Source organism: Solea senegalensis, linkage group LG3, assembly GCF_019176455.1.
Source record: "Solea senegalensis isolate Sse05_10M linkage group LG3, IFAPA_SoseM_1, whole genome shotgun sequence".
NCBI classification, from domain to species: domain Eukaryota; kingdom Metazoa; phylum Chordata; class Actinopteri; order Pleuronectiformes; family Soleidae; genus Solea; species Solea senegalensis.
In genome coordinates, this window is record NC_058023.1 from 15,062,903 (window position 1) to 15,134,991 (window position 72,089).

The 72,089-nt window shown below is 42.9% G+C and overlaps 1 protein-coding gene across 3 annotated transcripts; it reads right to left on the minus strand.

The window, feature by feature from the left end:
* Positions 1–4,739: 4,739 nt before the first annotated feature.
* On the minus strand, positions 4,740–42,201 carry ppargc1a (peroxisome proliferator-activated receptor gamma, coactivator 1 alpha). Of its 3 annotated transcripts, none has more exons than XM_044021396.1 (13): positions 41,978–42,201; positions 39,197–39,376; positions 24,907–25,098; positions 22,924–23,049; positions 21,465–21,816; positions 19,547–19,592; positions 19,272–19,345; positions 14,568–15,792; positions 12,413–12,505; positions 11,409–11,529; positions 9,527–9,648; positions 8,862–9,013; positions 4,740–6,186 (listed from the first exon to the last, which is right to left on the minus strand). In XM_044021396.1, exons 1-13 carry the CDS (start codon positions 42,023–42,025, stop codon positions 6,083–6,085), a joined length of 2,835 nt encoding a protein of 944 aa, XP_043877331.1. In that variant the 5' UTR covers positions 42,026–42,201; the 3' UTR covers positions 4,740–6,082. The 3 variants fall into 3 exon arrangements, with proteins under 3 accessions (XP_043877331.1, XP_043877330.1, XP_043877332.1); XM_044021395.1 differs by having other exon boundaries at positions 24,907–25,101; XM_044021397.1 differs by lacking the exons at positions 22,924–23,049; positions 24,907–25,098; positions 39,197–39,376; positions 41,978–42,201 and having other exon boundaries at positions 21,245–21,784.
* Between the last annotated feature and the right edge of the window lie 29,888 nt (positions 42,202–72,089).

The following is a 72,089-nucleotide window of genomic DNA, read 5'->3' on the forward strand; positions in this document are numbered from 1 at the left end:
ACGCTCAACATCAGCTGACACAAACGGTGCCATGGTGTTGAGCCTTTCAGCATCCACTCTTACCACCTGCACACTTGTAATCTGGCACTGAGGGCCAAGCATGAGCCACGATGTAGCTTTGGGCCAAAGATGGCCACTGCAACCTTGTCAAGTCGAGTCAATCCAACTTCGTCTCTTTGCCTCTGTCTTCCTTTTTTCGTTCAGGTGGTCACACACAGAAGGAGCCCAGGTGTCTGCATCCGGAGCCGTAACGCTGTCTGTCAGCCGGCTGTCCTGCAGTCACTGTGAAGATTCATCCTTCTGCTGACGTCCCGTCTGTGTGGCAGAGAGCTGCCAGCCCTCGCGTGTGTGCCCCTAAAGGCCTGCCACGGCCCCCGGGGCACAGGAAGCAGGTAATTGCAAGAGCATGAAAGCAACGTGGATCTGTTAGTGACTGATCAAAGGGCCAAATTACCAAGTGATTGCCTTCTGGGTCTCATGCTGATCAATCAACAAAATCTATATGAACACACACTCACGCACATGCACACACTGGAATCTTTTAGGTTTCCCTTTTTTGTTGTTCTAATTAATACGCCACGTCTTGGGCACACTCGAGGTAATTAACATTGTTTTTTGCCAGCAACACACAGCAGATGGTGATTGAAAATAGAGGGATGAGTCGCTCAATCAACCACCATTTGTCTGTAGCCATTAATTATCTAGCGAAGAATACGTTCAGTCCCCAAAGTTGATAGTTTGGGGGGAAGAAGAATACTGTCCTTCTGTTCCTCATTACTCTTTAACAGCAGAAAGTGCTGAAACTAGAATGCTGGATAGGGAGATTGTGATTTTAATAGCACTGTCATTATCTTCTCCCATAAGGTGGCATACGATAGAGGGCTTGTGAGGGGAAAAAACAGACACTGTGCTAACAAAGAAGTGTTTGAATAGATGGAAGCCAAGCAACATCGACTGGTTTGTTCTGCTCTCAGAGATGTTAAAGGATGAAAATGCTGCTTCATTCACCGTGACGGCTCCAGAAACCACTACTTTTCTTTACATCAAATGAGAAATGACATCACCAGTCATTCGCGTTGTGTATGTGCGGCCTGATTGAAGCAGCTTCCCTGTAGCGACGGCAGTCATGATATCATGATGGCTACTCCACTTTAAAGTTCAACTGTTGTTCAATCCGTTTATGCGCTGCACAAGTGCCGACGTCTGCCTGCTCACTGAGTAATGCTGTACATGCAGCTTTTCTAAAAATAAAAAAAACTAGAAAGGGGACAAAGAGAAACAAGGAGGAGGAAGACAGAAGGTGAAAAGGAGTTTTGGGGATTGAGCAGAAAGAAGCCTTGAAGGGACACTGGAGGCATGAACTCGGAGACACAGCATCACATGCATCACGTCTCTGATGTTATTTAGTCATCTTTGACACACTATGATTTTCTTTTTATTCACTCTGACAGTGTTGTAGTCAGAAATAATCAGTGTCACCAAACTTTAATTATTACCACAGAAGAGGAGACAAATGTTTTTCCTTCAGTGTCAGTTGTTACTTCATTGATACAGGAGGGACATTTGTAGTCTTAACACAACTTGTGTTGTGCTGAGAGTAATAAAAAAACAAGTAAATTACCGGTAGCTCATGTTCCACCCCATAGACTTTAATTAACTAGTCTCAGGTAATCTAATCTTATTATCCAAGAGTACTTTTTTACGCACTCTGACCTGCCAACATTGTACACGGACAAGCAGAACGGTGAGAAAAATACAGTAACAGAATGATGTCCTCACAGAAGAGCTGCCAATTTCTATTTGTTTACACGTTTCTGTCTCCTGCTTGGCCACCGGAATGCAAACAATTTACACATTCCCGTCACATATCTGGAAACAAAGACTGAATAGTTAGTACCGTGCTCAGGAACTCAACAGCATCCAACACAGCGGCCAACGTTCGATGCCAAATAAAATACAAAGCTGCACAACTCAGTGAGCCCGGCCCCATCAAACCCCATTATCTGCAAGGCTACCACTTACGTTTAACTGGACTGGAGATAGCTGCTTATCTGCTGGTTAATAATAAAAAAGACACATAACAGATAAAAAAAAAAAAAAAAAAAAAAAGCAATCCTATCTTGATGGAAAGAGAGAGGTGGGAGAAGAAAAAGGCCGACAGGGAGCGGGGAGATTTCCAGGGACAGTTTCATTCAGTGGAAAGGGCAAGCAGGAGACCTCCCGCTGTAATGTGGCAGCCATGCCAAAATGAAAGCCAGCCGCTCTCTTCTCCGGGGCTAAACAGCGGCCTTAATAAAAAACACAATCAGACCCCCAACCTTAAAGTTTAATGCACATTCTTCCCATATTTCTCTTTGCACCAGTTGAAAAAAATAAGTGTGGTTGAAGCTCCTGGTGTGATCCCAGCTCTCAGGCTCAGAAGTGTGTGTGTGTGTGTGTGTGTGTGTGCATACGCCGTGTGTGTAGCTTAAAGGAAAAAGAAATGGGAGGAGGTTTGTTATAGTCATTATAAAGCCCCACTGAATATCAAGCACGCCATCAACTCACTATAGCTCTCCATTGTGTTAATGAAATTGTTCCCCTCAACTTTTTAATTAACTTGCAGACTCATGGTGTGGAGTCAAGTTGTGGACACAGACAAAGACTCGTGTTCTCTCCCAGGTGATATGAATATCAAAGAGGGAAGCTGCCCCGAATTAAGCTCAGTTTCTTTATTAGTGGAGAAACTTCAGAGGGAGACAGATGTGCTGAGGATGGGCTTGTGTCATTCTCCCCAGCTTTCACTCAACACTTTGATATACAAGCACGGGAGGGGAAAATGATGGATTTATTGTGAATCCAGATTAGCAACATCACTTTTGGATCTCCCTTCTTCCCAAAAAAAAAACCATAAAAATCAAGGATGTCTCCTTGATAGTAATCAGAGTGAGCATAAATCATAATCATTTCACGGTGCTGAGTGAAAGTGGTACAACAGTGCTTTGATTAAGGGGAAATTCATCACAAGGAAAAGAAGATAATAGGGGAGCCACTAAAACGTTTTTTGTTTTTTTTTTTCAAACACATTTCCCTTTATTGGCATGGTGAGGCTGATGAGAATTGCACATAAAAAATAAAATTCACAAGAAAGTCGTACAATAGGTAGAACCACAAAGGCATTGGTAAGGACTTGGCAGAAAGGCAACGTGGATAGGACACAAACAGGTAACAACCCACAGCGACCCACCCCTCCCACCCCACCCCACCCAAAACACACGCACACACACATTCACACACAAAGACCTGCCTTAAATCACCAACTCGGACATACACGGATACATTTGCTAGTACACATTTTGTCCTTCCAAAAGAAACATGATTACTCAACAAACGTTTAAGCAGTGGCAAAGTCCTCAGTACAGGTCACATTATTAAAAAGTCTGCCACAGTTGAAATTTAAAACCAGAAGGTGTTATAATATATTGCTACTCTAGGCAATTTACAAAGCATATATATATATATGTATATATATATATATATATATATATATATATTTTTACAATGATTAAAGCCACATCTATCAAATGGGACACGACACCATTACCCAAACGCTATACAGACAGCAAAAAAGTAAAAAATAATGGAGTAAAAAAAGTTTTTTTTAATTCCTTCCCTTGACCAATTTTTGCCTCATTGCATCATAGAAATGAGCTGTTTCCTGTCTCCACAGTCAAAGTTCATGAAAGGAAGCCTGTGATCAGGAAGGCTTTTTCCCCCTCCCTTGTGATGGAAGCTGCTTCTGTCATGACTTGGCTCGCACCAGAAGCCGGATTTTAATTGAACCAGAAGCCACAAGGTTACCTTTTATGTCACGTCAACGGTGATGTGATATCTGGACTGCGAGTTGGGGGTGGGGGCGCCAGTGGAAAGCGGCGTGGCATGTCCCCCCCCCCCTGGCTTATAGAATGTCATTTAAAATCTGCCAGTTAAGACAGCTGAGAGGCAAATATCCAAAGTGGCGCACACTGTACCCGACTGTCATCCCGTAATGGCCATGTGCTACACAACAAACACTTTCAAGTCGACACATTGCACACACGTTTGCACAAGATGTCACGTGGTAATGCGTGCATGACAGTCACATAGATCCAATTACACCTTAAAGGGAAGAGCAGGAGGACGAGAAGGGGAAGGACTGTGGGGAATTCAAGTGTTGACCACACGTGGTGATGTCACGGTGACTAAAATGGCGAATCACAGGAATCCTACAGCTACCAGCGACTGGGTAATGGGTCACGTCCAAAATATCACACAACAGTAGGAGCGCTAAAATACAACTCTGAAAAATAATTTATTGCTTTTTATATAGCCTTTTCTTTCATTTATATTATTATCATTGTTATTATTATCATTATTATTATCAATAATTCTCTTGTAATTATTGTGAATATTAGTAGCATCATTTACATCAAATACAAGATCTTTAAAAAATTCAGGAAAAGGAAATTGTAAACTTTCGTTTGGCATTCACAAAATCAAGCGTGAGTGGAGCGGATGACAACATGTGTTTTCACGGCGGCACAACAAAAAAAAATTCCTGCAAAATCATTTTATTGCTTCATGTTCTGCATGTGAGTGTGTGTGTAAAGGACAACCAGCGATGTGCTGGACAGCGGAGACAAAAATCACAAATATGATGAGGGGTTGGCTGCTGGAGTGATTAGCTGAATGTTCTGATTGTTTCAGAAAGGCATAGAAGGTTGTATTATCCCCACCAAACCATTTATTGTACACCCTGTCTAGTGATTACACGTTAAATAACACAAATCAGAATCAGACGACATAAATAGTCAATTTCATGAGGTACGCCACGTGAAATGGAGCCCATAAATAGGTTTTTCTTTGATTCAAATATTAAAATAAATAGATAAATATGTGTTTGTAATGATTTGAAAAAGATCTGAATGAAGTGTCTTCTCTCTCTCACTGAGGATCATTTTAAAAAAAAGCAGACAAAGCAATAAAAATCAAACTGAGATATAGATCTGTATATATATATATATATATATATACTGATTGCTTCGGAAATAATTGATAAAAAAATGGGGAACTGTTTTGTTTTTTTTACAATCATGAAAAAACACGTTAAAAATGCATTTTAGACTGGTTGTATAAGCAAAAACACTGATTGAGAAACATTATAAACAGAGAAAACTATACATGGTTGACAGTTCTTTTTTCCCCCAGCAAAATAACTTAAAAAAGGACGTTTGTTCACATGCTCCCTCAAAATGAGCAACTGGACACATATTTTTTCCTCTCTCATTTTTTTTTTTTTTTACAATCATATCATGTCTTCGAAACATCATGTAGGTGTACAATATGTTTTACAGTATTGTAATGACTACAGATCGACATTCTGAATTAAGAAAATTTCTCCTTATTTTTAAAAAAGGCTGCATTTTACAGTGCATAGCTGTAACAAATAAAGAACTTTATCCGATATGTACACAAAATAAAAATATTATTTTTGTAAATACACTTGCTACATTTCTCCATAAAATGTAGACGACGACGTTACCATGAGAATCTCACCTCCAAAAGACAATTCCCCGATACTCTTGTTTGTAATGTAACACCAGATCCAAACACCAGATTTAAAAACAAAAAGAAAAATCAACAGCAAAACAGATAAGAGGAAGAAGAAAAACAAATCTGGCTGAACAAGCTGCATGTTTTCACCCAAAATATTCGTGGGCATTGTCGTACTTGGAGAGGAAGAAAAAAAACGTCTTTTTTTTTCTTCTTTCACTCATGGTTGTACAGCAGTAGAGTGCACCAAACACGTGCACCAGGTTCTGAGGGTTCATTGGCTTTTCCCACAATGCACTGTCTCTTTCCAGCTCTTCAGCAGCTATATTCATGTAAACTTTATTCTTGATATATTCATTTCTATTGATATAGGTCTATAGACTTATTCTCATATACTCTACGACATAGAGTGTAAAACTTCTGGTAGTCTCGTCGTCAAAGGGGGGCGGGGAACAACAGTGAGGTATAAGACGTCCCTCTTTGTGACAGACAGCAGGTGCCACTGAACTGGTTACCTTCTCAGGCTGCGCTGGGCCTCCCTCAGCAAGCTGTCAAAATCCATGGAGTCATACTTGCTTTTGGTGGAGGCTGGATCAAAGTCGTCCGAATGGGAATCTGAAAAGGGGCGAGATGATTCGATTTGAAAATGCACATACAACCAGAGCTTCATCTTGCTTTTCAATGTCGACTTCATCTCAGAGGAGGCAGAAGCAGCACCGCGATAGCAAAGCGAGACACAAAGAAGACTCAAAAGGGAATTCCACTGCTCAAAAAAACTTGGTTGTTCAGCAGTTTAGCAGCATAAACACTTCTTGACCCCGTCCACCCCTGCTCTGTGGGTGTATAGGCACAAACGCTTCCTTCAGTCAGGTCTGATAGTATTGCTTCACAGAGCCTGTTTGCACATGAAGAACACATCATATAAATAATGTCACCTTGTTTCTGCTCATGGAGACCAAAAGCTGCAGTGCAACTTTAAAAATAATATTTCATGAACTCAAACTATTGTTGGCATTACTGAGCAATAACTTGATAATAACCCTTCACATTCACAAAACGACACGTGTCCAGTTTCTTCCCTCTGTGTTTACAGCCTTGGGAAAATCTGGTCTTTAATCAGTTCATCAGGACGTGTAGTGAGTTATTTATGACATAATACGCCTGTCAAAGGAAATATTACTTCACTTACTGCTTGGTATCAAACGTACTGGTTTTATTACTATATTACTTTTGTAAATGCAAATAAAAAATGGTATACAACAAGTTTCATTTGGGACTTAATTCTAATGAAAAACTAGCTTACAGTATACGCAGAATCCTCTCACAGCTAAAAACGTTTTGGTGCATATTCCTTCCTATGTGGCCTGCCATGCACGCATTTCATATTTAGGAACCAAAACAACAACAAAAAAAGTGTTCATTTGCTTATTAATTGCAATATTATTACTGTCTTGTAAATTGTAATCCATTACACTACTTGATACTGGATGTAATATTACAGAGTTACTGCCCAACACTGCAATCAACTATATGTATGATCCCACATACTATACTGTAGGCTACCAAGGAATTCATGTCATAGTAGTATTTGTATTTGTATTTTATTAGGCCACAAATGCGAAAACGTATCCATGTCCTACTTTTCCTGATCAACCTGATAATACATAGAGAGTATCTTATCTCTGCCAACAGACAGCTTCACAAATGGGCCCCCCAAAGGGCCCAGCAGCAAACTCAACCAGCGCTGAGAAATGGAAATGACCGTGGCGGCGAGGAAACGCCGGCCATGATCTAATGCGATGGCCAACGGCTAGATTGCGTCAGACTGTGCACCTTGGGGGATGAAAAATACCCTGGTGCTCTACTTAAAACTAATGGACACGTCTCCAAAAACAAAAAAAAAAAAAAAAGAAGCAAGAAAGGGTCTAGAAGATTGAGAAAAGGGGGGGAGAGGTTTTCACACAACACTGTTATAAGACTCTCCTTCCCCCTCAATCTCTTTATCCTGTGCTATCAGCACAGGGACGACCAAAATAGCTTGTTCCTGACAAAGAGTCAGTCGAATGAAGGCCTTTCCGTTTCACTAGACTGATTAGTCAATCTCGGCATAATGTCTGGCCTGAAGGCTTTAGGATTAGCAACTGTTTCTCTGCGTGTCAATTCCTCATCATGTTTTCTGCATAGTAACCACTTCATTCATTGAAGAAAGTGCTCTTTTCCCCTCAAGTAACCCCTTGACTCTTTTGTAGCTGTTCCTTGGAGATTCCTGATCTCACATTTCAGCTGTTAAATACACGTAGGTGCAAGAGTCAATATCTGTTGTATCTTATAAAGTTCTCTGCGGCTGCTCAATTATCGCCACATTTATCACTGTGAAACTCGAGTGGGCTCTTCTTTTGATTCACATTTTACAAAGGGGAGAGTTGCCAGAGGAAAAAAAAAAGCCTTGATTTCACAGATATGTTGCATTATTTATGAAATGCGTCATTCAGCCCTGAGCTGTTTTTATTTAAGTACAGTTTCCTCTCTGAGATTTGTGTATCTGACCATTATAGATGCTGCACATGCATCGGCTAAACACTGGATGTGCAAAACCTCATGTAAAATGAATTCTGCTTCACTGCCACGATGACCGGGCTTGTCAAAGTAGGTGTGCACATGGCGGGCCCTCCCTCTCTGTAAATGAGTGGCCCCTATGTGACACATCAAGGCTCTACCACATTTCAACACCGCAACAGCTGGCAACAGATGGAACTTTGCTCTACGGGGGAGGAGGAGGAAATGCTGGGACTTAACCTTCTTATTCCTAACCTCATCTTCTTTTTTCCTACCTTTTTTCCCTCCTCCCTCTCCATAACCCTTAAAGTGATTCCCACGCCCACACAACACATATGAGAACACACCTTCGGCACAGATGCACATGTGTTTTTCAAGCGCTATCTTTCTCCCTAATGCCTCGGCTTTCATATCAACACAGCAGAAGCGAGCGTCCAATGTCCAAATGAGTAATGGAGTCTGCCTCATGTTCCTGATGATAAACCCAGCAGTGAGGAAATGAAGCTCCACTCTCTGTCTGCTCACTGACTGACCTCTGAACTCGCATCGCCCTTTTTGGGCCACAAATGCCTGGTGGACATGTACAAGAGTGGAAGAATTTCCCCAACACAGAAATAGGTCCCCCCCGTCTTCCTGCTTTCCCCCTTTCCTCTTTTCATTGACAGTCCTCGGCGCGTACAGTGTGCTGCAAGACTGCAGGGGAGCGGCACAGAGAACAACAAAGCTGCACTTACCCAAGTCTGTGTAATGTGATTTGCAGAACTGCTTTTGTCCGCCAAAGCACAGCTCGAACTGAGGCTCATTTGACCTGCGTAAGGTGTGTCCGTTCTCAAGGGCGGCAAAGGCGTCACAAGTGTAGCGGTACGTGATGAAGCCAAAATTGTCCCTGGTCAAGAATAGAAAATGTTGCGTCAGAGTGTTGCTGTGGGGCAACTATAACTAAACAGGAGGCCTTGTCATAGATGACGATTATGCTATTTATATGCAAAGGAGAATCAATAAATGCATATCTGCGGAGCGCTTAAGGGCTACAAGTAGATGAATCAGGAGACGCACTAAGAATAAAAAAGCTCTGCTGTAATCTTAGTTCTTAAAAAGTGTAGTGGGTAGCTTTTAAATTTACACAAATGTCACCTTGTTATAGTTAAACCATTGTCAAATGACTTCGCTCAAAGCTGATTAAGCCTCCTTGCTGCACGCAGGAAGTGATTGTTTTATTTTTTTAAGCCAAGATAGGCGGAGGCACCTGCAACATTTGCTTGTAAAGCAAAACAGCTATAAACAGGTTGGAGTATGGCTGAAAACACAACGAAGCAAAATCTACTCCCTAAAATAATTATTAGATATATATATATATGTATGATATAATATATATGCATAAAAAAGTCCTGAGCCTTACCCATCGTCCCTCAAGTTCACTGCACAGTCTTCAATTTCGCCAAACACTTCAAAGCGGCGCTTCAACTCCGTCCGGGTGCAGTTGGACCTCAGTCGTCCAACGTACACCACCCGTCTCTCCTCCTGATCGTTAAAAAGGGAAGACAGAGCAAAATAAAAGGAGATTAAAAGGGGAGAGTGTTTTTTTCCTCCCCCCCCCTTTCTCGTATTCTTCACAGAGCCCTAATGAATTGGTCCTGATGACTCCTGTGGCCACACTCCTGCTTCACTCCGTCCGTCTTGTTGTGTCCCTCTCTGACTGGCTCAGCTCGCGTCCTCTTATCTGATAGTGTTGCAGTTTGGGAATTTGCCTTTAATCTGCCTTTGGCAGCACAATAACTCGTTCTCTCTGCCACTCATCAACCAGAGGCAGGATGATTTTTATCAAATGACACCATGTCCTCAGTTTGGGGCTGCTGTTATTCTTCGTTACATTTAAAAATAAAGCTGTGACTTGACTCAGTCATATATTAAAATAGCAAGTTGATTTTGTTGCAACTTCAACACAACACACTAGGCCACACTGTTAACCGGGAGTCTGTTAATATTGTAAAGATATTCATATCTTTACAGCAGTAGTGAGCCACAGGGCAAACAAAAAAAACATGGATTTCCTTGAACCATAGAGGACGTGGAGGTCAAAGCAGAATAATTTAAGAACAAAGTGCACCAGGCTGCAATTATAGCTTGTGAGTAGTTTAATTGCATCTGCTAATCATATAATACAGCACAGGCCTGGGGCTATGGTGTATCACCAGTGTTATTTATTTATTCATTCATTTATTTGCCATTACTGGGGCAAGTCCACTGAGGTCTTGCTGAAATTCTGATCTCTGTCTTGGGGGTAGTCGTATGATACTGTATATGTAAATCAGATGCCTTGTGCTGCACTCAATTTTCACCTTTGCCCCGTGTGACTTCTACAGAGTTGCTGAGAAAAATAAAATTTAACTACAGGTTACAGTTATTTATGCTAGTCCCACTCTCTTTAATGCTTACATACTGTTTGAGACAAAAAAAAAAAAAAGTAAATGCTGAATTAGGGGTTTAGTTGCTGACAACTGATAAATAGGCGGTCGTTTCTTGATGGCACCCTGAGGGCTGCAAGTGTGTGTGTGGGTGTGCGAGTGAATGAGGGAATGAGGAAAGAAAAAAAACGAGTGAGAGAGACAAAGACAAACACGAGGAGACGCTTTCACATCCCGTGCTTTCCAAAGCTTGTTTGACAGCTTGGGGTCTGCTGTTCTTAATTGATTGTCCCTCTATCAAAAAAAAAAGAAGTATGCATGCCGAGCTACGTTTGCATTACTGCATCATTTAATGTGTGCTTTATCAACGGGTGGCAGTGGCGTTTACCTCGCTGAAAACCGGAGTAATTTGACACTGAGACAAACAGAGTGGTGATACGCAGGGGAAATATGATGTTCACTGCGTCAGGCTGCATTTTTAAAACAGATAAAAGACGGAGAGCTCAGTCGCCATTTCCTTCTCTGTCCTTTTACCTGCCTTGTTCTCCTAGTTTCTGTTTCCCACTATTTAAATTTTTTTTTATCCCAGTGGTGTGGTGTGATTAATAAGATCCGACAGCATTTCCAGATGACAGAGACGTTAAAAATACACAACCTGGAGATAAAGAGGAAGAGTCTAGCGCCTGAATCATTCAGTAACTCACTTTGAATGTATTCTTCCAGGAGAGAGACACTGTGAGACATAGCGTCTGAAGAATGTGCGGGTGTGCAGGACTTTGTACACGTACAGCAGGGATTGTCTTTTATCAGCGGAAGCAGGAAAAAAAAACCCAAACATAGAAGGAAATGTCATGGCAATTGTGTTCATTGACTCACTATTGCTTTCTGCCTTTGCCTCTCTCTCTGCTCGGCTCTTTCGAATTCCCGCTTTTCGTAGTCCCGGCGGTACTCCTCCCTCTTCAGCCTCTCGTGCTGGTACTCCTCATAGCTGTCATACCTGCGGATGATGAGATATGGATGACGTCATAGTCATTGCTGCTGATATTCACCAAGGAAAACTTCTATCACCACAGACGGTTGGGAAGGTGGGATGCAAAGGAAAAGAAATGGACATGTTAATAAGATGTCTCCTCGCCACTGATATGAATATACAGGCTGTAGGACAGGCCCGCGGGAGTGCCGGCGAGCCACGCGGTCGGGGAGCCAGGCAGCTGCAACTGTCAGCACAACTTCACATGTCATTACTTTCTGCTTAGTTAGGGCTTCATCAAGAAGGGAAGTTGCAACTTTCTCCCCCACCCAAGACTAGCACAAATATGTGTCCGTTAAGTTGTCGATTGATGAGCGACTCTCGGGCTTGTTGGGTGTCATTAGGCACGTGGATGCCAAATCAGCTCCGAGAGCTGAGATGGTGTCAGTCTTTCGCTCTCGCTCTCTTCCTGCACAGTGCCAGCACTTCTCTGCATATGAAACGGTCCCTCTGCAATGGCTCATGGAAAAACTACAGACGCACTAAGTTGAATAAGCATCATTATACAGCTGGGAACTTCAAGTCGAGAGCAAAGTGTGAATGCACACCAGTATGACTTGGTATAAACCTCTTTTTACTGGTATTAAAAAAAAAACACCAAAAAAACACCAATTAAACATATTTGAGACCAGGTGTGAACGTGGATAAAGAGGTATGAATGAATGAATGAAAATATTTGGCCAAAATGTTTATCCGAGTGCTATCAGGGAAAACTTTGCAGTTTATGATGACAAGTGAATTTCACTGGGCACCTTCTACAAAAATCTTATTTGTCCTGAATAAACAAAAGTGATTGACAGACAGGTGTTAACAATGTTTTAAAAAAAAAAAAGTCATTCATAATAATCACCTTGGCCTGCGGCTGAGAGGAGATCGAGACTGAGGGTGGGGGCTCTTGTGAGTCCGGGAACGAAAAGTGCTTGAATCTGTGTTGTGACGAGACCTGAGGAAACAGAGGCATATTTTTATTTTTTCCAACACGTGTTCACCACACACATCAGAAAAAAAGTTTGAAAATGAATAAAACACAAACTTGTAGAAAATGTTGTGTCTGATATTGAATACCAGATGAAAACATTCTGGCTTTCCCGCCTTGTCCTAATCTAACCCATGACCACAGGAGGTACGCATCATTTTATGCAGATATTTTTACACACCTGAGCAAGCATATACATGCACCTGCTATCTATGTTGTATGAGGGTATGGTCAGCAATGTGGGCCCTGGTGGCATGACTGTAGAGCTTGTACCCTGTGCTCCTTAAGCTTGATGCTTAATTATTGAGGTGTTGCTGAAGAAGGAAGACCTGAATAATGGAGGGAGAGCGGTTAGGCATGCTCAGTTCAGTGAAGCAAAGCAATGCCAGTTTGCAAAGTTCTGGGATTTTGCACTGTGAAACTCAAACAGAGGGGAGGAATTCTGAAAAAAAATTAAATATATATATATGTAGTATATTTGAAAACATAACAAGCTCCTTTCCTTTGTCACTTTCCAAACTACAGGCTTTTGATAGCTATTCAGTTTTAGATTCAGATTGAATGCCTTGGGAACATTACAAAATACTGTTGAGAGCAAGATGGTGGAATAAAGTGGTTCTATTGGCTCTGTAGAGCAAAGTGACCTTTAAATAATCAGGCAAACAAACTGAGTCACTGCAGTAGAGTCCGGAACTGAGGCACTCAATGAACAACTACTGACAAACTGAATTTACTTAGATCCTTTCTCAGTAATGGTTTGCCTCTGTTCTTCAACCACTAAAAACAAAACAAAAAAACACCCAACATAAACCCCCTTGGTGCTGATCAAAATGAAACATGGGAAATGTAGTTCTCACACAGTGCTATGATGATAGGAGTCTCTTTTGAGAACGGTTTCAAGACAACATTCCAACCGCCTGGAATTGGCTTTCATCTCCTGGGATGTAAAAGAGGAGGGTTTGCCACTCAGTAAAAACAACAGCTGCTGCTTAAAACAAAAGCCAAGCAGCAAATGAAGAAAAGGAGTCTGCAAGGGTGCAAATCAGGAAGGGGTCTGAGTGTTAGGAAGACTCTCAAATACTGTAACTCCTCTCTCGGAGATAAAAAGTTGTACTGCTCAAAAACATTTCATGTATTTTCATGTATTTGTATCAGTTTAGCGAAATGAAAGTGCCATCTAGTTTTATATGCAGCCTTAGCATAACAAATGCAGATAATTTGGATTTGTGTCAAATTACGTCATGGAAAACAATCTCCATCCAGATGAGTCTTTCAGTTCTGGATCAGAAATAATCTATGTCCATACTACGGGAAATGGAAATGGAAGACATGACCATTCAATTACACTGGCTGTAAACACAGTACATGTTGTAAATGAAGCATTTAACTGCACAAAGACAACAATTCATCACAAAAGATAATGAAAATCAGGGAAACTATTGTATATGACTGATCACTGTTCACATCATTTTTAAAGAGTCTCAAACTAAAACAAAACCAGCGGTATTTATTATCTCTGAAAGGGATCTGTATCTCTCTGTATCTGTCTCATTTGATCTAATCATAAATCCACAGGTACAAATACATGTGTAAATGCACCCAATACATTCTCATTTCGCTGAAGAGCCGTGTGCAGTGCATTGATTCCCTCCAATCCCCAACTCTAAGAACTGATGTACTTAGAGCTGTGTACTTATAATTGGATCATGCCTGTTAATGGGGGGTATAAACAGGGCCACACATAAATGTACCAAAGGTGTTGTGTTTAAACTTGAATGTTGTAGTGTGGATGTAGTCTTGCCAAATCTACCCTGCCTTTAGTCCAAGTAAAGCTATGACGAGCAGGAGGATGAGAACAGTCCACAAGCTGATCAGGCCTGTTTTACACTCCAAAGTTAGACCCCCTGCTAGTTCCAAGCCCTGTTTAAACTGCATGGGTGGGGAGCAGCCAAGGTTCAGTCAGCCAAAAGAGTCTGTGTGTTTGTGTGTGTCTGTGTGTGTGTGTGTGTGTGTTAGAGAGATTTATTACCAGGAGGAGGGACGTCTGTCCGGTGAGCTGGAGAGGGAGCGCCTGCGGTAATGTGAGGAGGAGCTTCGGGAGCCAGAGTGGGAACGAGAACGTGAGCGGGACCCGCTACTGGTCCAGTAGAAAGGCCTGCCAGGCAAGAGGAGGAGAGAGGAAGGTGGGGAGACAGAGCCTCGAGAAGGGGAGCAGCTGGATGGTGGGGAACAGGAGGGGGAGCAGGGGGGGCAGTCAAAAAGAAGGTCCAGAGGAGTGCCCTCCCATGGGTAGAGGAAACGACTCTCACGGCCCTCACCCAGCTCAAGCTCATCGTGAAAGGGCAGGAACCCTGGATGCAGGTAGCTGGAGCCAGACTGCCTCTTGGAGGAGAAGTCATCCTGTCGCTCCTCAGGAGACTGAAGGGCTGCAGCCTTGTTTGCTTTGCTGTCTGCTTCTCTCTCCTGACCACCCTTACTGTAGAGGGTTTTTAAGGGGTAACCAAAGTGCTTGTTGAGTTCTGCTCTGATTTCTTGGTCGCATAGGAGCTTCCGGCTGATGGCAGAAGGGTGATGTTGGTCCCTGTCAGTAGATGCCTCTTGTGAGGGAATCTCAATGGTTTGTGTAAGTGTCTGCTTCCCCTGGACCTGAACTGCTTCTCCATCCACAGAGGCAAAATTCTGCTGCTTAGCCAAAGGACCAGATGAAGTTGATGATGGAGCGCGAGAAGATGAAGATGATGAAGAGGATGGTGGCATGGCTGAGTCCTTACATTCCACATGACTGTCGTCCACTATGCATGTAGCAGGCATGGGAGCAGCAGTGGCACCTGAGGTGACTGTCATTTCCGCTGCTGTAGCCATGGTAACATTGGCTGCGCCGCCATCCTTCCTAGCTGATGCTTGGCAATAATCATGGTCACTGTAGCCACGGGGCGCCACCCGCTTATTGATGCTAGTACTGCGATGCTCCTCAAGACTGCCCGCCACTGTGCGTTGGGTGGCGGGGTAAGGGAGGGTGGTGGACGCTTTGCTCAGCTGGGCATAAAGCTCAGTCTGTTCAGGACCCTTCCTGTTGGGGCCCCCGCCTGAGGCACCTGTGGCCGGAGCCAGAGCGCTGGGGCCCAACTCGGTCAACTTGGCTCTTTTGCATGCCAAGGCCGAGGAGGAACATGAAGACAACTTGGTTTTGAGCGATGCTTTGAAAGGATTCTCTTGACTGGCTTTGTGTGGGGGCGTGGTAGGTGGTGTCAGACCTACAGGAGGAGGAAGAAACAGTGGTTGGTGAAGGGGGTGGGGGTGCAGTAAAATGAAAATGGAATCATGCCCCCCCCCCCCATTCATCTATAAACTCCCAGGTCAGTTTATGGACAGTGGACACAGATACATGCCTGATTAAAATATTCACTTTCACTTGGCCTAATCCTGATCTCTATTTTATTGCAATCTTGACAGATTAATGTAATGCTTGGTGTAACTTAATATGGTGGTGCTGTAATACGGATGACTTGCCACCACATTCCTCTCTGACCTTGGAAATATCCCTTTTCTTGAAAAGAAAAACCACAACACACAATTGTATAGAGGACAAATGTAATGCATCCAATGGAAAAAAAACTAAAAGAAAAAACAAGGACACAGATCATATCTCTGCCTACCTCACACAAATGTCTGTACTGGACAGCAGCCAATTCATCTGAATAAAACCAAAGCCTTTTTATCGGTCTGAATTAGCAATCACTGACATGATGCCATGCTTGTTTCAAAATGTTCCTGCACCATCTGTCTCAAGTAATGTAGGAAGATACCTTATGTCAATATGTTAGCATGTCTTGCCGTGGCGAAATGTCTGCTATGTCATGGAACCACAGGAAGTACAGGCAAATGGGTTGTCATTCATCTCAGATGGCATGTCCCTACTGTTCATGCCCTCCATCTCTTCCCCTGCCTTCCACAGATTTACAACCAGACAGATGGCAGTTATATGGGAAGTCCTGAGATGAGCCCACTTTATAGCATTGTTAATGCACTCACACAAACAGCCGCCGCCCTTATTCTCATTCTCACTCTCCTCCTCTCCTTTAGTCTCGTACTTTCCCCTTTTCTTTCTTCCTGTCTGCCATCTTCCAGAGATCAGTCTCAGTTTCTTCCTTCCTGTCGTCATTCCCTTGGCATCTTTTCCTGTTTCTGTCTTGTTGGAGAACAAATGTGCCCCCCACACACACTTGTCACTGACAGTCTCTCACTGGAGTCAAACTCAGGCACTTTGAAACACCTACGCTCTCTCCTCCTCTTTGCCTTTCTTATAATGCACATCGCTCTTTTCTTGCTTGTGAATTGCACCAAATGACAGCTATTAGTATCAAATCCAGTGCTGGAGTAGGCACTAGGAAGGGAGCTTGACAAAGAGAGGTGGGGAATTTAATACATATATGTGCACGTTTCTGAAACCACTTGCTGTGTTTGGAATTCCTGATCTAACAAATAATCATCCTACTTATTATATAGATGTGTTTGTAAGAAGGATTGCACCCATCTAATCCCCAATATCTCACTTATTGCTCTCCCCTCTTCTCAATTCTGGGGCTACAGACATATAGACGCTCACATTATGCCAATGAAATGAGCTACGGAAAGAGAGGGGGAGGAGTGGCTGCTGCACAATGCCTGAGGAACTTCTGTTTCCCCAATGAAGCACCATCTGTCCAAAACAATGTGCGCGTGGGGTCATAAACTAGGAGCCATTAGTGATGGAGGTGAAATAAATCAGAATTAGATAAATATGGGCCTCTCAGTCAATCTTGCTTGTGATGGATGAGCCACAGACACAGGCGCAATCATGTACCCACCAGGGAGAAAATGATGAGGCAAGTGAGCAAAACAGAAAGAAAGAGGAGCATTTTACAATAGTTTTTGCTCGTCCGCCTGCAACTTGTGAGGAGACCATGAAGCGAATAACAGTTCTGGGCTTAAAGAGTTGATCCGCCAGTAAGCTGTGCAAATAGCAACACAAAGACCACCCCAGTGTCATGAGATGCAGTAATTAAAGACAACACGGCAACACAGGGCAAATCTATTAGCTTGGCAGAGATTAGGCCTGAACAGTCAGATCCCTAGGGGTTGCACTGCCTGTTGTAGCTTCACTGTACCTCTCTGTGAAGTGTCAAAACATGCAACCAATGGTTCATAAAATGCAATTATATAGTATGACAATAATTTGATTCAGCACAAGATCTAACACATAATTCATATTTTTGTTTCATGAAACAGTAACCACTATTACTACAACTCTTAATAGAGTCATACAATTGGCAACAGTTCATTGGAAGTTGCATCAGTGAGTTGCCTCCCCGCCTTCAAAGTGGCGTATGGAACCGCCTACTTAGCTAACTTCCATCTAGTTATCATTAACACCAACATAATACCTATTCAAATGGAATGTTACGCTAAATCTGCAAAGGACATGTTAACTCCTGACCTTAAATGCTTTCTCCTCCGCTTACTGGGATCTACCATTTATCCATCTGTCTCATAGAGCACAGGACTGAAAAGTTAATCCCTAAATCGGAAAGGGGCTCAGTAACCTGGAGCGTTCTGGGACTAATGACTTTCCTGCTAATATTCAAACCTACATTTGTGCAGGATGGTGAAGGCAGGTGAAGGACTTCATTTGACCGTCCTTGTAAACATGGATGCGGCGAAACAGAACGGACGCCTAGATTCGGCCACAGGTCACCAGACTCGCCCACATGCAGTAAAACAAGAAGAAATATTAACTGTGCTTGATTGCCCCAGAGCTTTAGCAGCCCTGCTCTTTCCCTTCTTTAGGTCTCAAAAAGCATCCCCTTTGACCCCTGAAGCTTAGCTACACAAAAGTGTTAAACAGCACCTCGACCAAGGTCAGAGGGGTAGAGCGAAACCCCCTTGGGTCTGATATTTATCAATTTTCCAGCCCACACAGAAGGTGAAGCATTTCCTTCGTTAGTAAATGAATACCAAGTGAGACCGGTGGACTGTCACATGGTATTAGAGGCTAAAGCACAGCCATTTCGTTTTTATTGCTCAAAGATGATTAATCTAGGGTAGGAGGCAGTAATTACTGACACAATTTCCACAGTGTAAAATAGTTTCACCCCAAAAAAACGCAGCTTTCTGTGAGAGGATCTTCATATTTGTCTTGTGATTAATTATTACCTAATAACACAAAAGGATAATGTCAAAACTCACACTGATGCAATTTACAAGCCTGCATCCTTAGCAAGTCTTAACACAGGAAAATGACTCACAAATGCATGAATGGTTAAGGACTTCGAGGGGGGGAGGCACAGATCATGCAAGCAAAACTAAATTACATCACAAAAACCCATTAAAACAATGCCATTTCATTTTCCCTAAGATGTGTAGGCTAAGTAAGCTGTCAGTCAGAGAGCATTAGGATCTGATAGAGGAAGAAGAAAGGCATATTAATGCTTCACTAAGAGGGGACAGGGGATGGTAGAGGATGGGAGGGGGTTTGCTAATAAACCCTGAAGAGATTGGAAAACCTAATCAATACTCAGGCACATAAATGTTCTCCTGTGCCTTCACCTTGAACTTTAAACTGTGATGGAACTATCAAGATGTTGGAAATGCCAGAGTTAACCCATGACTAGCTGCCTGAGGTTTTTTTTCCCCACTAAATAAACTTTTTTTTTACAACAGCAGCATGTGTCTTAAACAATCAGTGTTTTCTTACCTGGGGTTCCAGCGATCTCCACACTTAATGTGCGTTCAATGGTTTTGTTCTCAAACGGTGATCCCTTGTGGTCACTGGAAGACAAAAAGAAAGTGGCAACATTTTACTTCTCACATGAAAACAAGACTTCAAAAGATTTGTGATCTAAGAAATGGAAATGAGTCACAAAAATGCCTCAACTTGGATGGTAGTCTACATAGTCTTCTTCGACTGTTTTTCTGTAGTTTGCTGTTGCTTTGTGCCTAGAATAATGTGGAAAAACTTCTCACACTTACTTTGGAGACTCTGGGGTCAAAGGAAGTGGCAAGGTGGTTGGTTTGGCTGCAGAACACAAAGGAGCATGGGTAATTATTGATCTAGGTATAACACTCATGGCAGAAGAGAAAAGGTCCACATTCTGCAACTATAATCTCAAACTAGTCCATTAAATGAAAATATCACTAAAAATAAAACATCCATCCATGGTTAGGTTTTTCTATGGACACTAATGTACAAAGCATGTTATTAGATTGACCCCGCTTTGACAATTTATTCTCTTAGGATAGGACTGTTCACTCTGTGAGGCAGGATGAAGTGATGGTACATGTTTCACAGGTGTCTGGACACAGACATACCCTGCTTTGGACAACAAATAGACTGAAATGGAATAAAGACGTAAAAGAGACAATGCCACAAACAAGACACATGACAGTGGGTGAGCCCCTCCCTGGACAATTAAGTCATTATGGCATGCACCAACAGCAGAGGAAGGGGGAAAAGGAAGGAAGAAAGGAGAGTCAAGGAAGCTTGTGCAGTTGCCCGAGGCTCTGGCCATCTTGTGCTCCAGCTAAGGAATTGAGGCTTTAATAGCACAACGCTAAAGAGCAGCACCCGAGTCGAAATGTACATGGTCGGCACACTCAGCTCAGTCAGCAAAAGATGGTTCAAGGGTCGACTTTATGAAAACAAGACGTACAGTAGCAAGACAAGGCTCACCCCTTTTCCCACCCCTTTCTTTATTTTTCACTGTATTTAAAGGATTCAAAGGACTCATCTACCGAAAAATATTGGCTAGCAGGCTGTTTGTTGTCATTGTTGTTTACGCCCTCAGAATGACTGTTAGATTCGAATTAGAATAGGGGTTAGTTGCGAAGTCAAACTGGGAAGTGGTTAGAGCAGGAGAGGGAGAAGAGAGAGCAGAGATAAGGCCAGTGGGGGGGATGCAGTCATGATTACCTAACAACGGATGGCCCTGGTCGTCGGGGTGCTCGTTGAGCGCCTGCCTGTGTGGGTTCCCTTGCCCTTGTATGATGCAGGGAGGGGTGGGCTCTGCATTTCTAGTATCTGGGAAGAGTGGGCTTGCTGGGCCCTGTGAGAGCCCTGCTGTGGGGCTGTTCCTGACATGGTCATCATCATCAACACCATCAACACCATCGTAATCATCATCATGGTCAACATCCTCCCCAATGCCCCCCTGAATTGGCCAATCCAGTTCTAGTCCAAAGCCAATGTCTAGCCCTGGATCTGACTGGCTAACCCAGCTCTCCAAGTCTAAGGCAAGAGGTGACAACATGGGCACCAAGTTCACCTCCTCAGCCTGATTTGCTCCACAGTTTTTAAGATCAGTGGTACCTCTGAACTTTTCCACCTCCACCTTTGAACCAGCCTGGGATTTACTCTCGTACCGCTTACCTGTCAATTTGCCCAGAGTGAGGGGCAAAGGAGTGATCTTAGGTTGTGAATAGTGGGCCAAATACTGAGCAGGTCTCTGTTTGGAGGTGAGCAGCTGGCTAAGTAAGGGGTGCCCTGGCTTCTCATCTCTTTTCTTAATAGTCACTCTGATGTGCCTACGTGGTGCACGGCAAGCACCACTATTCTTGCTACGGCCTTGTCTGCCAAAGCCCTTACTAGCCTGAGTGGCGCCCACAGCCTCTCGGCAATGCTCACAGCTGTGACTCACCTCTCTGGGAGGGAGGGAATAAGAATGCATATACCTAATAAACCTAGCGGCAGCCAGGCGGTCCGCATCGCCTGGCGGCCTTCCTTCTTCACCGTGCTCCAGTTTGGGGCAGGCATGGCCGCAGGTGGAGGTTCTGTGGCTGACAGAGATAGAAGCACCTTCCGACTCCTCAATACCGCCATTGTAAGTGCAATGCTGCCACTTCCCAGCCCCAACACCAGCCACACTACCCTTGCCTGCAGCCTGGCTCTCACCTCGCTGGTGATGCGGCTGCTGCTGCTGCTGCTGCTGCTGCTGTTGAGACGACACAGCTGACTTCTTCTTGGAGGTGGTGGAGGAAGATGAGGAGGTGGAGGAGAGGGAGGAAAATGAGGAGGTGGAGGACGAGGACGGCGAAGAGGAGGAGGAAGAGGCGCCGAGACCCAGGCCACTCTTGTCTCTGCCACTGGCACCACCCCACGTGCTCTTGGCGTCACTGGCTTTGGTGTGGAGCAGGATGTCATCGGTGGCTGTTAGGTATTTCAGCAGCTCAGTGCAAGGCCGCCTCACCGGGCGGTTCTGTAAGCTGGAACCCCCTCTTGCTTTGCCATTCCAGGGGCTCTCCGTCTGCAAAACATAGAGAAATATATTGACTTACATTGTCCGTTACATTCAAAGGACGCAGCATACAAATAATGTTGCATCGTCTCTGTTCACAAAGACCAAACAATAAAGTGAATAATCATCTACAACAAAAATCACAAAAAGTCACACACTGCAGCTTTAAATGAAATGTTTCCTCACCGTTAGCAGTACAGTGCAGTTCACCTAATTGTGAAAACTTTTGTGCTTTATTTGGCACAAAAACAAATACAGAGACGGAGCCAGGGGGAGGCTATGGAGTGACTCAGACAGCCTGAGCACAGTGGTTGCCCGACTGTCTGGGAGGAGATGGTGGGAGTGCGGTCCGCCCATCATCTTAATTGCGTGGCCCTCCGAGCACTCTGTACGCTCACCATGTCCTCCGGGAGTCCTCATTCGCTGTGCTCCAGAAATGGATGGCTCAAAGGCACGTTATGAAAATAGGCTCTGTGAGGAAGACTGTGGCACTCCACATGCAAACACGATATGTGCATCACACAAATCTATGTCTGTGCTGTGTTTGTTTATCACACAACACCATCATCAAGATGCTTTTTTTTCCCACATCCTGAGGATTTTAAGCACTGGGGAAAGTGAGATTTTTCCAGGACAAGATCAAATGATCAATTGCTATAAGTGCTAAACGTCTTAATTAAACCTCAACTAACTTGAGGCCCTTTTGAGATGTAAATAACGCAAGCATCAAGTCTAATGTTTTGATCTTGTCATCTCACAGCATCAATCTCACCATAAGAGTGACTGTCGCTGTTTATTTTCCAACAGGCAGCAAACCAATGTGGGATAAATGGTGGAGCTAATGAGACAATGGTGCCGATGCATCGTCTGGAAAGCCCAACAGCAATCAGCCTGTTTTCATTATGGGATGTCCCCCGGGGAGAGCAGACTAGAGCAGTAGTCTAACATTTTCTAAAGGCGGCCACCAAAACAAGAAAAGTATGAGAGGGAAGGAGAGCAAGAATCCAGCGAGAGTGAAATAAACAACTGCTAACAAAAACAAATGTGTGTACATGAGTGAAATACGCAGCAAGGCAGTGCATGTATTTGTTTGTGTGTGCATGTGTGTGTCCCTACCTTGACGACGGCAGGTGGTGGTCTGATCCGGTGGTTGCTGCTGGCTGCATGGTTCTGTGCCTTGCCACCTGTGTATTGATTATAGCTGAGCTGGGAGTTTGCGGGAGCCAGAAGGAGCTTCTTCAGCTGCAAATGGACCCAAACAGAACAAGAGAAAGTGGTGAAGGAGGCGGAGGGAAACTAGAGTGGGTTATGCAAATAACCATTCTCTTTCAATTAGACAACCTGTGCTTTGTAAGTGTACAAAACAGACAAAATTGGGACTGCAGTCAGAGAAGAAAGAATCACTAAAAGATTACATATTTGCAAGCAATTTATAACACGTGACCGGACAAGTCAAGTTTTTTTTTCTTTTGTTTTCATTATGTTTTTGTGTACACATATTCAGTCTTCTCAAATGTGATTGAATAAACACACACAGGCGTGGACCGGCATGGAATAAAATTGACTAGAACAGTACATAACAGAACATTTGAGGTCAGGTACTTTTTACATTGAAGAGAAATAACCAGATGGTAAAGTTATATGTAAAAATGATAAAGGCAGCACAAAAGTAAGTTTTTTGTTGTTTGTTTACTTTGTTTTTTGAGAGGCCTATTTTTTTGTGGGGGGTTTTCGATGAGCACAGAGGATTAGATCATGCCCACTGAGAGTAGATGAGATGAGATAGTATTTTGCAATTTTTCCAGCTTGATTTCTGGGCCAGAGGCAGTGTGTCAACCATGGCGTGTCCCACCACAGCATCCATATCATTGAACTGGTGCCACAATACATTACATAATTAGTAGTGAGTAGCAAACACACTGATCCATCCCATTAACTTCCCTCCACCCAGCATCTGCATCCCTGCATGCTCTCACGACACATATATAGGCTACGTTGCGAATACCAGGCTAAAGTGACTCACACCCGATTTTTCGGGTACGAGAGACAACTATGGAGAGATAAATCTCACCCACAAATTCAGTGCAAAAGCTTATATAAAGTAAAGTAAATGTATCTTACACATAAACACAAATATTACATATTCTATTGTTGATGATGCTTGCAAAATGGTATTTCTGCACATACAAGAGGGCAGTCAGATGCAAAACAAGTGTGGTTATGCGTATGAACCATTAAAGCTGAGCTCTAAAGGCCCAAATCCAATTTTTGTTACCTACATCATTTTTTTTTTGATGGACAGCTTACATTATCTTTCAAAAGTGACCCATATCTGAAATCAGATGTTGAAATGCACTTATTGTAAGTCGCTCTGGATAAAAGCGTCTGCGAAATAACATGTAATGTAATGTAAAATCTGCATTTACACTGGTCAAAAAAACCAAAAACCACAGCGTGAGCTTGGTTACTGAGCTGAAAAAGGTTAATTGAAGTGAACTTGCTTAAGGTCCGTTAGTTTGAGACATTGTCCTCCATTGCACCGGTTAGAGAGAAATGTGATCGTAGATAGTGTACACATGTATTTATGTCATTTGCCACTGTCTTGTTTTTAAGGACACACAAGTCACGTCAACAGGGGAATAATCTGATCTGTCCGCTTACACTGTAGACACAAATGCACATATCTGATTCATATCTGATTCATATCTGATTTATTTCTACACACGAATGAGTCGTGAATTTGATCTGACGATATCTGAGTCCATGTGTTTTTTCCTGCTTACACTGCCAAAGGTCAGATGTGATTTGTGCCGCATGGGAGGAAAAGATCAGAATTGGGTCACTTGCACCATGCAATGTAGATGCAGCCTAAGTAATCATATTTGAATCTGATTGGAACAATGTGGCTGGTATTCAGAGTACAGAGCAGGCATTGCCAAATACAGAAGTCAAAATGTGCCTGGTCTTGTTCAAGTGTCTTATCTAGTGTTTGGCTTGGACTGGTTAAAAAAACACAGTGTGGTCAAGGATGGAGGTCAGGTCTCTGCTTTTTGAGTGTTGCTTGAGAGTATAATGAAAAGGAGGAGCTTTCGGCCATACCAGAGAAGGCTCCTCAGGCTCTGGGGTGCGTGGTGAGCCGTCAGGGGAGGAGGGACAGCTCCGGTCACTGGCATTGGTCACGTCCCCATCTGCCAGGGCCTCAAATGAAGGCAATCCGTCCTCATCCACCGGGATGCTGTCCAGGGTCTCTGTAAGCACTGCCAGCAAGTTGGCCTCATTTTCTTCATCTATCTTCTTAGGAGGTTGAAAAGGGAGAAGACAGAGACAGAAAAACAGGGAGACAGAGACAAAATAGGACATATTAGTCTGGAGGAGATGCTTTTACTACTAATATAGTTTTTTTTTTGCAGATGAACTGGCTCTATTCTGACATTCTTAAAAATATCAAGCCTGTCACTCATATTTTAAACACGTAGTTCACTGGATCAAAATAATATCTCCCCCCAGAAACCCATTACCAGAGTTGACAAGTAGTGAGTGTCCACAGAGGACAGGAATGGGTCTGGGTGCTGGATGATGGGAAAAGGAAACTTAATGAGCAGTAGTTGAAGCCCCTCTTGCTTATGAAAATCCGTTTGCTAACAAGATGCTTGCAAGCAGTCTTCAGAGGAGGAGAATTACCATCGGCTAACGCTAACAAAGTGTGATATATTACAAGTGGCATGACACCTATGTTCACAATGGGAGGGAAGTTTCATACAAAAATAAAGCTTGCTCTTGCCATGCAGCTCCTTTCTGACATAGAGTTGTTTTCCTGCTGCAGCTGGCTGTTTAATGCTTAATGTGTGTGTGACGGAGAAATGAAGAGACATAGAGATGAACATATAGAGATGGAAAGTGAGATTGAGGGGAATGAGAGAGATATGAGCTGCCAGCTGTCGACCTGGGAGGTTTACTGTGGGATTCTAACTGTGCAGGTGAGAAGTGAGCAGCAGATAGATATTAAGAGTGAAAAGAACGCAGCTCTCGTGACAAAGCATTTGTGTGTGTGCACGGCTGTGCATTTGCACAAACAAGTGACGACTTGTGACAGGTGACAACAGGAAGTTTAAGTTCCATGGCCATAAAATCTCGGGGGAGAAGAAGGCAGCGGAAAGATAAGCAGTGTCGTCACAGTGGGATGCTCTGTGGCCAGCCCGACAACAGCAAATCCCTTTATGCACGCGGCAGGATTATCATCACTCGGCAACGGAGTGTGGTCATAATTATGCTGAGGTGGCCACCATTCTTTGTATCTCTAGATCCAGAATGCCACATGCACACAATTGTGTCCGTCTACCCCACTGATTTTACACAATTACACACTGTGGACGGCACAATTGTGGATTCATCAATGGCATAGTAGCCTCTTTAATTTGTTCCCCACCTCCTACTACCCGTAATGGAAGAGACGGATATCTTGGACATTTAGTTAGCCGCCTAATAAAGAGGAAAGCGTCAAACTGATGCTTATTGAGTAGATTTTCATCGAACAACATGAGCAATCAGTCATTATTAAAAAGAAATGATAAAGTGGACATATTTCACAGAGATAACACGACATAGACCGGGGCCAAGCTGTACTGGCAAGCAAATTCTTCACAGGAAATTGTGCTGTATGAGGTGGCATGCTGTTAAATTACTTGCAAGGAGCTTCACATCCACTGTGCTGGAACCCCGCGCTGTGGAAATGTTCACCATTTTCCACCATCCCAAGTTATTACCTGAGCATTAAGTGGGTACGTATTAACTGCTGATAAATCTGGAGCCTTTTCTTAGCATAACGCAAACACAACTCCTCACAGGAGAAATTAAAAGTAGGATAATTTTAGATGACCACAAATGAGTCTTAAATGTGTCAGAAATGTGTTTAGGTCCAAACGTACCAACTAAGCACTGCTGTATTGAGGTGTGGTTCTTTTCACCTCTCTAGATTAAGTTCAGGCAAATAATTTCTTGTGCCAATGTGCGTGACACAAGCTTCATTATGTTATGGTTAGGAAAGGATTGGGGGAATCTGAGGCTGTGGTGAGCTCAAAAGTAGTGATTTCAATCTTGTTTCAAGAACCTTAACCATTTGGCAAGCTCCCACAGGCACACTGTGTCCCCGAAGATAACCCAGAAGGAACTCTAGTATTCTGAAAGAGACACTTGTACAACTCTGAGTCGTGACGATTATGTTGCAGCCACTGCTACGGCTCTAGTGCAGGCACTCATAGGCCAAGTGGGTATTTGAGAAACTGGGGTAAAGAGCCAACCTCAGTGATCAGTTTTGCTCCGCAGAAAGCATGATCTATTACCCGAGTTCAGGTGGATGAGCTTTTCTGTGTCAACTGAGAGACCGCACGGAGCAGAGACTCCATACCAAAGTCAATCTACTACCACTGACTCACTCGCCACTTGTATATTTATAAACAAAGTCTCTATGTAGGTGGACTTCAGGAAATATGACACACAAAGGGGGGGGGACAGCGGGATAACCTGGCAAACTGCTTATTGCCATGTCCACTTATATTGATTAGTGGAGCAGCTGCTGAGAGGAAAAGAGGGCAGGAAGTACAAAGAGAGAGGAGAAAAATTGTCTCGGCAGGGAACACTTTCTTGCCCATCCCGCTTAATGGACCTCACCGAATTAAAGAGATCTTAACAATCCTGGGCTAATTGTGGGATCACAATATATTAACCCCGCTCCAATTCTAAAGGGTGCCATTTTGAGCCTGCTTTATTCCAAATGCTTCAATTAGCCATAAAACATGCTGGCAAGTGCTGGTAGAGCTTCCATCTCCCTTCCTTCACCCCAGCTTCCCCATGTCAGAGAAAAGAAAGACAATTCCAGTTGTTCATTATCAAGTGAGGCCCCTTTTGTTATCAGGCAGGCTGTCTTTGAGATTGCCCTTGCCTTTAAGACTTTTATTGAGTTCTATAGCACAGCATTGTGTTCCAGGAGATACTATTCACACAGCTGATAACGGAACGGTGAAGGTGCTGGCTTAAACAAACACTCACTTCTGAACACTGGAACAAATAGCCACATTAAATCTGCTAATTGCTTCTCGAGGATTTCAAGCCTCTGATCAAATATTAACAAGCTTTTTTGGGGAAATGTGTCATTTACATGCTAAAAGGAACAAAATGTGTTGTGAAAGTGCGAGAATGATAGACCTGATCACTCAATATCACCAAAATGAGGCTTCAGCAGATTAACAGCCCAGCTGTTATCGTCAATTGAAAGGGAAGATATAATATCTCCATTAAAATTGGTAACTGGTATTTAAAGAAATGTTGTTACTTGTTACTCCTTCTGTCTCTCTTCAGTGAGAAAATATTCTAATAAATTGGTCCCTAAATTGCATGGTGGGGTTAAATCTGTGCTGTGACAATTTAATTGCGTTTCCTAATCTCAGTCTTGACTTTTTTGTCCGCTCTCTGCTCTGTCAAATATCAAAAGCCTTCCCTTGGACAAGGTTAAGCAACTCAGACCTTCTAATAATGGCACAATCATGGTATAATCAGAAATTGCGTGGGGGTATAAGTGTGTGTGGAGAATTGGGGGTGGTATCAAGTTGCCACAGCTCGAATCTGCCAAGAAAAGCAGCCTTGGATTTGATAAACAAATAATGTCATTCTGTGTTATTACCCGAAGCCCCCAGATTTCAGAGGAAATAAATCAAAGTCAGTCTTGCTGTTAAGGTGTTAGTCAGGCCTGACACGTCGGCCGGTCACACAGGCACAACATATGGCAGCAGGGAGGGAGGGAGGGAAGAACGAGAGGCAGGGAGGGTAAGGTAGGATGCACGGTAGAGAGACAAATCATGGCAGCCACTAGAGACGTCTGATCATTTAGCATGAGCTTACTGAGATGTAGAGAAGGTGATTATGGCCTTTTCAGAGCAACAAAACCATACATAACACTGTTAAGTCCCTGTGTGAGTCGGTGTTTGTGTGTGTGTGTGAGGCAGCGGTGGCACAGTCTGACTGAACTAAATTTAAACCTTCAGTGGGCTCAGGGCTGCATCTGGCTTTGTAGCACATAGCAGCACAATAAACGCTCTCGTTAGCTCTAGTTTTCCATCATAATTTCCCAAGTAAACAATTTTGTGGAATAAATGTAGTATTGTGGACACAAAAAAATCCAAGTATGTTTTTATCACCATGATACAAAATCACTATATGTGTCATAGTGTTGACTTGTTGTAAAATCTAAATGCAGAAAATATTGTTGCTGATTTTAGTTGCCTTGTAATAATCCCTTCATCCTGGCAGGAATTCACTTTTTGTGCGGCGATTCAAAAAAGGGAAGCTCTCAGAGTGAAGTGGAAGTGGTGGTGCAAATGCTGACTGTTTACGTGCCAGATGTCTGTTGCCGTTTATAAGGCTACCCGAGTTATAAATCAGCAAGAAAACGGTTCGACCTATCAATGAGGACCAGGATGTGTGTGTGTGTGTGTACAGAGATGATGCTTCTCCTGGGAACCATTTGAGACTGTTACAGCCCAATCCGATGAGCTGGTTCGCTAAGGAGAGAGAAGATATCTGGGAGTGAAGAAAAGAGAAATGTTGTTACGAGAAACTTGATCAAATTGAGACACCAACTCAAGAGATGTTAACAATAGTTCTCTGTGGAAAAATCGTTTGACCAGTAAACCACCTGAAACTACCACTACATCTGCTGAGATTAGCCAAGCTCTGCCACAAGGCCCCGTCAGTCAAACTAATGGTCCAAAAAAGAAATCATACAGTAAGGTAGGGCTGTGCAATTAATTTGTTTTAAAATCAAAATCCCAATTTGAGACAACGCATTTATCAAATTGCAAAGGCTCTGTTCTATCTTTGAATCCAAATTTTAAAATGTAATGCATACATGGAAACACTTCATATCCCTAACTTGAACTACAGTATAGCGCATATTTTGATGGTGACCTATCCATTATCCACTGCTTTATGAGGGTTTGGGGGCTGCTGGTGCCAATCCCAGCTGACATAGAGTGAAAGGCCAGTCCATTGCAGGGCCAACATATAGAGATGAACAACCATTCACTCACACCTATGGGTAATTTAGATTGTTCAATTAACCGGAGAACCTGGAGGAAATACACACACAGTGAGAACATGCTTTGATGGTGATATACATAAAATCGAATTATCTAATTAAATAGCAATTTGATATTTTACCCAAATAGCTCAGCCCTACACTACACCACCAAAGCACACAGGACTAGAAATGTTTGCCAAGGAGCCCAATGACCAAACAACAGCCGGGGTGACAATGTAAACCAATGACTACACTATTAAAAGTAATCTCATAAACTTCCATCCAAACACAACATGCAGTACACACAGGCTTGTGTTAAAATGAACTCGCAGAAATTCTCAAAGCGCTATCCAAACAGGCATCAGGGGGGGGATCAGTGTGTCCTGATGGAGCCTCCCAATCTACAGCCAGGCCATAGGCTGCTGTTGTTTTCCTCCTCCAGTCGTCCAACAGATGGACGAAGCAATCATTTGCTAACACCACAGAATCACACACACCATCATAATGACTGGACACTCACTCTTTTGTTTTGGCAGCTACTTCCCAATCGGCTTGGCACGAGAAAACACTGATTGCTGTGATTGCTCTGCCTCTGACTTGCTCTGACGGCCACAGCAGGAGGGAGAGAAAAACTGGGATTTGGAGCCTCACATAAAGAATATTCCGCTAGATGCAGAGATGGGATGAGAAATGGTGCTTTCCTCTGCTTTTTTTGCCTAATGGTATGCAAATAGCTATTTGCTTAAGTCGGCAGCTCTGAATGTGCACCACTAAGCAAGGGTCCTTTGAACATACCGTCACAGTGCTGATAATGTGTTATAGGCACACAGGGAAAGGGACCAACTGTGCACAGAAAGAGACAGAAAAGGAGGCATGGAGATTGTTTCTGATCTTGCTGAAACAGGCAATGTCACATTTCTTGGCTATGGGATGCCATCAGCAGTGTAGCTGTCCATAAAAGAATTACGCTCATGAGGAGGGCAGGTCACTTTGGTTTTGACATTTACATAGATTTGCGAGGGGAGCAGAATGGAGCAGACGCTCTTACTTTTTGCACAGCTGACTCAATGTTGTTATCCTCCACTGACACCACCTTTATGTACTTACAATCACACATGCGCACACACACATACACATGCACCCAAACGCAGCTCCTGACCTTTTAGGGCCTGCCAAGCCCATTGAGGTTTCGTTGAATTTTCATTTGTCACTGTAATGTCTTCCTCGGAAAGATGCCAATGCAAAGAGGGCCAGGGAACAGTGGACAAGATATGGAGCTTTTCAGTGTTTCTCTTTGCCTGCACATGTTTGTGTGTATGACAGAGGATCACAAATTTATGATAATTGAAAAGGCCGAATCTTTTGGGGAAAATGCAGTCAATTTCATTCTGCAGCAAAGAAGGTCACCCTATTCAATTTTCTCTCAATGCCAGACGTGGTGCGACAGGGAAACACCTGAAAGCAAACGATCTTATCGAGGCCTCACAGGCTTCACCACTTACCCGGTGGGTAAAAGCCATTTGCTGATTACTAAATAAACTCATTATCTTTTACCTCGACTTCTGTGTGCACGAGCGGGTGCCTTGTCACTACTGGGCTCAGGTTGGAGGCTACCACTGCAGTGTGTGTGACTCTTATCCATGTCATGACTTTGTGAACATGTTATCAGAGCAGAGTTGTTGTTTTTTTTTTAGTCCTGCACACTTCAATGTGCCATGTGTGTATATGCTGGCAGTGGCCAAACACTGAGGACTTCACAAGCCTTTGCAGGTTGTGTGATGGGTAACGGTGGAGGGACGAGCCTATCGTTGCAAATAAAGAAACGAAAACACATCAAAGAAATTGTGAAGTTAAGTCAATACCAACTCATTGACGAGAGGGCAGGGATGCTATAAGAAAGGATAGAAACTCTCAGGGCCTTTCATTGTAGCATCAACACTGAATGCTGAACCGTATTTCACCTTCATTTCGGATCTTTTTTGTGTGGAATACTGATCATGGTGTCTGTACATTGGCGAGGCTTACTCTTCAAAACCTACATCTCGCTGAACATAACCACAACACCTGCACACACTACTTGACTATGCAATGTCTGCCAAACACAGAATGATCAGTGGCCATTGACCACTCAATGACGAGCTCCCAACACTTGAAATCCCTTCCTCAATCTGTCCATTGAGTTATTACACAGCAATGCCCACAGCCAGGTGAAAAGAGGTTTGGATGACAACAGTAATGGTCTCATGAGAAGAGCTGATTAACAAGAGCTGTTGACAGCACGTATATGCACAGATTTTCAATGGACATCACACAATATCGCGATAAACAAATACACCATTCCTACTGGTCAAAAAACCTGTTTAATTGTGAGTTTATAAAGGTTTTCCACCACATTGGCTTTGGCTCCGATCAGCATCTGTGGGAACGCAAGACGCAGGTGAACACATTCATTTCATATCCTTCTGCTCTATTTTTGCCTACATTGCAAGGGTTGCTTATGATTAAAAACCTGAGACCCAATATCATTTATTTCATTCATCAGATCTTCTAAAAGACTGTGAGGTCACAATTAACACACACAGGTAGTGCAACGGTTTCAGAAATCCTGGAAATAAATGCTCATTTTAGTTTGAAAGAGGCTATATTTTTACACTTCAACGGAAGATAAAGTGGCTAACTTTGCACTTATGCCACATTTTTACATCAAGCTCTTCTGGAGGTTTGGTCTAACATTTTAATTATATTCCAATCCCATACCATATGGTCCATGACTACCCAAAGTAAGGTTTTTGTTTCACAAAAACTTTGATTGGAAGGACTCTATCTCCAGTGATCAAATGTCTGTAGAGAGCTTCTGCTTTCAGATTAAGACTCAGAAGCTACTGACTGGGCAGCAAGTGAGTCATCCAAGCATCCACTCACTCATGCATCAGCAGAGCCTAAGAGAGCCTCTTGAACTATTTGAGGCCTGTGCAGACTTAAATGCTTCAGGGGGGAAATAAGCTGGAGCTATATGCATGCAGTGCACATCATAAAGCTTAGTGAGAAAGGTTTTTTTTTTTTGCATGGATGACAAAGCTCTTATAAATAGACTCGCAACTAGGGAAAACTAGTCCTTTGCATGTACAGTACAGGTCTGCAGAGCACATGGACTAAGAAGTGTAAAAATGTACCTAAAGGGCACAAGCTAATCAAATGTACAAATGCACTTGCAATAACATTTTTTTTTTTTAACTCACTGAAACATAGAAGTTCATATGCAAAAAACAAATCTATTATTAAACAAGACTAACAGATAGTCAGAGTTCATTTGAACATGTACACCAGTAAGTTATCAGCTTGCTTTGCTCAAATACAGGCGTACCTAATGACATCACTGTTACGCATGTGAGGTGCAACAGAGGTGATGCAGGGTGTGGTCAATTGGACACCCCTTAAATATTTAAAACAGATAGGGCAGTCTTTTATATCTACCAGCTATACCATGAGTTATACCTGCTATTACTACATCTATTTGATTTGTAATTTCAATAGGTTTCCATCAGCCATAAAAAAACCTGAATGGAACCAGAACATTTGAAAAGTCTTGAAATACCAAATTAAAGTTTTTACGCTTGGGAAAAGTTGTCGTATCCATACAAGGTAGACATGAAAATGTCTCCCGCATTCAGCCGTACCAGAAAAGTGGCAGAAAAAGTCGATACACCTGATAGTAGTGATGCGTGGACTCATGAGAAAAGCACAATGTTGTGTAGGAAGCAAATATTACGAGATTAGTAAATCAACAACTATTGCCAGGTTCTGCACCAGTGAATTAAATTTGCTTGACAAAAGTTGAACACAGGTCAATGCACATTTTCTTTTACTGAAATTTTGGTTCAAATTTGCAATACATTTAAATGGAAACCTAACAACAGTTAAACAATAAGACAAAGACACTCACAGGTGCGTGGACATACACACAGTTGGGATCGATTTGCTTTACCTGGGGAGAGGAAGGAGCCCATCACTCAAAACTGATTCTCCATGAATCAAAACACTCACTGATTGAAGACCTCTCTGCCTTCATCCTCTTCCCTCCTCTCTGTTCTCTTTGTTACTTTCCATCCTTTCATGTTCACACTGTTTTCTCACAGCTGGCATTTATCTTCACTCTTTCATGCACCTTTCCTCTGATCCGTTCATTCCATCTCTGTATGGAGAAACAACTTCCTGTCTCGTCTCTTTGCATAAGAGAAAGCGCACAAAACATTTTAGGAGTGCGATATTTATGCCTTCTTCCAACTCCAGAGACAACACTAATGGTCTTATCACTTGACAGTGTGGCAAAATGTTGCAGTGCGTTTATGTGTGACAGAAAGTTGAGTTTGATGGTGGATTATTGGCTTAGTGTTTTGGCCAAGTTAAAGTGAAACGGCCATTAAAAGCTCTTAGTGGAGATTATCCCAGGTACTAAAAATAGTCACCCAATACATACACAGACACACAATCACACCACAGAGAAAGATATGGTGGGTTGTGTGGAGACAGAAAAGACCACTATCTGATCTTTGTACGGCGTGCCTCAATTACACAGAGATGTACATGCACACGAACACATTGGTGGCTCCGCTGTCATGAGAGAGAAGGATATACACTGGGGGCAGGGGATCAGCTGGGGCTGGAACACCAACCCATGCCTCAATCAGCAGCAGCAGCAGCAGCAGCAGCCTACTGGGAATACGGGCTTGGTGTGTAAGTGTGTGTATGCATCTGTGATCGAGGTATTGCTCACATTCTGGGGACCTAAATGGGTTATAGGAAGTTGCCTCCCGATGGGGACAAAAAAACGAGTCCTCCTGACGGAAATCATTCATTGACTGTGTTTGAAAGTGGCTGTAATCCTAAAAAGTCAAGCCCAGGCAGTATAACAACATGATCGACAGCCGGTATTGTCCAACAGGTGCCTGGTTGCAAGCGGCGTCTGCAAATGTTCACTTTCATAAACTGACGTTGGTCAAATCGCACGTCTCACAACCAGAAGACTAGGTTCATTTTTATATACATTTTATGGACAGACAGGTTTTAAGGTGCCCTTTGAGAAAAGGGTTGAGAAAAGATGCAGACATGCTGGTGCTTTTTATGTTTTATATATACTGTCGTTTTACTCTGTGCTGCATGTGTGTGGACCCCAGGAAGAGTAGCTACGGCCTTATTTACAGCTAATGGTTAAGATCCGATTAATAAAGAATGCGGTTACCGTCCCCAGGAGCTGTAAGTCAACGTAATGTCCTCGCAAGTCATGGGAACAGTACTTTGTATGCTTATGTATGTGTGTTTAGGGGGTATGAAAGCCACCACCAGACCAAAAGATGTTCCCTTCCTCTTTTACCAAACATAACCTTAGGGGACTATCTTTTTTTTTTTTTTACATATCCATCCCCCTGCACCCCATTCTTTTATTTTTTTTTCATCCCCACTTGCTCCCTTCCTCCTTGCCACCTCTCTTTCCAGAGGCGACTGTTGGAAGCCAGAATATATTTGTTTAGCTGCTGCAGCTTCAACTTCCCATTAGCCAGGAACAAATGCTTCGCCTTGGGAGGAGTAAAAAAAAAAAAAAGACAGAAGAAAAGAGAGGGATAGAGCAAGACAGAAAAGGATGGCACAGCCCACAGTATTGTTTGACAGTGGTTTGTGGGCTCTTGTTGTGGAGTGGATCTGACAGACGCTCCAAGATGACACAGGCCTGGACAGCCTAAGTCTACATCTCTCTACCATACGTCTGTGCAAACTTGTCCACACTCGCTCTCATTTGTGTACCATGAAACAGCATAGTTGCTGTTCTGAAAAAGCTGTTTTCCTTTGGTTTGACAGTGATGGAGGATTTCTTCCAGGGGACAGTGCAAACAGTGTATCCATAAAGTAAAAAAAAAAACAGTAGGGAGCTTGAGATAAGGAAAGTATAGTGTATTCTAATAAGTCCTCACTTGAGAAAATCATATTATACAGTGGGATATGATAATTCCTACACCCTTTGGTGGAGCGGTGAACTGGTACGGGTGGTGTACTCTCAAATGTCAGCATAAATTTGCAAAATAAACGTAACCAGTATTCAGCAGGGAGTCAGAACAGGGACAATAAGGGCCTCTGCTGTCTGTGTGTTTGTGCACTTGTGTGTGTGTGGGCATGACAGTTCCTCTCACAGGGTCTGCGTTTGTGTGCTCACTCCTGTCTCAGCTCACGGGAGGGACTATCGCCCCCACAACAAGTGTGTGAGCTAATCTACGCTTACGCGTGCACGCGCGTGTGTGTGTGTGTGCAGGGAGAAGAAAGAGCTGCTCGGGGGAAACATTCATTTATTTTATCACATGTTTTTTATCAAAGCCTGCTGAAGATGACCCAGACAATCTAATCTGCCTTTACTCAAGAATGAGCACCTGAGCATCTGTCCAAAACGGCACAAACAAGCAAAACAAAACACCATAATGCCTTTGGAGGACTGATGTAATCACACACTGAATCCTGGCGGAGTATTATAAAGACATAACACATACAGTACGTACGCTCACGTGCATACACTTACAGCACGTCTCTATATAATATCAGAGTGACGCTTTAAGCCTTGGCATCTTATTTTACTACCTGCAAAGCCCACAACCTTTTACTTCCAATCCATGGGCTTTAAAGTGGATGGCACAAGTCCAAGCATCCACTGTTTTAAATGTTTGTCTCTTTCACTAGCCATCTGTCCCTCTGTCTGTCCTGTTGTCTGGTCGTATCTGTCTGTCTGTCCTTGCACCGTCCTTTGTTTTCACTTTATCTACCCGTATCTGACCCGCATCGGGGGAGGGGGGCGCGGCAAATAGTAGGCAAAAAGTAGTCTTGCATAGTCATGTCACCGCCTGCAACAAATGTAAATGCATTTATCTTTGAACACGTGATGCGGCCATGTGGCATCCGAGCACGAGCCACCACAGTCCAAATAATCTGAGACCAATGAGATGCGTTTCCATCAATCAACTGGTTGAAGCTTGACATGTAACCTGAGTGGGGACCTGTGGTTAAAAGGACACTGGGTCACACGTTGGTGCTGTTATCTTTGGCAGTACACTGGGAACTCATTGGAGTAGCCAGCCCTTAACGACTGCAACCCAAAATAGACTTTCGCAGTCGGGCCATTTTGAAGAGGTGTCAAACACACGGTGCCAGGAGCAATAGCTGTTATTTGTATTATTGTGTGTGTGTGTGTGTGTGTGTGTGTGTCATTCTCCACATTTCATGTCAGGGACAGTGGCAGGGAATGGAGCAAAAGGCCAGCCAGGGGACAGCTTGTGATCTAAGATAGTTTGCTGCTTAAGGAACAGACCCACAAAACCCCCCCACACACACATACACAGACAGAAGCACACACTCATGATTATACAGCGTGTGAACAGTTTCCATTGCTCCCTTAAAGCCAAAATAAGATTTTCTCCGATGTGACAGCAATATTTCCGGTCCCAACCTTACTTTATAACCAATTCCAACTCTGTTTATTTATTGTCACATGGAACTGTAATCTGGATAAAAGCACCGGAACAAGAAAAAGGTGCATGTTTGTCTTTCTGTCTGAGCTGCAAATCATTTCAACGGTAGAGTGGAACTAATGCAAGCTGGTTCAAACATCCCAAGAGTGTGTTGTTTGATGGGGAGATTAAAAAGAGGGGCCCCCTCTGTGTGACAGCTGCACCCAGCTGTTACACATGTTACTCAGAGCAGCTGTAATAATCCGCTACCTGCTTTTTCCTCAAACTCATACACACACACATACACACACACTGATTTGTTAAGTGGATGCACACACAAGAACAACAAAGAATATGCTCACAGGCTGTAAATCTGGCCAGTTATTAACACGTCCTTTAATCTTCAACTTTTTTATTGAATGCTCCTCTGCTCGGCGCGCAGGCCAAGCAGAGGGTTACAGGAAGCAGAGCTACAGCCCTCACCCTCTGATCCTTGCCGCGCAGCAAACTTTCCCCTGTCAGATTAAGTAGGATTAGCTGGGTCCTGCCATATGATGAACGGAAGCCTTTCCATATCCTGAGCATAACACAATCACTGCTGGTTTGTCGAGGGGGTGAAAACGTCACCCGCTTTTCGCGATGTACAGTACAGCACTGGTGCAGATGCAAACTTGCTCTGGTATGCATGGCGCTCAGATACATGCTGATTCCTACACTGGAGGTAACGCTTGGCTCCTTGTGCCGAGCTCAGTCCCCTCATTACAGTTCTCAGTGGGTGCTAACTTCCATCATCTTTCACGTACACAGACACAGGCACATGCCTACACTTTCATTGGTATTTTTATCCATCCCCAGAGCCATTCGCTGGCTTCAAGCCATATCACTCTCAGACAACAGAGGAGCCTCGGTCACACCAGCGAGTACTTAAAGGCTCCCCACACACCCTTTTGTGTGTGTGTTGGGGTGGTCCAAAGAGGTAGAATGTGTGCTGATATAAAGAGACGCTGCAAAAAAAAAAGGGTGGTGGCAGTGTTGGTGAGGTTAAATGTGGAAAGAATTCAGTCTGTTATCAACTGCTGCCTGCAAGACCACTGAGGACACACACACACCGAGCCAAGACCCTGAAAACGTGACGACATGACAGGGCCAGAGGCACACAAACATACACACACACAGCCTTCTCAGACAGGGTTTTTCCTCCTGAGGCGAGGCGAAAGCATCCAATCTCCGTCTTTCTTGTCTATCTCTGCCACTGATAAAGGCTTATAATGAACTGGGGACTGGAACTCAGTCCCCAGACCGATGGCTTTATGGCCTTGGCCAGATCATCACCCTCTGTGGACTTCGTTTGTCACTGGGTGAGAGCAGAAAGAAAGGGTCAGAAAGAGACGGATAGGAGGAAATAAAGAGAGAGAGAAAACTGGATTGCGGGGGCAAAGATTAGAAAAAAGTTTTACACTCCAACCTTTGAGAAGGGTTTTGCAATACAGCTGGCATGTGCTGAGTTTACTACTGGAGTGTTCTTTTGATGTGTGCCGTATTAGTGAAATAAATGCGCAGAGTTTTGATAAGGGAGCCTCGTGTCGCATCCACGATCTCACCGAGGAGACCAAGGTTCTCCTGGGCTTATCTTTTCTCATGTTATCTCCCCTTTTGAACTGCGGAGCAATGTAAAAGTATGTTTGCAAACTGGCAACGGTTGTACTTTTTCTTTTCCCCAGATTCATGAACGTGATAGTGTGTCGTGTTTGTGAAATCATCCCATACCATAATGCCTACACACGGCATCTTGTCATGCAATGTACAAGGAAACCCTTTTGAAATATCTACTTACCTCAAAAAGATTGGACGCCTCATTGCCATACTGAGTGGAAATGATCTCCGATTGGTCACTGTACCATTTGAGGCCGCCCAGGAAGCTGTCTGCATCTAAGTCACTGACATCCAGCTCTGAGAGGTCCAGTTCAGGGAGGTCTGGGCAGAGGGGCTGGTCTTCACCAACCAAGGCAGCGCACTGCATGGAGACAAAGAAAACAAGCAGTGATCAGACAGATAATTCGCCTCATTCACATGCACGACAGACACTTAAGTGTCTGCTGTGTCTGAGTCCAAATCTGGACACAAGTCAAAAGTCCTTTTAAAAGCCTTAATACATTTGTATAACAAGCAGTTAACTCATTCGAACCGAAGCTGCTTAAAATGGCAGCAGATTAAGTCTCGTATTTGATTATATTGAATATGTGTTCCACATCCTTTATATCTCATCTAACGATTATTCTAAATGATTATTAACAGAATGTCTTTGGCCTCACATTGCAATGTGAAAACCTGCAAACTGTTTCCACTCTGCTTCTTCTGTGTAACCTTTAATGCACTTTGTCCCCTCGCCCGTCACTCACTCTCCCCCCCAGCACTGTCAGTACCGCTGCTGGCTTTTGTGCTGCTTAATGCAGCCTGTTGACATTTTGTTATTCACCAACCACTTTTACATAATCTAGCCAATGTGTACTGTGTGTGGCAGCTGTTCCTTCTTTCACCCCCAATGAGACACACACACATCATCAGCTCTGATCTGGCTGCAAGACAGTGAGAGCCTCCGGACTCTAAATCAAGCAGGGAATTCGGTGATGTAAGGGAGGTGTTTTCATGGAGAGGCAACAGATTTGCACACCTCACCCGATTTAGAAGGATCAAGGAAACCCTGTTTTTGATGTCATACTTAATATTTAATATTTACATGCTCAATGTGCAAACCAACAGTTGAAATCTGCAGCAAAAACACAGACATGTTTTCACACATGGTGGAGCAACTTTGTGCAGGGATCATTAAAAGCAAAACCCTCAGACTCCAGGCATGTTTACACTCTGTGCCTGCCAGTGCACATGCAAATCCATGCCTAAGAGAACAGCTTTGTTGCTGGTGTCTAATAAGCTGCATGCTTCTACATTTGTTGACAGCACCTCTGTCGATGTCTGAACGCTAGCAGAGTGCGTGGCCAGGGTATAGGATTTAAGGTGGATATCCTCGAGCGAAGCCGGGAGGCATTTGGCCCGCGGACTAAGTGGGAGGGGGTCTATTTCGGCCCAGGACACATTTGGGGGACTGATGCGGTGCCAAGAAGGAAACACCACCCAGACTCTAGTGTCACAGTTCACGCGTCCACGGAAAAAACGCGTAACACAAATACACGAGGACTTAAAAGTATGATGTGACAAGTCCGTCATGTGGGAACAGCAACACCGACACTGCGTCTCCCCTCCTGCGGTGATCCACTCTGACGAGGCACGGCATGAAACAGATCTGTTGGGACATTCTGAGGCTGCGTCCAATTATCTTATGGACTTGTTGGTGAACTAATGAAATGGCACAGCCACAGAGAGACAATCAGGGCGCACCACAGCACGGCGCACCAGTGATTTACGCACGCATGGCACATAAAAGCGGCAGGAGATTGTTAGAGGAAGCGCTGTTGACACGGATAGGAGTTTGGATTATTTTTTTTTTGTTTGTTTGTTTGCTGTTGTGTTTTGTTTTTTTTGAGGAACATCATTTTGTTGCACATTCATTACAATAAACGCAAAATGTGGTGCACAAAACGCGCGCCTTTGTTGCAAAGACGCGCACGGGCGTATGGATTAAGTGACAAAACAGTTAACTAAAAGCATTTGTTTTCTTTTTCATAATCTCATCACGCAGCGACTGTAGGCTACTATACGTGCAGCCAGATTGCAGCTACATCGTGTAGTTGGTGTGAAAACGTCCCTGGAGCATCGGTGAGCTCCCGTGTGCAAGGCAAATACACACGTAGAGTCAGGTAGATCTTGACTCCAGAGAAAGAAAATGTGTCCCTTTTGAGTTTTTTTTTTTTCTTTTGCCTTTTTTTATCTGCATGCATTTAAATATTTTAAATTGATAAACACAAGAAGACGGGGAGTGAATGTGATGAAACTGCGCAGAAACAAATATAGTCTGGATGCGGTGCCGGGATGTTGGCACGCAGACCAGCACCGACACTATTGTGATGCTCCTCCTGCGCAACGCCAGATAGCGGCTGTCAGTTGTGGCCACAACCTTTGCTCTTTCCTCCTAATAAATAACATGCGCTATCCCGCCCCTGCACATGAAAAGGGATTATGATCGTCATGCGTCAGCGAAAAATACCTGACTTTGAGACATTTCAGTCATTTCGGCAAGAAAACCTTCTCCGCACCGGACCGCGTACAGTCAGCGACTGGAGAATGATCCGCCGGCTTGCAAAACACACTCGCTCCGACTGAACAGAGATCCTATATGAGGAGGAGAGCAATGGTCCCGGGTACACGTTACCAACAACTACATCTTTAAATGAAGTGAAAAGGGAGATTCCGCACATTCCCTCCACTTGTCATATATCCCCGTGTTGTATATCCGCCGCATCCTTCAGCAGCGTCCATGCAGCAAGACGCGCACACGCAAACTGTCAGTACCAGCAGCAGCAGAGGAGAAGAGAGTGTAGACTTATGTGGAAATCAATGACCAGTGCTGTCCATCGTTCCAGCGAGGAAAAACAAAGTCCACAGGGCTAAAGAGATGAAACAAGTCGGGTTTTTTTTGTTTTTTTTAACATGCGCTCACCTCTAATTCTCTCCACACCGAGTCCTGGTTACACCTGTCCCACGCCATCCAGCCACTGAATGACGGTCCGAAAAAGAAAAAAAAAAGGAAAAAAAAAAGAAAAAAGGGGGAAAGAAATCAAGTAAAAAAGAAATCCACACACGTTTCCCACTCGCTCTCACACAGGCAACTGCTGCCCCTCGCCGAGAATGAACCGAGGGCACCTGTCTTACAACTGCTTTCCATCACATGACAAAGCTATTAAAAGTAGGCAGGGGAGTGACTCCGCGTCCACACTACTCACCAGTGACGCGCACTGAGCAGGCGGAGTCTGGCTGCGCACATAGTAAAAGCCTGTCTCCATGCACTGCAAGAAATATGCCTATTTTAAAACCATATCTACAGCATGTCCCCTTATATCCCATATTATCGTATATTTAGCCATTCATTTATCTAGTGACTGATTTTTCAATTACAAATATAGATATATGCTATAAATAACCTAAGCTTTGTTTCCAATTCACAGTGTTTGTCCTGCATCATGAAACCTTTACCTTGAGCAAATCCACTTAAAGTTAAATATTGTAGTTTGAGTAACTACACAATGCCAGTAACACACAAAGAAACTCAGCTTTCAGGATCATTGCTTTTCTTAATTCTTCACACAATTACTGTCTATCATCTCATCTTGGAGGGGTTTTTTTATATAAAAAAAGGAATATATAAGGGCAAGTGGATGTCAATCACATTTAAAGAATCGGTTGTGTAATTACAGGTTTACCTCTCCTCTAACCACAGACTGCTACATAGATAATTATATACTTCCTTTTTCACAAGACAGTTACTCTCAATTGTTTGTGCCTTCCTGTATTAACCCCACTAATGACTGTAACTTCAAATCCGAATGTCTGATGTGTAGAATATCAAAGAAGGTAATCCAGTCTTCTGCTAAGTGTTTCTTTGTCTGTTCTGAGGCAATAAAAAAGGGGGACAGGTGGCAGTAGCAGGCATGTATATAGTGTCAACAGGACGTGTATAGGCAACACTATGCTAGAAAAAATGAAAACAGAAGCTTTGTGGACATTTCAAACAAAGTGGTTCTTCAGTTGGGAGGACTGGCAGATACACTGCTGGAGGAATTCTCTTTCATTCTTTCCCCAGATAACACATTAAACACCAATACTATTACATGTAATGTGTCATTACATTGTTGTATGAGGTTTTAGCAGGTTAATTGTAAAACAGATGCCTGAGGGGGACAATATGTAGTCAGAAAATGATTGAATATTTTAAACACAAATCAAATGTTCAAGGCAATCCACATCCAGGCCAGCAGACAGTGCGTGCAGTAAAAAATTATATGTATCTGAGCCCATTTGTGCCACTAAATCTATACATCTGCCTCTCTATGCATGCCCAGAGATTCTACCCAGAAGGCACGGCGAAACCTGATCGGAGCAGGTGGCGTGTGCAGTGACCTCACAGAGCCCAGATGGACCAGTACTACAGAGACCGTAATATAGGGGCGACATGGGAGTGACATGGAGCCTGGTGAAAGCTGGCTTTGTGACTGCGGCAGAGATAAAAAAACAACAACAACACACACACACACACACAGACACAGACAACAGGGAGTTAAATGCGCCTGTGATGAGAATGTATTGGTAGAAGCGACGTCTCCGTTCTATGTACATGGTGTTTATGTGCTCAACAGATGTCGGGAACTGCAGATGGAGCACTTACAGGTCTCACAACTTAAGTAACAGCGCTGTAATGGACACAGACTTGCACAGAAAAATGAAGGAAGAACAAGAAAGTAAAACATCTTAGCAAGAAATACACACTGGTAAATGATATTTTTCCCTCTCCTGAAGCGGCACAGTCAAAGGCATTATCTGATTGTGCTCTTCATGCCAATTAAGACAACGGCAGCTAAATATAGACATAATGTTCTTGAATGGCCTTTGATTCTTATTTTCTTCAAGCACACTCTTGCTACGGGCCGGATATTTATTTATGCATGCAGTGGTAGAGATTTGAAGATACAGGAATCGTTTCAAAAAGGGGGTGGAAATATGCACAGAAGAATAAAGCGTTACTCAATCCTGGGTTCTGGGGACCCACATGCTTTAACAAACCTGATTCAAAGGCTTTTGCAGCGCGAGATGACAAGCTGGCCATTTGAATCAGATGTGTTGGAGCAGGGAAACATCAAAAACACGCACGCCAGTGGGTCCCCAGGACCAGGATTGAGAAACCCTGTTCTATGAAATGCCGCAGCTTTTGTCTCAGTCACAGAGAGCCGGGTGATAATGAACAGGTAGAACATGTGGGGAGACTGTCACACACTGTTGCAGAATGAGGAATAGGTAGTGTTTAGTAGCCCACATCAGAGGAGATATTTAGGCCAAAGTACTGCCAGCTCGGGGGCCGACAGCACTGGGTGTTCGATCATTCTGCTCCCAAGACTGGCCCTGGGTCTTGTTTTCACACTGCTCCTGCATTACTCGCTCATATAGATAGCACGTCTCTAGGCGATTGAATCTATAGGCTGAAGTGTGAAAAGTTGCTCACACCCGTTTGATGCATAGCATGTTGTCATTTGATGGACTTCCGCAAAAACCTCTCTGAGGAATTGAATATTGCGAGCTGCAGGGCTTAACTTTGGCAACAGATATACTCTAATAATCATTCAAATCCAAAAATAATTAAGTGTGAACCCTGGTTAATTGCTAAATGGTTCACAACTCAAAAAATGGTGCTATGTGTCAACCTCTCTGGGAAGAACATGCCCTGTTTCATGTGCAGACAAACTACTACTGCACTTGGAAGAATCGGGGTTGTGCTGCTGGCAGTTCTCAGAAAGCAAAGAGCCTTAATGATTAAACAATTTCTCCCAAGGGTTAGCTGACAAGTGGAGTTCTTAAAGACAAAATGGCAAAATGGGACTAATCCACAGATAATTATCTTTGTGTGAATATTCAACATAGCCTGACTCACGGCACAGAATCTCCCATTTGCATTTCTGGTCTCAGATTAAATCTGACATGCACATTTCTGTTAAGAGCTGGATTTCTAGTGATATTATAGTTACATATTGTAATTGAGCATAATCTTTTATTTGTTAACGTCTCCTTTTGACAGTCCATCCACACTTAAGTGGCTGTGTCTTGTTTTCCGTTCCCATAAATTGTGTCACCGGCCCTCTGAGAGTGTGCTGCTGCAGTGTGGGGGGATGATTCATATCACTTTGTTGCATGTCATTGCTCCCAACAGAATCTATCCTAGCATCTGGCCATTTTAATACATGGTGGCTTGATTTGGAAGAATTAATTGAGGGCAGAGGTAAAACAGAGTGCTACATCTATTCATGTATTGTTCAGGACGGTTAAAAGGCAGCTTATGCTCCGTGCTCCTGCTTGTCATTTGATGTGCACTCAGATCTTTGGCGCATGGGTCATTTTTCCACTTGATAAGTCATATTGTTTTCGCCTTGTTAGGGCACAAAGGAGGAAGTGGTCACATTTCACAATAGTCAAATGCTCTACAATAACATAGGATGTAACGCCATACAGAACTGGCTACAGGAAATGTAAATGGATACAGAGTGAAAATAAAGGCTTCTCATTCAGTGTCATATTATCTCAGACGACGGCTTTAGATGTGTCCTTTCATGAACTAATGACATCATAGAACTCACTTGCCCTTAAAGAAATTCTGCTGTTTGAGTAGAGTACTTACTTCAGCTAAAAACACTCTTTAAATCTGTAGAGAACAGTAAGTCTCATTTTGGTCGCCTTTTCATGACGTCATCCACTTTAACCATCTCCACTGCAAACCCCCTCGATTGACGTAGGAAATACAAGCATGAGTGAACTATTTTGCAATTTCTCAGTGTAAATAGTGACCGCTGCCCTAGGTTTTAAAAACCAAAGTCATTAAACTGTTTTTTTTTTCCAATTTAATTCATGTTCATTGTCACCACACTTAGTGTTTCACGTTAAATACAAAAGTGCAAAATAATATCACAGTTTTGTGATTCCACTGCCCTCCAAGGTTAAAAAAGAAAAGAAAAGAGCGGCACTGGTTTGGTGTAAATAACACAACGATAATTAATGCAATTTATACTGTGACATTTGTATCAATAAAAGTGAAATGAAATTCAGCCCCATAAAGGCAACAATTCCCATGATTCCACGCTGCATCACTAAACAAGGTATGCTGTGATTATTGTGGCAGAAACTACATACTGTGCATTTAATATTTTTAAATGATCTTTATTTCTAACCCTCACATATCTGTCACATCACATAGAAATCTCTCACACGGACTATACATGTAATTGGCCTCCGTAGGCTCTAAAGTCGTACGTTATTGGCAACAAGATAAACAGTGTGACATCACAAGTTATGCCAATGCTGGCCCTTCGACATACAGTAAGATAGTGCATTGTCCCCCCCGTGAAGATTTTACATCACTTCTGTTTGTAGTGCCCTTCAGAGGACCCGATGCCTTTCTGCCCTGCGTGTGAGCGTGTAATCCTTTCCATCAATGAACTCCACTGTGTCATTTAGCCACTCTCAGGATGGCGGCTTCTCTCCCCGCAGAGAGTCCGGCCCACATTATTAAGGCAAATGGCATGGAGAGGCTAGGGCCAGTTAGCCATGGCTGAGCCTTGGAAGTGAAAATAGCATCAGTCTCATGCAGGGGCTGGTAAACACAAAAAGGAGCCTGGGGCGGAACACACGACGGCTCCACCCTCCCCTCCTCTACTCCAGCTCTGTTTTAGAGGAGCTGGGGAAAAGCGGAATAATATCACGGTCACATGGTGATGCACGTTAGCGTCTCCCAGAGGAGCACTGTGTTGTTAGGGTTGTTATTGGGCTTGTTTAAAATCACCAGTGAGTCATGCAAGATGCATGTGGAAAGAGTGTGCGCAGGCCTTGTGTGTAATGCGTCGTGGTGTAGAACCGTGCTAAACTAGCGCTCTGGGCAGGGGACTTGTGAGGCACTTTGTGTTTTGCTTGGGTATAGCACTCACAAGGAATATTAAAATTTATGGACCATGAGGGTTTGGGTGGCAAACACACCGACATAAACAAGACTTGCCTGTGCTTTAAATGCTACAAACCCAAACTTTGAAATTGCTGTAAAATTCCAACAGATGCCACATGCCCGGCAATGTAACTAGAGGAAATGAGATGCATTTGTGCGGAGGAGATAGTAAAATATTTTAATGAAAGTGCACCAAAAACAGCCCTTGTTGTCATGCCCAATATCCAGTAAGACACTTTGGGGGGTTTTATTTACACTTTTAACTTGGTAAATGAAAATATATGGTCTGTAAAAGCAAAGGCATCTATCTAAGCTGCGGAACTTGTCTCATTTCTGATAAAACTAAAGTAAAGGATCTTTATTGTCATTATACAACCAAAATTGCGCAACACAAATTCGAGGTCAGATGTTCAGACCAGCTGCGACTGAGCGCGCCACCACAGTGCACTAACCTGACAAAATGTGTCAGGTTGAGGAGGAAACCAGTGCTTACCAGTGCTAACCACTAAGCATAACTTTAAATAAACACAAACACAATTGTCAAATGAGTTCATACAATTGATCTCTGTACAGTATATTGGTGATTGCAGTGGCATTCCTCAGCTGCACACAGGAAGTGATTAGTTTTGGAGGCAAGGACAACATTGTGCTGGTAAAGTAAGATGACTGCAAACAGGTTGGAGAGTGACTGAAAAGACAAAGACGCATTCACGAAAAGTTTCAGATATGAATTCTACTGCTCATAAAACCTGGTAGTTAAGCAGTTTGATGCTATAAATGCTTCTTGCCCCCACCTGTCCCTGTGCTGCCACTGTATACACACAAACGTTCCCTCTGTCAATTGGAGGATGCAGCATACAAATGAATCAGAGACAGAATAATATAGAATAGAATCATAGTTTAAATATATTCAACAAAACTATACAATAACGGTATCTCATCATGGCTACAGACATATTTAGGTGCATTTCTCTGCAAAGTGATGAAAACCCGCTGTGAGTCTCGAGCAGGGCCCAGAGCACAACAGATGTTGCTTGATTTCTAAAATAATAGAGAGGCAGGGGTGAATGCCTCGACAGCGCCAGTCCTTATGTACTCTTAGCACGGGAGGAGTGCCAGGGAAGAATTAGGTCAGCTGAAGTGCACTGTGCCTTGTGGAACTCCACGTTAAAACTGCATCACTGAGGGAGAGGGAGGGAGAGGGAGGGAGAGGGAGGGAGGAAGGATGTGGTGGTGGTACATAGGTAAAAATTTCTGGAGCAGCACGACCAGGTTTTTTTTCCCTTCTCCTTATTTTACTCCTGTAACATGGAAGCAGAAACGTTACACCTCTGAGTCCAAGAGTGGAGCCTAATTATTTTGAGCAATGAAAAGAGAAGGAAAAGGGGGAATGAGAGAGAGAGAGAGAAAGACAGAGAGAGAGAGAAAATGCATGCGAAATGCAATTCTTTCATACAGCCTGCATACGGGGTGTATAACCATGAGCCTGAAAAAAAAATCCTTACGACACAATAAAACTGATTGTATCATCACCTTTTTTTCCCCTTACATGGTGCATTTCTACTACTTTTCCCTTCACCTCCTAAAAGGAGCATGTACTGCTGGAATACACAGTGATGAGGGGAAAAAAGCAGAACAGGGATGAGAGGAAAGAGAAGGCACAGTCAATACCCATTTTTGCCAAGGCAGCCTCGTGAAAAAGAGCAAAAAAAAAAAAAAGAGACAAAAGGAGCAGATGGATGGAGATGGAGCTAATGCTGAGTGAGAGTGTGACATGGAGTAACAAAAGCAAGAGGGAGTGAGCCACTGAGAGCTGATGGAAAGAGTTGGACAAAGACAGGGCATGAATTAGAGGCAGATAGGGAAAGGAGGAGAGGAAGGTGCAAGTACAAGGAGGACTGATTGGGGGACAGGAAATGGGGGCTTTCACAAAGGGTCAGAGCGCGGGGAGATGAGCAAACCACCTCACTGTGCTACATCGCTGTTCCATCTCGAGATAAACCACCTCTTCGCTGGGAATGAACCAAGTCCCCCGCTCAACTCCCAGTTGCCGCTTCTACAACATATCTTAGTGTTAATCTAATGGTTACCACATCTCCCCACCCCCCTCCCCCCGCATATTCCGGTCACGGCCTGAGATCTTCCTGCTTACGATGGGTATCGGGCGTGCATGTGCAACGTATTCATTTACAGGAAGGTCTAGATTTTCACACACATACACACTCACATAGATCCGTCCACTGTCAGCATGACCTCAGTGCACACTGAAACTGTCTCGCAAATGCTCTCCCCCTCTTGTTAGCCGTAGTGGAGGATGATGAGATGCAGATTCAGAGATGACAGGAAGTAATTGGTTTTGATGTGTGTGTGTTTTAAGTGGACATGATATTCAAACGACTTGGCAGCCATCCATCGCTATAAACATGTGTGTAAGCATGTTGCAGATTGTGCTGAGCAACAATGTTGGCTTTTCCTAGTGACTAGGCACATTTTTTCCAGTCAGATGTTGTCACGCCTCAGGCCAGTTCCACTGTCTGGAAAACAATAAAACCATTTCCACTGCTTATTTTCCGTGATATCAGATCAACGGCGGTTAAAAGCTTGAGGAAAACGAACAGTCAGACAGAGAGTCTTTCAATCAGTCAACCCTTGCCCCGGCTATTCTGTCCGTGCCGCTTTCTCCGTGACCCTTGTTGTGCTGCTCGGCGTCCACTGGGACTGTCATCGCTGCCACAATAAACAGGATTAATCAGTGCTGGCACTGGGCACTTTGGTCCAGATGACGCGTGTAATTAAGGAGTAATTGGCATGTCATCTGTACATGAGGAAATATGACATGCCCGAGCCAGATGTACTAATTGTGCCGCCCCACAACAAGCAGTGCTTGAACAACTGTGTCCTCAAAGGCTTTTTTTTTTATAACTTCCTTTGCGATGCTGACACTCTTGCTTCCTTTAACGTCTTTATTCACCTTGAAAACTCACATTTTAATGACTTATTCATTTATTTACATGCTAATACACTTAAACACTAATTTGCTAACTTATTCATTTATTTACATGCTAACCTACTTACTGCGGCTTGCATTCAGCGACTTATTCATTTATCCACATCAGGGATGACACGGTTTCTTTTCTTGAGTATTTATTTATGCGTGCAGGGAGAGACTTGCATTCTCACCATCTTAATTAAGTGGGCCCTCTCTTTTCACTTCACACAAAAGGATAGGTTTATGCCGCTCAATATATACTGTCGCTGCACACAATAGGAGATGGCCAAGATGCCCTTTCATGTTTAGGGTCATGCTGACTGCAACAATAGGTCTGAACTACTCTTATCTCTCCTTGTAAACGTGAAGCTCCAGGATAAGTCAGAGCCTGATTTCATGGCTCATGTGGGAGATGTTAAGATGAGCATAACTGTGGAGAGAATTTCCTTATTTGCCCTTGCACCTTATATTTTCTCTGTTGTTAGTGATGTCTAGGATAAAAATAAAAAAGAGAAATCCACCACCAGGCTTTTGGATGATACTCTATCTAAGCTCCAACGCAGACATTAGACACAAGACTATTTATTATTACTTCATATCTGTAACTGCAGCCATTTGTCAGTATAAATGGATTTTTGAATTAGAAGCAACATTAGGTATGCCAAGCCCACACTGCCTCTTCTCTATAAAATCCAGTTATTTCAGGATTATTAAAGGTGTGTCAAAGTAAATGTGTTCCGCACATAGTTTTGAGGGAATTTTAATGGTAAACAAACACAGCCCAGCATCCCTGACACAAAGTTTGGACCGACACCGGGTTCCATCAGGGGTGAGCGTGGCGTGGAGCAAGGTCAGTGGTGCACTTGGCTGCTAACCTCAGATAGCTGCTGGCTAATTTGCTGTGTATGCCCCCAATTGCAACAGAAAGCTGAGAGCTACACTGGGAGGAGAGAGCGTGGCCATCACGGCAAAGCAAATGGCTCATAGAGATATCCCCAGTTGTTTTTCATCACATCAATTTCACGCCTGTGCCGCCAGTTTTTCAGAAATGTGACAAGATGGAGACAGGGAGGAAAAAACAGAAAGGGGGCAAGGGGATGAAGAAGATAGTGGAAAAGAAGAAAATATTGAGCTCAAAGATACATAACCCCGGCAATGTTAATCTAAAGGCCTGGTGCGAGTGATTGCTGTCATAGCCGTCTCATAAACAAGAATATCTCTACAGCTAATATCTTCACTGACAATATTGCTCACCCTCTTCTCACTTCACTGATGCAACAAAGGGCCTCTCGTGGCAATTCACTTTACTTTTTTCTGGTGTGTTTGCAGAGTGTGAGATTTGATTTTGCTTGAAAAACACAAATTAATGAATTAAAATGTTTTACAGGGTACAGTCAGGTATCCAAGGAGTTGGTTTGTTTTATTTTCCGCCACTTGTGCTCAAGAGGTTAATATTTAAGAATTGGAAATTGGAAAAAACAATAGCAACTGAAAAGAACAAATTAAATCAACATGAAACCATATGGGGGGTGAAATACAAGCCTTCACTGCATAACATGGACTTTTAAATCTGTTGTATACCTATTTACTTTTCTGTTATTTCTTTTTATATTACATTTATGCGTCTTGTATTTATTTTGCCTACACGTGGCTGACTCTGAGGTGAAGTTATGAACATTCATATGTCAAATTAATTTTAATTGTGTTGAGCTTGCTTGTTTTATTTGGAAGACATGTGTTGTATTGTTGCGTTTGTTTTCATAGTTGACATTTTGGATTATTATGTTGCCATTTCTTTGTTGTGTATATTGCATACATTTAAAAAAAAATCTATTTAAAATCCCACGAGCAAATGCGAGGTCAAATGTGACATCTTTTAACTACAGTGTCCCAAAAGCATGTGTTAACCGACGTTAGACATGAGACTGTATGTTTTACCAGTACAAATACGGGGGACTTTGTAAAGTACTAAACACCTGCATTTACCTCTATCACCTTTATCACTACATTTCCGTAACAATACTACGTGTGCGTCATGCCTCTGAGGAAAAGTACCCAATTCCAAATCCCAACAGGTGTTGCAAATACCATGCAGGTTGGACCTGTGGTACAAACATGTCTGTTTATACAAGCCGATGTTTAACCTGACAATTGCTTTACGGTGTCTTGACCAAACACATTTTATTGCAGCTGGCACAATTCCTCTCTTTTATCAGTTTGAAGTTGGAGGCGAGCGATGTTATGTGGTGATATGACTCAACAGTGAAGCATCAACAGAGATAGCAGCACATTTCAGACCGCTCCAACTGCGGGTTGTGCAATTAAAAAAGGCAAATGTGCTGTTGCAGAGGAAAATTCCGCTTAAAAGAACAGAAAGTACATCATTTTACGTAACAACAGGATATATTTGGTTTATGTGTGCAGACTTGTGCACTGCAGATACACAGCAGGACGCCCTGGCCTAATAAAAACTCACTGTTCTCACTGAGCACCTGATGGGGCTCAGAAAGTGAATACTCAACAAGACTCCAACTTATTGGACAATCTTCCATCCAACATAATTAATGACAGTGCATTTTTAATTACCCCTGTGTGGCGGTAGGCACTACAGCTTTTGTTTATTGAGCCCCACTGATACCCATATTAACAAAGTTAGGTTAATGATAGAGGTATTTTACTTAATAGCAGTTTTATTACTCCCGCCAAGAATGAAGCAATTAATTAACAATGGGCAAATTAAGTTCCTCTTCTGTAATGGCCTACCAACACAGGACATCATTACCAATCGTCAAAATAATTCATAAACCAAGGAGTCAGGTGGCAGGACGGCAGTGAGGGGGGAAAAAAAGAAGAATATTCCGCAGCACACGCTTGAGTTTTCATTTTAGAACAGAATAATTTATGAATATGGTCTGTCGGAGCTGCAGGATCAAAGATGCAGTAGTCACCAATTTGACATCAGAAAAAAAAAAAAGAGTTTTGTCACACAATGTGAGCAGGTGAATGTTTGAAAAGATTTTAAAAAGTGAATTAAAGATACACAGATAAATGAGTGAGCAACTAAAGGAGAAGAAGAGATGGGGAAGTGACAGAGACGACTGATGTTCAAGAAACTGCATCGAATAATGGACCTCAAAGACATATATGAAAGCGCCTAATCTTTTAAGCTTGTATTTGAAGGTAATCTTCTATTAAAGAATACTAGCTATTTCTTTGTGGAGGAGAAATGCAAAGACAGCAGAACTGATGGGGACCATTGGTGTGACTTTGAATAGAGGAAAGATTGAAATGGTAAAAGGTGCATTTTCGCAGGCGCTGGACTTCTGGGGCAAATTCTTTCATTCCAAAAGAACTACTAAAACAGTGGCAGCTGAGAAATATAATCTCCCAAACCCTGCCTCCCAATGTTTCATTCACACACACACAGATGTGCAACAAACAGCGAGAGATTAAAGCATTAATTCGGTGAGAGGAAATGGGATCCCAGCATATATTTAGAGTGAATGTTTGGGGTTATCTTCTCTGCCGTTCCTACGCTCTGTATTTCATTGCACTCCACATGCAAATGTAAATCGAGGTCACACCCTGATGCTGTAACATATCAGGCTGTAAACTCTTGTTTTTCTTTGATAAGCTCTAAATAATTGTGTGTGTGTGTGTGTGTGTGTGTGATAGCAGGGACAACAGGTGCACCCTTGTGTGTGAACATGGAAAAATACCAAACCGTTCATGTACACTGTGCTCTCTCTGTATGTGTGTATATTTGTGTGACCGGGTGTGTCTGTGCATGTGGGTATTTACATCTCACTGCACGTCAAGCCGCACTGCTTGCGTACAAAATTTCATCAAACACGGAGTCGTGTGTGTTTGCTTGACAGTGCTGGGTGGGATGCACTTTACCGGGCACACCAGTATTCTCCTGGTTTCACAGCGGATACCAGCTGGCGGGCACTGGGGCGCCTCGATGTATCGTGCCAGTGTCACAAATGAAGGGAAAAATATGCCTCGTCATATAGAAAAGTAGTCTTGCAGCCTCCAGTCCTCATTAAAAATGCACTAACGCTGAACGCTCCCATTAATCTAAGCATGCTGTATTTAGTGAGGGTAGCCTTGTGTACAGTCTATAAAACACGGCAATTAAGGCAGGTACGTTTGGCTTCTTCAAGGCCCAGCCAAGCATAAAGGGCCAGAAAAGCGAAAAATTCCTCCAGTAGCTAAAGCCCTGGCTGCATGAGAGGAGCCAGGATGCAGTCAATAGCTCTTAGATGGACACAAAACTGGGAGCCGAAATGATTTAATCTCATTGCCGACTGATAATGCAAAGAAAGTCAGTTAATGTTCCATCACCTGTGTTGCAGATAATCATCTCTGTGGTATCAACCATTATCTCAAGATATCTCCCTCATATAGACAGAAAGAAAATGAGGATATCATGGTGCAAACCTATCTTTAACCTAACATATGGGGGCAAACACAGCTGTGACAATATAAATGAATTCACAGATTGATTTTTTATTTTTTTTTTTCAATAATGGTAAGAAGAAAATCCAACACAGGTGACCCAATCACTGTAGTATGCATTGCATTGTCAGTGCAGTACAAGGTGGAGGACATTTAATAATGGCATCTGTCATGATATTATTATGTCTGCTGCATGAACAAGGGGTTCAAGGATAAGTGCTAAAATGCAAGTCATAAATGTTTGCTTTCAACTGCAACCCGAGTAGGTTACGACAGGGAGAGATCACATGAGCTGACTTTGATTATTATATAAGGGACAGACGGAATAGCTTGCATGGTCTCATCCCATATGATGAGAGATGTGAACCCAAGAGTGTTAACCACCACACCAACCCTGTGGCCCCAGAGACTGTATATAAAAATAAATTTAGTCTGCTAGTTGCAAAACAAACTTACATTATGAAGCCTCAAGATTTGCAATTTCATCCCCTTTGAAAACCTAAAGTTCACCTCCAGCTCCAACTGGATGATACCAGCTGTCAATCACACTGGTGTCCACTCATATGTGCCATGCTTTATTGTCTATTCTATTGAAGAATACCTGAAACTATCAATTGAGACCATTGACTTTTCAGGAAAATGTTTACTGACATTATAATAATAATATATATAATATAATAATATTTCATAGACTTTCATTCAATCCGAGTTCTTATCGCAAACAGCAAGCTCACCCTGTGGTGGCTAACTGCTATTTCTGTCCTACTTCGTGGGCTTCACTTTTCAATCCGGACTATGTCCATTTGTGAAAACAGCAATCAGAGGGGGTTAAGGATTGATAATGTTGGACCATTGTTATGTCATGCAACAGTGGTCATATGAGCAATTTTTTCTCATGTTCATGCCAAGCCACAAGGGATAAGAGCTACATAAACGGATAATGAGGCCATGCTCGTTACTGAAGGATACACTGTCCTTTAAAGAAGCATTAAAGTCCAAAGACAAGAAAGAACAGATGTATGAGGAAGACAGATCTACCAAACAAAGTGAAGTCACGTCATGCTGGAGTCCCTCCCATATAAACAGGTGGGAGTTACTCTTGTGAGCCGTTTTTATAAGTGTGCTAGTGTTGGCTGTCAGCATTTCCATACCCTAATAATAATTACCTTCAATTTACCCTCTGCCCCACAGGCAGCTGGAGTAAACAGGGCAGGGATATAACCACCTCCATGCTAAAATGTGATTTCTCATCAGGAGGTGGCCACATGTTACGGAAGATAAATCATGTTCTATATGTATGAGAACTACGAAGCTGCCAAGTGCAAGATAAGAAGTCAACTCGGTCCACTTTTGTTTACAAGGCTCCTTTTTTTATGAATATTATTTATAATGGATCTGACCTTGAATAAGATTAGCTAGTCTACTACATGAATTCAACATGAAGTTGTTCTCGCTGATAAGAACACACTGGAGAATTGTTTCATAATAAAAACCATGCATGGATAATGAGACTAGGACACAATTAGGTTTAACAGTGAAACTGTAAAGTGTAACTACTGTATAATGACTAATAGCAGTGTGATTTTAATGGCTGCTCCTGCTGCTGCCATGCACTAATTCAAAAATTATTAGCTTGTTTCTTTTCTTTCCCGAATAGAAGTGCAGGCCATCTAATTTGGGAATGCTAAGCATGGTATTACTGCGAGGTAACTGAAGTGGCCAATTATCACCAAGGCTGTAGTTATTCAGGGATGAGAGATGCTGCTGATGTTCATGCATGCAGCCCGCAACTTATTATCAGCCAACACTTCAACTGCCTTCATGGTTTCGGCATCAGCAGACACCAAGCATTTAAACTCTGGGTTCAGCTTCTTTAATCACTTACATAAAAAAACTGACCATTTAACAACTCCGATCACTTAAAGTGGGACCTAAACTAAACAACAGACACGTCAAACCTTTTCACATGGTGTCAACTGGAACTGGTATTTAAAACGGCTTCAGTGCTTTAACTCAATCTCCCCTTTAACATCTCAGGCACAGAAAAACTCACATTTTGGACATTTCATTTCCATACTTAATGTTTTGAAATCTAAGAAAATGAGACTTTTCAACCTTGACAACCACTGACATTTAAGTTCTTATGGTAATAAATTAAATGATACATGACACAGATACAAAAGGGCCCCATTAACCTATGTACCACTGCTTAACACAAGCGTGATTACACCTACCGTGTTTTAAGGTAAATGAGGTTAAATAAAGGGAAAACGTGAAATGCTTTGTTCCTCAGCCAATGGCAGCCCAGCAATGGTCTGGCAGGTTGCAAAAATATTGCTGTTTAATTTTGGTGTGTTTGGGAATTGAGGTCTGGGAGCATTTGTTAAGGTATGAAAAAGACAATACATTTGTTGATGTGTTTTTCACTGTTATGTCCTCCAACACTACATCTCTTTGGGGACTGCCAAGCTCAAACCACAACTGTTCCCTCAACCATTTTCTCATCGAGTTGGCCCAGACTAGGGCAAGGCAATTTGGCTCTCAGGCCATCTATACAGTGCCTTGTCTGGGAATGGATTTAGTGATTCTGATCTTTTTTGTGCCTATGCGCTTTGTCTCTATTGTCAAGACTCAGAGAAAGAGACAGAGGGGGAAAAAACAAGTTTGACCGAAGCCCAGCCAATTATCTCCCAGGTGTTTGACTGAAGTGATTGTAAGCGATCGCGGCAGTTCCCACGAGCCCCGGACTGAGACGAGCTGGAATTAGCCAGGAACAAAACCCAATTCAGCAGAAGTGAAGAAACAGCAGTTTTGAATAAAACCAGTCAGAGAATGCAAAAGAAAAGACTCACTGCAGAAGATAAAGTCGAATCTTGGCTCCTTTTTCCCTTCTTCCTCATTCCCCTGTTATACACAGCCTATCATGTAGCCTGGTCTTTTAAACAAACTGTGGGGCTGGAATTGTGTCTGTGGTGCTTCCAATACCTTATTGTGTGGAGGTTAATTACTGGCAAGGCATGAGAAAATTACATTCTCAAAATAAAGTATTATGATTGGCCACTCCGCTGGCTATTTTAAGTCATGCATGGTCTTCACACAAGATAGCTGAGAGACAAGATTTTTTAGACTTCTTCGATATCACGTAACCTCGTTTCAAGTCCTCTAATAAAGTGACTGTTCTGACTTGCAAATTACCTTTCTTTCCCAGGCCCCAAACACCATTTCCTCACGAAGATTAAGTTATAGCCTGTACTCGAGTGCGCACAGTGTTGTAATAACACAGGAGACTTTTCTATTGATAGCAGTGAATTTCCTTGTGTCTTTTCACATCTCTCCCGGAGAGAATTCAGTCATGCTGAAGGGCAGCATTTCTGTATGAGGGAGATATAGAAGAGATTGACATTTAGAAATGGAGGGAGGAGGAAAGTGGTGGATTTTCAAGCGCAGCCTGCGATGGTCTAAGTTAATGTATGGAGGTCTATCCTAACCTAGCTGCTGCAGAAGATCGATCTGGCACATTCTTCAAGTCAATTCTTAACCACCAAGGAATGGTTAACTGGACTTTAGCTCAGTTAAGAGTTTAAGCAGGTGCTCACTTAGGTTTGCATGAATCTTAAAATGAGGCAATGATTGTGCGTTTCGCTTCCTGCTGGAATTTTATTTACTTTTGGCTTCCACATGAGATGGCCACGTCAAGCATGGTTTACGTCCGCTGCACTTTCGCTCGGCTGATCACGCTGCACGGCAGCTCACACACATCATGGCTAATAAATATGAAGCCTGGGGAAACTGGCTTCGCCTGACATGACAAGGATATAGGACTGCGCCGAACTGGCAACCCACAGTCCAAGAGCACATCATGTGAATTAGCGCTGCTTTGGACTCTGATGAGCATGCGATCACAAACTGGGGTACAACCCCAGGGTCTAAAAGGCCTTTGCCATGGTCAACATCACCACAGCGTCCAACTTATAAACATACACATATAGCACATGTGACCATGTGCATGCATAACCAGAAAATGTCATGTATGTCTTGGCTGTATTTGGTAAGCATTTTATCTTTACTGGACGTGACACTTTTTTTCCCATTCATAATAATTTATCTCACCCCTCACAATTCACTGATCAAATATGGTGTGTGTGTTTGTGAGTGTGCTGCTTAATTACCAACTGAAAGTAAAGGTGCTGCCCTACGTATACTGCATCTGTGCTCTGTTTACTAAATTAAAACAACACAAAAAGAAACATGCAGTACATTTGCACGCACAGTTAACAGTTAGCTCGACCTCACTGTTTAATTGGACTGATGTCCTTGTTCCAGCATAGGAGCATTAGTGGGGAATTGTTGTATTAAATGAACGGTGTCAGCTTCTGCTCCTGTAGGTGCCGTCATTTCCTCTTTCAGTTTGTTAGTATGAGGCAGATTCTGCTTCAGTTGATGGCAAGTTGTTAGCATGTTGAGTGCCACTCCAACTGTGTACCAACTTTTTGTATTATTTACAGGTCAAAAGGAGGGAGGAAACTGAACATGCGGAGAATGCCCAGGCCAGATTGAGTCGAACTAAACTTATAGGTGCAAAAGTAATTTGACTTTCAGTCACAATTGACTACAATTTGAGTTGGACTAATATGTATTTTAAAAGTCCGATTTTTTCTAATTTTAGTTGGACCAACCATCTCAATAAGATGTGTGTTCTAATGTCATGTAAACAACTTAAGTGTTCTTTGAAGCTGAAGGTGGTCTCACACTGAGCTGTAGAAGACCCTTCACCTGGGAATGGGTGATGAAAAGGTCCATATGTCAAAGGCCAGCACCTTCATGGGATTGTTTGGTGTGAAGGCCTGGGCAAGGCCACACTTCAACATGTTGACGGAGTGTGATATCCTGCAAGAAACACATTTTCCCCCTAAAGACCCTCTCTTATGCAAATGAGTCCCTTTTATCAAGCTCATTTGTAGTGTCATGCCCTGCCTGGAGTTTTCACACATTGGTTACCTGAATACTACACATCACATGCAGTATGGTAACACATCAAAAAGCTCAGTTTTCCTTGTTCCTTGTTCCTTGTTTCAAAGCATATTTTTGGGCTGAGCACTGAGTAGTAATGCAAGGTTCAGACTAAAAATGTGAATTACAAAGCATGACCAAGTAACACATTGTGGTATACTGTACACAGGGAATGAGCCAATGCTTGTATTATACAACATGATGTGGCACTTAATGATAATCCACGGGACTCTTCCTTTTTATGCTTTCAGTAACACCTCCGGTAATGAGAAGCCATTGCCACAGTGTTGAGCACGGCATCTGCCAGTGATTACTTCAGAACCGTGTTGCCAGTTCTTTGACATCAGTGAACTGACAGCAAATCCCACATCCCCGACAAACAAGCAGGAAATGATCTGGCACGAGTTGATCTGGTGAGTCGATTACCAGTGACGGAACAACAGACTTTCATTTGCTGCCAATGAGTGACCCTACTGACAGTTACAGTGGACGGCCACAAACTAGATCAGATGTGTCTCTGCAAACAACTGCACCAATAATCAGCAGGTTCTGATCAAATGCTAACTAAGCTATCAGCACCCTGAGGATATGCAAGTATGCTGTTATTTTTATTATCTCTGACAAACAATGGACATGAACTCATGAAAAATGTCTATACACCAGTCAACACAAAGGGCTCTGAAATGATGTCCGCTTTACAACAATATCAACAGAGACACAGAACCACCCACATAATCTATTTCAACTTTTATTCAATCACAAATACACAGTTTGAAGTCTAAATCTTTGCTAATAATCCATGAATTTGAGTATGTAAACGTTTTATAGGGAAGGACACTAAACAGTTTCAACTGGGAGTCAAAAGGTAGGGGCAATCATTACTAATTAAATGTGTTTTAAAACCAAAATAAACAGAGTGAATCAGCCATTGCTTGAAGTTGGCAGACAAAAAAAAAACCCAAAAAACAAATGGAGCTATAGTGAGCTTGAGGTAAAATTTTAATTCTGGCAGCGATTCCATTTTATTCCCTTTTGTTGTGTCTGTCCACTTATTTAATGGCAAACACTTTTACACAGACACACCTACCTCTGCAAAACAACACACGGGCAAAGCAATAAAACCAAAATTAATTTGAATTTTTTTATAGTCTCTTTGGGATTTGACTGAAAAAGTAGCCCAACTACAAGAGGAAGGTGAATACCAGGGACAAAATACATATATTTACAGAGAAACTGTCTCATGTATCAGCAGAGCAGAGATGATCGTCACTGGCTGAAGCTCAGGGTTTTCATAGCAATACCCCAAACCTGTTTGTAACATCTTATTTCCAGCATGTAGCCACGGGCTATTTCCATGTGTTTTAGAAAGCTGTGCTTTGCAGCCACATTGGCGTAAACCCCCTGATGACTGGCAGAGCCCTCTGATCTGGCTCCTCACACTCTAGTCCACACCCTAGGGATCAGGGATAAAGGACTCTTCTTTTCTCGGCCCCATTTTTACCATCCTCCCCTTCCTCCCCCCCTTCACACGATCTCTTCAGAAACCTCTGTTTTAACAACTGCCTGCCTCCATCACTGTCTTTTTTTTAACCCCTTCTTTACACCAACACTTCCTCCCCCTTTCATTTCATCTTCCCCTTCTTCCTCTCTGTGACTGAACACTGAGTGAGGCCCATGCTTTTGTGTGCAGAGTGGCTCTTTATTGAGTGTCGTGCTTGCCATTAATCGCCTTTAGTGGCCCATTAATTAGTCAAAGAAGCAACTTTTAAGGATGCACTTGTACGACAAGAGGGCCACAGTTATGAGCTGCCACTTGTTTGCGTGGGACTTCTGAGTGTGTTGTCATTGCTGCTTGTGTGCCTGCGCCGTTATTATAGTATCTGTGTGTTTGTCGGCTCTGCTAATCAGAGGGAGCCAATTGTAACTGACGTGTCTGTGGTTTATCTAGTCGATGATGTGGCGGGCGAACAATGGCACCAGAGACAATGAATGGGGGAGCAGTGTCAACCGAGATTACAAACGTCTCAGGGAGCAGCGAGAGCCCTCGGGGATGTCAGATCACCATATTGTAGGGCTAATGAGATGGCGACACACTGTACACAAAGGTGTTGTATAAAATCCTTTCTCTGTGATGGCTCAGCCGGCACGCTGTGACATTTCAGCAGGGTCATATTGAGGTGACACAAAAAGACAAGATTCTCTTTGTTAACCTGTCTCCTAAAGAATATAAGCCAGGACTGTCCTTTGAAGCAAATGCTACAGATGGATTTTTGAATGTTACTCAGATAGGAAAACTGCATTGTCACATTTAGTGTCTGTTTTGATGCTTTTTCTTCTAATCTCGGCATAAACATGTCAGTTTCTGAACATGCACAAGCAATGTGATCTTCTCAAAAAAAGCAGAAGCACATTTTCTATGAGAAGCCCCAGTAAAATAAACTCCAAATATTTGAGCATGCAATCAAAAGGGGCTTACATCGCAGACAGCACATCCTCTAACAAATATTGGAAAAAATGTTGGGGAGGGATTTTGTTAATTGATGCTGTCCTCTTCCCCTTTTAATCACATAAGCCCTGGATGAATCTTAGTTTAATTCGCTGATAAAAATGCCTCTTTTTCCGGCTGTTCTCCAGTTTGTGCCGAAAGCTGAAAGGATCAGGTCTAATTCCAAACATCCCCATCCCCAGTCCTTTCTCAGTGTCCCATGGCTGGTCAAGTCTGGGCTGCTTGTGAGAACAGGGGGCGAAGAGGAAAACTGGCAAGCGGAGGTGAGGGACTGTTTGTCGGACCTGGTTATTCCGCTCTGTGGATCCCATCAGGCGAGTCATGACACGTCTTGTCTGAGGCCACGTCCCACCTGAACACCACACAGGCGGTTGAACTCGACGAAGGGGAAGAGTGTATATAACTGTCTCATCTGGTCACATTCAGTTTGTGTCCCTGGAGCAGCTAGTTATATGAAGAGTCTGACTGTGCCAAAGTCTCTCTTTGTAAGTGGTCAGCCAACATTTGCAATGTTTTAGCAAATATTCTCTGACTGTACTGTTAAAATAAAGTGGTCCAAACTTTGATAAGCAAACCCCAAGGGCTTTCAGCTGCAGCTGAACTTCCCACATTCATCCATTTTCCATAATTTTTCACATTCAGTCAACATTTTTTGTTCTAAGTTGATTTACCATTTCCCCTCTACATTTACAACAATTTACACCATTTGCAGACTAGAGTAAGAATATATCCACATTTGAGCAGAACGTTTATAGCAGCTTATATTTATCTTTTTTCTGGAAGCTTTCAAAGCTCAGTCACACCATGTGCAAGTCAAGCAGGGAAGCTGCATGTGCCAACTGTTCCATGAGTAGCTTGGGGAGCACGTCCACTACTGCATCGCCCAGTCCATGAGGCATATTTATGTCTTTGTTTGTATTTATATATTGTTGTCTCACTTTGACATCCGGACTATAGCATGAACGCAGCTGATTACAACTGGTGCTAAACCTCTAACCTGTCTTAACAACCAACACAAGGCCGGTTGTAACCCATGTTTCACATTCTCTGACCCTCCTGGTTTGACCTCTTTGCTCTGAGTCCAGCTGTCTGCCTCATAAACTTTATTCCACAGCAGAGTTGTCACAGTGCAATGATCTTTCTTTCTTTAAATATTCCAGGAAAACTATTATAGTAGGTTATGTAGAAATGGTTGTTTGGTTTTAGTACCTACAGTTACTGAGGATGAGTGATGTAAATAAAATCAGAAGGCTATAAAGAATATTTGTTTGATAATCTTTACAATGTTACGATGAGGAATTGTTTCTAAAAGAGAGTTGAAGTGATAGCTTTGGATGTCCTCTTGCCTCTTACCTTCACCTTTTGACTCCTATTAGGTGTTAACCATAAATGGTTACAAGTGTTGTTTTGTCATTTTGTCAAATGACTTTGTGTTCATGAATACTGCCAAAAAAATAAATACAGGAGTGCTATGTGCCTGGTTGACAGGTAGGCGTTATGGGCAGCAAATAAATCATTGTTTTATGCTCTTTCAATTGTCTAACAGCACAAACAAAAGTGAAAGAAAATAAGTAAATGAAAACAGCAAAACATTAATTGCTCATAAGCATCTTAGAAACATGGATTCTCCAGGGCAATGTTTTTGTTTATATGTTAAGGGAATGCACTTCATCATCACAGTTGGACACATGCAGCTAAACTGGATGTCATGCAACAAAAAAATGTGTTTGGTTGCCAAACAAGCAGCTTTCACAAGACGACAGTCCGACAGAGACAACATTACACAAGCATGTTACCAGGACGAACTGTCCCAAATCAGATAAGTGATCTGGCACAAGATATTAAAAAAGATATGACAATTATCAACCATCTCATTTGAACCACTACCAGTTACCACCCAAATCTAAGAGAAACCACCCAATCATAATATCAGAAAGTTTACTACATACACTACATGGACAATGTTAATTATTGAATTGGGCAAAACAAGACATTTTGGACAATGCTATGCTTCCAAATTAGTGGCAACAGTTTGAGGAAGGCTTTTTTCTATTCCAACATGAGAAAAGCTCAAAGCAACTATAAATACATTGTTTGACGAGTTTGGTGTGCTTGACTGGCCCTAACCTCAACCCCACCAAGAACCTTTTGAATTGTGAGCCAGGCCTTCTTGTCCATCATCAGTGCCTGACCTCATAAATGCTCTACAGAATGATTGGGCACAAATTCCAATAGAAGCTGTTATAGCTGCAAAAGGGGGACAAACGCCATATTAAATTACTGTTGGTATAATGGTCTGACGTCCAAATACTTCTGTTCATATAGCGTACAACATGTGTCTTCAATAATTAAGCATGTCGCCCAAACTATGTTATAAAAAACAGAAGTAACCCTTGACTTCGATAAGGTTCCCCAATCCTGAGCTAAATGCAAAACCTTTAGGGAAATACACAATTGCTTTCTTGCTTAAAATACCACTGTTATGTGTACACAGTAAATAAGACAGCACTAACAGCTTTGTGAGCTTACTATCAAGACAGGGGAGAAAAAGAAAAACAGCCAGAATGAGTCTGTCCAAAGGTGGATGCATTCACTTACAAGCTCTACTCTATAGCTCTGTTTTCAACAAGTTATATCTGGTTTGTTTAATCGCCACAGAAAATGAAATTCAAAACAACATAATCACTTGTGGTCTTTACAGGAGGTCATGTTGGTATGGCAACTCTATGGCAAATCTATTAATTTAATAAGTAAAACAGTAGATTACACGGCAACACAGTTATACACTCTGTTTTATATGTCAACAGCATTTTCAGATGTACAGCTGATAGAATGTGTACATAGTGAGTTTGTGCTCAATTGTATTTTTGTATTCTGTGTGTGCTGGAAGTGGGATGTAAAGAAAGTGTAGTGGTGGGGACCTGGTACTGTATGTCAACACTGCAAATTAGCCTCCGCGGCATGTTTCCCCGCAAACACACTCGTTTGACTGCAGCAACATGCTCCAGTGTCAGGACACAGACAGTGTTCTGTGACGTTGGTTGTGCTATCACAAAGTCCACGTTCTCTTGGCCATGACTCCTCACACAAACCGAGGCAGACACGCGAGAGTATGTGTGTGTGTTCCATATTTAAAACATATGGTGTGGTGTGTGTGTGTGTGTGTGTGTGAAAGAGAGATTGTTAGAATAGAAAAAGGTTAAAGTGGACAAAATGTAGACGCCAACACTGCGAGAGAGCCATCGAGAGTGAGGGTGGGCCTGAGCAGAAAGGGTGGGAGAGAGGATGAGATTGGGGGTGTAAGTGGAGGGGAGGGGTCTAAATCTGTGAGAAAACGTCTAATCCCCGGATTGCTGAAGCTTCGGAAATCCTAGAAATAGATTAGGAGCTTCACTGGCCTAGCCGCCCTTAATAAGAAGGCCCGTTTGGCTCCAAAGTCATGGCACAGCACTTGCATAATGTGCAGAGCCGCCACTTCTTGTAATTATCGTTTCCCCGATTTGGAAAATGATTCAATAAACACTGATCCACGGTGTCCCGCGCATACTGACAAGCTGCAGATGGAACACGCAGAAGCCCTGGTACATGTGCGACACCCGCTCTGCTCCGGCCACTAATCCAAATACAGCAGGAGGATGAGGAGTGCACTAATCGAATGAGGACGGACCATATCGATGGGAGAATCTTTGTGCAAGCTTCTCTCAAGCCAGGCGGCTACTGAGCCGAGAAGGCTCCCGATACATTTAGAAAGGTCCAACATCAGATATGAGAAAGTTGCAACGCTACTCTTGACTTTATCTGCTTTCACACATCAGCAAACTTTGGTATTTTTTTCTATCCCCTTTTGGCAATCTCTGCCACCAACGTTGTCTCCGATATATATATATATTTATTTTTTTTTTTTGAATGAGTGAGCTCCGAGGCCTGAGGTGAGATGGCGGAATAAGTCATCTTCATCTATTTGCTCACAATGGGATTGTATTTTCCCTCTCCACTGGCTCTGGTGTATGAGATCATATATTTCTTCATGCAGGTTGACACTTGCAGTGGCAAATGGAGCGAGGATTAGATTTGGGCTTGCAAAACACAGCCGAAATTCCCTGATTATTAACTGAAACATTGAAACGTAAAAAAGAAAAGAGAAATCAAGTTCTGTTAAATAGGATTGGCTATAGCTTCTGTCAGTGTAGGAGTTACTGCTTCTCTACACTTAAAGAAGCTTGTTACAAGTACAGCAGGTACTTGTTGAATTGTGCAAATATCATTCACAAAATTACTTAAAGGGCAGAAGACAATATTGAAATATGTTGCATTTAAAAATTAACCTATTTCATGACTTCATTGTCTTGTAAATGGAAACATAACTGAAAAATTGACACTATGTTCTGTTAAAGAAGAGTTGAAACCAGGGATTGAGATTATTAGCTTCTCAGGAAAATGTTAACTGCGTAGTTGGCCCAATTTCCCCGTAAACTTCTATTTAAGTTATTAGAGCAATCAGTGGAGTCGCCCCCCCCCCCACACAGTGGGTTCTCAGTGCTTGTCACTTTCACATGCAATTCATTCTCATCTATTGACACATCTGAAGCTCCAGTGGACAAGACTCCTGTGCCATAATGGACATGTCACAATGACAAATATTAGCTCTTCTTTCCTCTTAGTCAATTACGAAAACTAGTCAATCAAGTCATCGATAGTCAAGATCGTCCATCTGGACTATCGATGAAGGAATCCATGATCCACGGTGCTTTACAGGAATAAGAGATTTCACTCCAGTATAAATAAGTGCTGCCCGTCTGTTTTGCTTTCCTGGCGTTGTGTTGTCTGTTTCTTTTTTTTTTTGCCAAAATGAGGGTAATGTGCTATGAAAGGTATCCCAGATTTCACACCTTCTGGGGCCCTCCGAGATGGAGCGACCAGCTGTCCATATCACAGCACCCGTGTTCCTGGCTACCCCCGGCCAGTGAGCCACAGGCAGCAATGGAGGGGGGTTGTGTGGAGGGAGAGAGCGAGAGTGAGGAGGAGACGAAGGGGAGGAGCGAGCCAGGAAAAACTGCCAGGTAGAACAAAAATCTTTCAAAGTGCACAGATATATATATATCAGTATATAAAAAAGTGTGTGTGTACGTGTGCGCACGTGTGTGTCTGTTGAGATATACAGTGAAGTGCCTCATTGAGTCATGAAAAGTGCAACTTTCTTGCTTGCTTTCCACACACACACACACACACACACACACACTTGAGAGGTCGAGATGAGCCAGGTCTGCAGAACGCCAGAAAAACAGTGACCTAAGCATCCTGGGAATAGCGTTAAACCTGGCAATACCATGGATCACAACAACTGAAGTGCAGCTTGCCACCATTCTGTGACACTGGCCTCACTCAAGCTGTCCAAAGTAAGATATCCTCTCATTTCCTCAAACTCAAACACCCGTCAGAGATGCAGGTGCCATAGTGTGGTGTACTGCTCAAGGGCACTATATTGCCATTTAAGAGAGCTGGATACAGCAGGATAGATTGAATTTAATGGTAAAATAAAATAGGCAAATGTATTCATGTCACAGTGTCACAACTGCAGAGCCTCTCCATGTGTATACTTTCCCATATTTAAGTGCCAATAGAGGCACGACAATGAGCTGATTTGCATGATTATTGGGTATTATTTTAAAATGAGGTTATATAGGAGTTCCATTTCCAACATAGAGTATACTGGGGACTTTTATTTACCAACTCACGCAATGTAACTTAACACCTTTCTTTTCAATTATATTTTTCAGAAGTATAACCTTTTTTTCAAACCATAAACAAATGTTGGAGAGAACTCTCTATTATTCATCGCCTAATGTGACTTTTACGGCAGAATCTTCTGGTAAGGATTTAGGAAATACATTTGTTTGCTTTCTTTAAAGTTAAGATTGCACTGAACCATAAATAGATAGCTAACACCAAGACGTATAAGAACAGTGTTCAGTTCTACTTTTATGGTGTTATTTAACAAATTCATTTTTCTGAGGCACTGTGCTCTGTGACAGGCGCGGCGCTCACATTTAAAGAACACTGCAGGTCATTGGTGTGATCGATTGAAGTGTTTTTTGGACAATCTCCCCCATATTCCAGCAAGGTGTGGCATTTGGGTGAGCATTCTGGAAGACGGATGCTCGTCCATTCATTCATGATTCATTTCTGGGCGTGACTCATTTGGCAGTGATTTGAATTGTACCAGACATTTGTTTGGATTTAAAAGTTACAAACTAAAGCTTTAAATATTTTATAATGTTACTGCAGTATCAATTGACAGGAAGATTTCTTCACTTAATGGTACAAACAATTCTACCTGTATACACAGTAAATACTTGGGCAAGGGTCACTGGTTCAGTCAGGGGCTGGGGTGTGCGTGAGCAAGGCACCCAATTCCCATGGCTCCCTGGGTGAAGATTAAGCTGCCCACTGCTCCTTAGCCTGGGTTGTGTGCGTAAAAACGATGAGGTCAGAAGCACTACTTGGAGTGTGGGTGTGCAAAAGAAATAACTTATTCTAATTCCACTTTTACACATACTGTATATAAGAATACACAGTGGTGGGCTGTCCGGCCCAGCAAGGCCTTCTCTGCTGGCGCTGACAATATCAAAAATTTTTTATTTTTTTTTCAATAATCAAATGAATGTGTGTCTGAACGTGTCTGAATTCAATAACTTTTTCAGTATGTTATGATTCTATTTCCAGAAAGAATCTGGTTATTTTTTGTGAAGTTGAGCTGGATTTTCCTGGATGTCATTAAACGCATCATAGCTCCGTGGACCTGCTCTAGTAGTATTGCTGGCCTTTCGTTGAAGCTGCCATTTCCTATTTGGTTATAACTTTGACAGAATGCCCCAGGCCCAGCGATGTGTCTGGCGCTAGCCCCCAGTTATGTCATCAACAACGTTTAAACCTTTGGCGGGTTCTGAAGTAAGCTATGGCCACTGCATTAACACCACCGATCTATCATGTTTCTGATCTCCCTCGTGTGCACTTTTCACGGCGATCGTTTGGAGAAAAGAAGGAAATTATTTCAAGAGGAAGACCTGCACCGAAGAGGTACATCATTTCCGGTAGTTCGAGTGTTAATTATAAATCTATAAACATTTTTTGAAGTGGTGAGGACAAAATTGTTGATCATAAATAGTGCCGGGGACGTGTTCCCCGCATAGCTGACACCTATGCTTATGTGGAAGCTTGTGAAATTGCGGTTGCTGAGTGACAGAAGATGTGGTGGTAATGATGCAGTAGCCTATAGATGCGCAGTGGTGTGCATGTGGGCAATGGTTGTTGCAGGTCAACTGTCTCGTGAATAGTGTTTTGTATGTATGTTTTTTTTACTGAAACCCCACGGTACGCTACTGAGAACACACTCATAACAGCATGTGTGTAACGGTCACTTAACTGGATATTTGTGGATTTAATGCTTGTAACTTCAAAATAAGGGCTCAGTCTAAGTCGTATGTGTATAAGTGATGCCTCTGTCAAACACTTCAACCTTCTCTTAAGCATAAATAATCACACATTAAGTTTTCTAAGTACTGCTTTCAGAGGTGGTTACAGTCTTTTAAATGCGCGCTGAGGTCAGTGGACATCGTAGCCCTAAAAGTTTTCACCTGGCGGGAGCTGGGCCATTTATTGATTGAGAAGTGTTCATTGGGGTATATCAGTGAATGATTGACTGCATGCTAATCCCGCCCATGAGCGTGGTTCAGTAGCTTCATTTTACCCCTCACTGCTTTCTGGTGGTGATCATTTATGCTTCATTTCTGACGACACATTTTCTATGTGAGAAAATGAGAAAAAGAGGGAGAAAAACCTATTTGCTGCACTTTAAATCATGAGGATTAAGTGTGTAAGTGAGCGAGAGAGTATGAGACAGCGAGAGAGGGAGAGAGAGAGAGAGTACAATACTATTCCGATCACAAGTGCCAGAAATACTGAGCAAATAAGCCACAGCAATTTATTCCAAAACAACACAAATCTTGTTCTTTTTTTGTCCAATTGAACGTCGGGGTTTCAGGCTTATGAAAAAGGAAGCCTACAGAACAAACACCGTTAAAAGACAGGGATGCAATGCCAACATTTCTAATTATATGCAATTCGTGCTCTCTCTCTCATCACTTTGCAAGAAAATGAGAGCTGATGTAGCTGTTTTGCAGACGGCTAATTGTGTGAGCAACAGCGTGCACTGCCAACGCATGCGTAACCCTCAGAGGCTATTGCTGTGTGTGTTGAAAAATAAAATAAAACTCAGCACATGGACTGAGGGGCTCGGGCAACATTTAGCATTAGTGCAACTGTGGCTCTTTGGCATTTGTTCTGGTGCCACTTCAGTAGCTATATACGTACATATGCAGCCTGTATTCCAATAACCTGGGGTGCTTCCTTTTAAAGGACAGCAATGGCCTGCCTTTCATATTTGCACTGATTGTGGTGGCTATTTTGATTCCCCTGGTTGTTTAGGCCAGACAACCTGCTGTTCATTCCAGTCACACACTCAGCCACAGCCTGATAGAGCAGGAAGCCATTTTGAAGGAGTGGTCAGTCTCTGTGGAATGAAAGCATCTGGTGACTGAGTCAAAAAAAACAAACTTCAATAACAGCAAAAAGCCAATTTCTGTAATATCGCTTTTCTTTTTCTTGCCCTTGTCCATTTCTGTCTGTCCTTGTTGTTGTCTTAGAATGTGTCCCATCAAAGTTCTGTGCCTGGGGTGAAGTTGGTCATGCACACAGTGAGAAGCACATCTCTGAAGTCAATGTGATCCTGAGGCTTTCTCACTACCCCTGCAGTGTGATGGGGCACCGGGTCCTGGATCCCAACCCAAGACTGCCAGAGTCTTTAAGTGGCTTTGAGATGAGAGAAGTGATAGAGGCTAAGCCCTTAATAGCCATTTCTCTGTAATCTTTCCTATGAAAGGCTAAACTATGGGGGTATTGATTTGTTTGAAGAAGAGGGGAAAAATGGCGGAGCGAGTAAGAAAAGTACTCCATCAGGACGGGGCATCTTGAAATGTGACAAAGCTGTTCAGCGGCTGAGCAGATAAGCTCAGATTGAGCCCATTTTATCCGATAAACGGCGCACGGTTTGCTCCGTGAGAGCAAAACAAAGACAAACTCATCAAATCCAAGTTGACAACACTCACAAACAGTGGTGCTCTTTCTGTCTTCTCGCTCTCCTTCTGCCTCTGCCCAGGCTGCACTTTAACATGGCGGCGATCACGTCAAATGCTTTTTCTTTTTTCTTTTTTTTCCTTCAACTGCGTTGGCTTCAAACTCTAGTCAGGCGCTCCTGTTAACAGCACATCCATTGTCACAAAAGCTGAGGAGGCCGGGAAAGGAATGTGCCACCGGTGTGTGTGTGTGTGTGTGTGTGTGTGGTGAAAGTATCTTTGTACTGTTTAGATGACTGCTTTTTAAATGATGCCAAGCAATCCATTCATGCTATATCTCACTGCACACGCCAGCACACATCTCCTGATAGATACAGCCCTGAAGGATATGGTAATAGAGCTATTATTAGATGTGGCAGCGATAGAATTGTTTTCTTTGTAGTCCCGGAAAATACATATTTGTCTGTTTGATGTATTAGGGCAATGCGCAAGTATACCCTACTGCTTGGGCTTAGAGAATGATTTAAGGACCTACACAGTGTAATCCCATTATATACGGTTTACACAGTGTGCTGAAAAACTTTTAACGGTCAGATTTCACATCACCATCACACAGGAACACCAGGAAGATACAAGAGGCCGCATGCCCCCACAATCTGGGACTGTTTTCTGCATTTCCTTGTCACAATGTTAGTTCATCTGTCGCCCGAGGGAGGGCAGGTGGTCCCAGCCTTATTTCTGGCCCTTGTGTTGATGTTCACTCCACCTGGTCTTCTTCCTGCTCCCCCAACTCCCTTTCCTGAAAAACTGCCGCAGCACCGATGGGTTACAGCCAAAACACACACTTCACATCACACCTTGGCCATAATTAAGGCAGTCACCCTTTCTCCGGCCCGGCTGTTTTCCAGGGACCTGATAAAGGGTTTATTCATGTGTGCCTCACAAAAAGCACAAGACCCATTGGGATGTTTCACTTGCAGG

Excerpts from the sequence above, each read along its gene's own strand:
- ppargc1a (XM_044021395.1), bottom strand. The coding sequence starts at position 42,025 with ATGGCGTGGGACAGGTGTAACCAGGACTCGGTGTGGAGAGAATTAGAG. Across the intron at positions 12,506-14,567 it reads GACAGACGTCCCTCCTCCTG|GTCTCGTCACAACACAGATT; the intron begins GTAATAAATCTC and ends CTGTTTCCTCAG. Across the intron at positions 11,530-12,412 it reads CCTCTCAGCCGCAGGCCAAG|GTATGACAGCTATGAGGAGT; the intron begins GTGATTATTATG and ends CATCATCCGCAG.